General features: G+C 51.4%; 2 protein-coding genes and 1 non-coding gene across 4 annotated transcripts; 2 read left to right on the top strand and 1 right to left on the bottom strand.

Moving 5' to 3' along the window:
* Nucleotides 1-7,374: 7,374 nt before the first annotated feature.
* Nucleotides 7,375-8,033, bottom strand: LOC125363315 (ras-related protein Rap-2c-like). The gene has a single exon (XM_048362454.1). The coding sequence runs from the start codon at nucleotides 7,980-7,982 to the stop codon at nucleotides 7,383-7,385; it is 600 nt and encodes a 199-aa protein (XP_048218411.1). The 5' UTR covers nucleotides 7,983-8,033; the 3' UTR covers nucleotides 7,375-7,382.
* A 41,447-nt stretch (nucleotides 8,034-49,480) lies between these two features.
* On the top strand, nucleotides 49,481-57,604 carry Eif5 (eukaryotic translation initiation factor 5). 2 transcript variants are annotated; one of them, XM_048362160.1, is made up of 12 exons: nucleotides 49,481-49,592; nucleotides 49,717-49,910; nucleotides 50,671-50,950; nucleotides 51,072-51,153; nucleotides 51,441-51,613; nucleotides 51,790-51,901; nucleotides 52,379-52,521; nucleotides 53,022-53,183; nucleotides 53,447-53,608; nucleotides 53,897-54,061; nucleotides 54,658-54,792; nucleotides 55,951-57,604. In XM_048362160.1, the coding sequence occupies exons 3-12, from the start codon at nucleotides 50,879-50,881 to the stop codon at nucleotides 56,038-56,040; spliced, it is 1,296 nt and encodes a 431-aa protein (XP_048218117.1). In that variant the 5' UTR covers nucleotides 49,481-49,592; nucleotides 49,717-49,910; nucleotides 50,671-50,878; the 3' UTR covers nucleotides 56,041-57,604. The 2 variants fall into 2 exon arrangements, with proteins under 2 accessions (XP_048218117.1, XP_048218118.1); XM_048362161.1 differs by having other exon boundaries at nucleotides 53,025-53,183.
* LOC125363697 lies at nucleotides 52,100-52,225 on the top strand. The gene has a single exon (XR_007213290.1). It is a non-coding gene; the product is annotated as a small nucleolar RNA SNORA28 (small nucleolar RNA).
* Nucleotides 57,605-60,948: the final 3,344 nt, after the last annotated feature.

The following is a 60,948-nucleotide window of genomic DNA, read 5'->3' on the forward strand; positions in this document are numbered from 1 at the left end:
GCCCCGGGCACTGGTTCTCTTCTACCTGACACACGGCGCCTGTGCTCTTTGCCCCCCTCCGTGGCCTTGTGTGGGTTCCACTTCTCAGGATTGTGTCTTCTGTGTCCACACCCCGGTTTATTAGCTCATCCTACGATGGATGGAAATCAGTTCCAGTTTTCAGCAATTATGAACGGTCATGAATCCGATGATGAATATGCTATGAACATCCACATCTGACTCTAAAGCTCTCAAGCGTTGACAGTTTCTTCTCACCCTCTGCCCGGGAGAGAGGCGGGAAGACACGGGGCCCGAAGGACAGAACTGCGCTGCGGTGGTCACCGCTCCCGCTCCCGGAGCCCCCGCCCCCCGGGCCAGGAGGGAGGCTCTGGGCGGGGGGGTGCTCAGGAGACAGAGGCCCTGCCGGCCTGCCCTGGCCCCCTCCCTCTAGTGCAGGGTTTCAGTGTCAGGGGTGGGGAGGGAGTGTGGGGGGGGACACGGATGAGACACGACAGAACCATGACAGGATGGAAAAGGCCTTCGCTTAGAAGCACCTTTCTCTGCCGCGTGATTGGTAGGGAAAGAAGACACGGAAAGGGCAGGCCCCTGTCTTACTTCGTCCCTCCTGGGATACCAACATGCTGTCATCCTAGCTGCCCAGCAGGCTGAGATCTGAGGCTTGTGGTTCAAAGCCACCCTGGCCAGGAAAGTCCACCAGACTCTTTTTTGTTGTTGTTGTTGTTGTTGCCAGTCCTGGGCCTTGAACTCAGGGCCTGAGCACTGTCCCTGGCTTCTTTTTGCTCAAGGCCAGAACTTTGCCACTTGAGCCACAGCGCCACCTCTGGCTGTTTTCTATATACATGGTGCTGGGGAATCGAACCCAGGGCTTCATGTATACGAGTCAAGCACTCCTGCCGCTAGGCTGTATCCCTAGCCCCTCCACCAGACTCTCATCTCCAAATAGCCACCAAAAATCTGGAAGTGGAGCTGAGACTCAAGTTGTGGAGCTCAGGGGCGGGATGCAGGCCCCGAGTTCAAGGCCCAAGTCCAGCACGTCACCATGAGCATACGGGGTTGTATCACGTTTTTCACCCCCAAATACGGCCGTACCACGACGAGCAGCGATGTGCGCCATCCTCACTTACGCGGTTTCACCTCTGGCCCAGCTGTCCTCGCGCGTGGAGGGCAGGTGGGCGAGTCCCTCGCCGCCTTCTCCCCTGCACGCGGGCGGCTCCCGGAACCCGTCCTGACAGCGTTCCCGCTGGAGCGAGCCGCGGGGCGCACAGGGCTCGCGGTGCTGAGCCACGGCGGCCCAGGGCTCCCGCCCCGGGTTCTAAACTTAGCTGCGGTCTGCTGAGGAATGCGGGAGAGGGGCCGGCAGGGCCCGCAGCTGCACATCCGGATCCAGGAACTGGGCTCCGCTGGTCTCGGGGGCTTCAGTTTTTCCGTACACATCTGCCCCAGGAAACTCAGGGCAAAGAAAATGATTTTACATTGGATTTATGAATCTTGCCAAGGTGTAAGAGTCACACTGGCTCAGTCAGCCTCAGAACAAGCCCCCTACCTCCATCCCCACTGTGGCGGGGTAACACACACGCCCCGGCCTGCCCGGCTTATTGGTCCAGCTAGTCCCAGTAACTCGTTGCTCCTGAAGGCGGTAGGTCACGATCCTCCCGAAAGCCACCTCCCGAGTCACTGGAATTACAGGAAAAATCCTTCCCTCTCCAATAAGAGCAAGCGCAGCCACCCCTTGGCTGCTCAGCCGCAGGATACACCTTCTTCACCTACAACCCCAACAGCTTCCTGCTTTTGACTGTTCAGCCAGGCGCCAGTGACTCACACCCGTAATCCTAGCTACTCAGAAGGCTGAGATCTGAGGATCACAGTTCGAAGTCAGCCCAGGCAGGAGAGTCCCTGAGACTCCTATCTCCACTTAATCACAGAAAAAGCTGGAAGTGGCGCTGTGGCTCAAGCGGTACAGGGCTAGCCTGGAGCAAAAAGCAGCTCAGGGACAGCACCCGGCCCAGAGTTCTAGTTCCAGGACCAGCAAAGAAAGTGGCTACTTTCTTCTAACCTGAAGATGCTCTCCGCCTTTCCCCAACGTTAGGAGACAGAGTTCCAGTAGCTACCATGTCTACCTCAGGGGAGGTATGACAGTCATTTCTGGACCACATTCATTACTCCAAAAATTAAGGCAGTGCCAGCTGAATATGCTATGGCCTATAACTAAATTGCAAAACTAAGCATGACTCATAGTCCTGGGAAGGAGGGGAGGAGGGAGAGGGGGAGGAGGAGGAGGAGAGAGAGAGGAGAAGGGGAGGAAGAAGGGGAGGAGGACAGGGGAGGGAGAGGAAGAGAAGAAAGGGAGGATGGGGCTGGGAACGTGGCTCAGTGGTAGAGTGCTCACCTAGCATGCATGGGACCCTGGGTTCGATTCCTCAGCACCACATACACAGAAAAAGCCAGAAGCGGTGCTGTGGCTCAAGTGGTAGAGCGCTAGCCTTGGGCAAAAGCAGCTCAGGGGCAGTGCCCAGGCCCTGAGTTCAAGCCCCAGGACTGGCAAAACACAAAGAGTTACTGTGGAAGGCCAGCAATGGTGACTCAAGCCTGTCATCCTAGCTACTGAGGCTGAGATCTGAGGATCTCTGTTCAAAGCTGGAATGGTGAGGGTTTCTAATTAACTACCAAAAAAAATTTTTAAAAACCCACCCTAAAGCCCATAAGTCGAGCCACCTTAAATGGTAGAGCTAGCCTTGCGCAAAATAAGCTCAAGGTTCAAGCCCCAGGACTGGCACACACACACACACACAAAAATTACTGCGTCACTTTTTTTTTTTTTTTTGGCCAGTCCTGGGCCTTGAACCCAGGGCCTGAGCGCTGTCCCTGGCTTCCTTTTGCTCAAGGCTAGCACTCTGCCACTTGAGCCACAGCGCCACGGCTGGCTCTTTCTGTGTACGTGGCAGTGAGGAATGGAACCCAGGGCTTCATGCGTGCTAGCAAGCGCTCTGCCTAGGCCACCTTCCCAGCCCCTCACCCTTGACCTTCCTAAGATCTTACTGAAAGGTTTATAGCAAACACCTCAGCGTCACTGGTCATCCCCCCGAGTGGCTTGGACGCCGGTCCTCCACCCCTTCCTCCTTCCCCTTCTCTCTGCTTCAGAGAGCCACATTAAGCTCTGTGCTTCGGAGACAGGCACTGGACCACAGAGCCACACCGGGGACGTTCGCATGTTTTCTCCTGAGGGTGGAGGTGGCTGGGCTTCGCCGCAAAACCCGCTGCCCGACTCGGCGAGAACGAGGGCGGCGGGGGCGGCGAGGGCAGCGAGGGCGGCGAGGGCGGCGAGGGCGGCGAGGGCGGCGAGGGCGGCGAGGGCGGCGAGGGCGGCGAGGGCGGCGAGGGCGGCGAGGGCGGCGAGGGCGGCGGCTCGCTGCTCCCTTCACTTGCACGCCCGCGTGGACAGCAGGCAGCATTTCTTCCCATCGCCAGCCCGTCAGAGGGAGACACGTGGCGCCAGAGACGCCCGCCTTTCAAACTCCTTTCTGTGAGATCTGCTGCCACGCTTCTCGCCGGGGTCTCGCGTGGGTCTCAAGGGCCTGAGACCTTCTGTGAGCCGGGGAAGCTGGGGGAACCCCCCTTCCCTGGAGACTGTTCCCCACCGTTCACTCCAGGCAGGAGGCGGCCGGGGAGTCTCCCAGACGGCTGGCGATGCGCCTCACCCGCCACCATCGTCTGGGGGTCGACCTGCTAAGCTTCCTGCCGTGCCATCGCTGGAACCCCCGGCCCCCGGGTTTCTCGCAACTCGTTCCTCACTTCCTTTTGAACCCTGACCCCGCCGGCACCCTCAAGTCTCACTGTCGGGCCAAGAACAGTGAGGCGGGCCGATCATCCCAGTTACTCGGGAAGTAAAGTGGGAAACTCATGCCAGCCCGGGCAAGGCGGCAGGGACCCCAGCTCAACGAATAAGCTGGGTACACCGCCAGGGTGCTTTAGCTTTTAGACTCCAGCTTTACCGTGGGTTTGTAGTGTCGCCCTCCTCTGCAGGTGTTTCCTAGCTGCACTAGGAACTGACCGCGAAAGAACAAAGTGCCCGCACCCCAGCAGAGTAGAACAAGCAGCCTCGCAGGCTCCCCAAGGTCAGGTGCCTGGGTGGGGGCGGGTCCTCCTCTGCATAGGTCCTGGCTAGAGCAAGGGTCAGCCAAACACCAGCACCACCTAGACTGGGTCTCTGGGCTGGGTCGCCCCTCCTGTGCCCCAGGGCTGGTCACAGGACTTTTCACGGGGCCAGGGCTCCAAGAAGGGTGCAAGGGAGAGGAAGCTGAGGCTGGCCTTCTGGTGACAGACTTTGGGAAGTGACATCCCCTTACTCTAGTCAGAGTCCCTAGAAACACTCGACAGGGCCAGCCCATCCTCAAGGGAAAGAGTACGGGGAGAGGGCCCCGCGAGTGGGGAGGTCGGGGCACCCCCCACAGTGAGGCCCCGGGGAGTGGGGAGGTCGGGGCACCCCCCACAGTGAGGCCCCGGGGAGTGGGGAGGTCGGGGCACCCCCCACAGTGAGGCCCCGGGGAGTGGGGAGGGGGGAGTGGGGAGGTCGGGGCACCCCCCACAGTGAGGCCCCCGGGGAGTGGGGAGGGGGGAGTGGGGAGGTCGGGGCACCCCCCACAGTGAGGCCCCGGGGAGTGGGGAGGTCGGGGCACCCCCCACAGTGAGGCCCCGGGGAGTGGGGAGGTCGGGGCACCCCCCACAGTGAGGCCCCGGGGAGTGGGGAGGTCGGGGCACCCCCCACAGTGAGGCCCCGGGGAGTGGGGAGGTCGGGGCACCCCGCACAGTGAGGCCCCCACAAACCCCGGGAGACAGACACGGGCCACGCAACTTCCAAAGCGGCCAAAGGAGCAGGCATTTTGCACGAGAGGTGAGCAAATGTCTCAAACTCTCCAGGAGCACCCTAAACATCTCAGCAGCCTGGGTGGCAGGCGCGGGAGCCACAGAACCCCCGGCCCGAAGCAGCCTGCCCGCGCCCACAGCTGCTGCACATCTGGAGGGAGGAGGCTGGGGGGGAGGGGGAAGGGCCACTCCACACGCATGCCCGGCTTGCTCTAGCCAGTGTCAGGACCCGGGGAAGGTTATGTTCTTCTCTCCGTGCCTGCGTGCTTGCGCTCACGCCTGCACCACACACACACACACACACACACACACACACACGGCTCTCCAGGCTAGCCCATGCGCCACGTCGGTCCCTCGGGCCTGGCGCCGGTGCTGTGCGGTCGCTCTGCCTCTGCCACCAGGGGCTGGAGCGGCTTGTTCCTGACCACACCAGATAGGAGCGAGGAGTGTGCACACAGCGGAGGGGGGGTGCGCTTTTATACTCCGTGTATCCCTGTGGGCACTGAGCCCCTGAGAGCTTCCTCCCACTGCGGGGGTGGGGGGGTGCGCGCGGGCGCTCACTTGGATCTGACTGGGGGTCTGAGGTCATCCCCAATGCAAAGGAGAAACGGCTAGCTGGGACTGTTTCCCTGGGTCCGGGCCTGACCTGTCCAGAGGGGTTCAAGCCCCCGCAAGGGAGACTCTCAGGGGCTGGGGTCGGGCCTGGGGCGCGGAGGGAAGCAGGCCCTGCCTGCCCTGCCTGCCCAGCCCGGGCCCGCGTGGGCCACGTGGCCTTGGCTCTGCTCCGGCCTGGGAATGCGCAGCTGACTGCAGGGGCCGGGGAGGTTCCGCCGCCTCCGCCTGCGGGCGCCGGGCTCAGGGGGCCGGAGAGGGGCGTCGGCGGGGCTCCGGGGCTCCCTGGGCGGAGGGGCGTCGGCTGGGCTCCGGGGCTCCGGGGCTCCCTGGGCGGAGGGGCGTCGGCTGGGCTCCGGGGCTCCGGGGTGAGGATCCAGACCCAGCCCCTCCCGAGAGGAAGAGGCAGGGAAGGCAGGGCTCCCGCCAGCGCACCCCACTGCAGACCGGCAGCGCTGCAACATATAAAACTATCACACACACACTCACACCACACACACCCCCCACACACACCACACACCACACACACACCCCACACCCCACACACACGAAGCACCACCACCAACCATTTTCCTTCAACAGCAAGATCCCAGGGCGCAGGGCTCGGAGCCCGCGGGCCTCCGGGGCGGGCGGCGGGGGCGCTGCGCTCCGGGGCGCCGCCGGCAGGGGGGCGTGGGGGCCGCCGGCCCTCGACGCCGGGAAGATGGACTTTTACCGCCCTCCAGCCACGTCCGGCGCGGGCGGAGGCTCGGGTTGGGGTTGCTCCTCGCCGCGGCCGCGCTCAGCGCCGGCACCCGAGGGTCCTGGCGGCCCCGCCCAGCGCCTCCACCCGACCCAAGAGCCGCGCCCCGCTGCCTCGGGCGGCCCGGGGGGCGTTTGGGGTGCGGGCGGCCCGGGGGGCCCTGGAGGCGGGGGGGGGGGCCCTGGAGGCCGAGGGGGGGCCCGGGAGGCGCGGGGGTTCCAGGAGGCCGGGTGGGGGGCCCGGGAGGCGCGGGGGTTCCGGGAGGCGCGGGGGTTCCGGGAGGGGGGGGGGCGCGGAAGGCGGGGAGAGGCGCGGGAGGCCCGGGAGGCCGGAGGTGGGAGCGCGGAGGCTGGGGAGAGGCGCGGGAGGCGCGGGAGGCCGGAGGTGGGAGCGCGGAGGCTGGGGGGAGGCGCGGGAGACCCGAGGGGGGGAGGCGCGGGAGGCCGGGGGAGGCGGGGGGGGGTGGGAGGCGCGGGAGGCCCGAGGGGGGGGCGGGAAACGGAGGAAGGGAGGCGCGGGAGAACCGAGGGGGGGAGGCACGGGAGGCGGGCCGGGGGAGGGGGGCGGGCCGGGCGGGCCGGGCGCAGCAGCGCTTCCTGGGCACCGACTCGTGTTCTGGAAAGCCACCCGGGCACCAGGCGCGGCGGAAGCGCGCGCAGCTGCGGGTGCCCCGTCGATGGAAAGACCCACGCGGCGGGGCGAGCTCCCCAAGCGACTTTATTTCCAATTTAGAGACGCAGAAACCCACGGGGCTGATGACAAACAGGCGGGGCGGGCTCGGCGTCCACGCGCGCTGGGGGGGTGGAGAATCCTCGCGCGGGGCCGGGTGGGCGGGGCCGGGAGGGGCGGGGCGGGGCCGGGCTCCGCGTCCACGCGCTCTGGTGGGGGGGAGAATCCTCGCGCGGGGCCGGGCGGGGCGGGGCGGGGCCGGGGCGCCCCCCCTCCCCCTCCCCCTCCGGGCACGCGGCGGGCGGCGTCGCGTCTCCGCGTCGCAGGGTCGGCGGCGAGCTCGAGCTCCGGCGGGGCCTGGCGGGACGGAGGGCGGCGGCAGTTTCTCCGCGAGGCGCCGGGCCGGGCGCGTCGCCGTCCGGGGGAGGGGGGGCGGGGGAGGCGGGCGGCCGCGGGGCTCGGGGCTCGGCCCGCCCGGCCCCCTCCCCCCCCCTCCGCCCTAGCCGATGTAGCGCTCGGGCAGCCAGGTCCGCGGGGCGCGGGCGGGCGGGCGCGGCGGGGCGGCGCGCGGGGCCAGGGCCTCCATCTCGCGCACCACCTGCGTGAACACGCGGTCCACCATCAGCTTGCTCTTGGCCGTGACCTCGAGGAACGGGCAGCGCCACTGGCGGGCGAGCGCGCGGCCCTGCGCCGTGGGCACCTGGCGCTCGGCGGCCAGGTCGGCCTTGGTGCCCACGAGCACGAGCGGCACGGCGCGCGCGCCCCGCAGCTGCCCCATGCGCCGGCGCAGCGGCCGCACCGCCTCGAAGGAGGCCTCGCTGCTGACGCTGTACAGCACCACGAAGCCGTCGCTGTTGCGGATGTACAGGTCCTTGAGCGTGACCAGGTGCTCGGCGCCCACGGTGTCCACGATCTCCAGCAGCGCGGGCGCCGCGTTCACCTCGATCACCTTGCTGAACAGGTCCTCCACCGACGGCTCGCACGTCTCCGGGAAGGAGCCGCACGCGAACTGCGTGGCCAGCGCCGTCTTGCCCACCGACACGCTGCCCAGCAGCACCACCCGGTAGCCCTTGGCCGGACGGATGACCAGGCCCTCCATGGCCGGGGCGCGCGGGGGCCGGCGGCTCGGGGAATGGCGCGGGGACGCGAGGCCCGGCGGCGGGGCGGGCGGGCGGGCGGGCGGGCGGGGGGCGGGGCCGGGCGGCGCCCGGGGGGCCGGGCCGGGGGCGCTCGGGGCCGGGCGCGCCCCTCCCGCGCCGCCCGGGCCCCTCCCCGCGGGCCCGGGTCCCGCCGCGAGCCTCCCGCGCTCCGCTCCGGGGCGCCCCGGCCGCCCGCCCCTCCCGCGGGGGCCCCCGGCCGCTCGACCTCCCCCCTCCCCCGGCCGGCGGGGGCCCCTCCGTCCGCCCCGGGTGCGCCCTTCCCCGAAGGTAACCTGATCCCTTCCTGGCCAGCCCAGGAAGCGCAGGGATTTCTGCCGCATTCCAGCCGCCGACGTCGGGAGCTGGAGCCCAACTGCCCGCCCCAGGTCAGGCCCGGCTGGGCTGTGCGGCCTGGGCGTCTCCCGGCGGGGGAGCCGGGGGCGGGGGAGCCGGGGGCGGGGAGCCCGGACAGCACCCCGCGGCCCCGCCGCCCCCTAGCCCTGGGGGTCCTGTGAAATGGCGCCCACCCCGTCTCACCCCGGGGCCTCCATCCCTTCCTCCCCACCCCGTCACGACTTCTCACCGCGGCCTGGGAGGAAACCCCGCACCGAGGGGGAGGCCGACCCGAGGGCACCCCGACCCCAGGCAGACCCCGGGTCTGCCCACCGCCCCTGCCCCCTCGCCCCCCCCCCACAGCCTTGCTGGGCCCACCTGGGGGGCCCAAGTTGTGGGGTGCATCCTGCCTGAACCCCACACCCTCTGCGTGATGCCAGCCTTGGCCCAGGCCTGGTCCACCACCAACGAGGCTCGACTTGCACGCTTCCCCGACGCTCCGCGCAAACCTGCCCGGCCCTCTGCAAACACATCTTGTACACTGGCGGTGGTGGGCGGCCAGGGCCGGTGCTGCTCTATAGACAGTGCCGCCGGCAGCCCCGGCCCCGAGATCCCCGAAGACACTGCCCAGTATCCTATGCGAGAAAACGCTACACGTCCCGGGCGAAATACAGATTTAACCTAGATTGCAACAGTTCCTCACAGAGAGGCTTTGAAGGGAAAGCAAATGGGCAGATTCCTTTTCTATCAGGAACCAAACACAGACGCCCACTTCCAGCTGTAATTATTTAATGTCAAACTTGAGATTTGGGCCACTATTGTGGGGAAAGAAAAGTAGTGATACGAGGAAGTAAAGGGATAAAGTACAATTTCAGATTGTATGATCCACCTAGGAATACCAACAGGATAGAGCTAAGAATAGTGTCAAGCAGAGAGTATAAAAGTCAGTAGCTCAGGGGCTGGGGATATGGCCTAGTGGCAAGAGAGCTTGCTTCGTATACATGAGGCCCTGGGTTCGATTCCCCAGCACCACATATACAGAAAACGGCCAGAAGTGGCGCTGTGGCTCAAGTGGCAGAGTGCTAGCCTTGAGCAAAAGGAAGCCAGGGACAGTGCTCAGGCCCTGAGTCCAAGGCCCAGGACTGGCCAAAAAAAAAAAAAAAAGTCAGTAGCTCAGTCCCCAGTAACACACACACACACACACACACACACACACACACACACACACACACACACACAATCCTCACAGAAATCCCAAGACATAAATTGACCAGACTGTCCTCTTGTGAGAAGGGATCGTTGGGGGGAAGAGAATGCATCCAATTAATGGCCGCACACAGAGGCAATTCCTTTAGTCAGGCGTTCTTTTGTTTTTTCTGAGTCTAGCTAAAACAAGGAAAAAACCCTAAACATCTACCAAGTATTGTTTACAGATGATATGGTCTCCCCTCTCCCGGTAAGGAGATTATCTTCACACGGGAAGCACTGGACCAGCGGTCTCTGGCGCTTGCGTGCTGTGTGCCGAGGGCTCACCCTGAGCCCTGGTCATGGTGGGAGAAAGCATCTTTTCTATCAAAGTGGTTCTCTTCCTTTCTGTCAATCTTGTGAGAATTGTTTTTCTGAGAAGTTTCTGCTTTAGGCCTGGGCGGCTTGGACCGTGTTGTTCTGTTGCTCCTGTTGGTCCTGGGGCTTGAACTCAGGGCCTGGGCACTGTCCCTGGCTTCTTTGTGCTCAAGGCTAGCACTCTACCACCTGAGCCCCAGCGCCACTTCCGGCTTTTCCTGTGTGTGTAGAACAGAGGAATGGAACCCAGGGCTTCATGCAGGCAAGGCACTCCCAGCCCACGAGACAAGGTCTTGCTGATTTTCCCTGGGCAGCCTCAAACTCTCCATCTTCCAGCGGCTGGGATCCCAGGCCTGGGCCCCACGCCAGCTGCTGCTGACTCTCATCTTGGCTGAGTTCACAGGGTTTAGGATTCATCGGTGATGATGCCACCCATGAGCCACTCTGCTCCCCACCTCTCTTGCGTAGCGCTCTCTCTCTCTCTCTCCCCCCTTCCCGCTCCTCCCTCCCAGGCTCCTGCTCCCTCAGGTGTCTGCATGACTCTCAGATGTCACATCGTCATGTGATATCGAGTGTAGGTGGAAGTGTATTAGTTCCTATGCTGAATCCCAGCCCTCGGGACCTCCTAGTACACACAGAAGATACACATTCATTGCAGATGTAATTAGTTAATAGAAGCTAGACTGGAGTAGGAAAAGCCACTATTCCAACCTAAGCAGCCTCTTTATGAAATAAAAAGCTGCCAGCCCCACAGCTCATGCCTGTAATGCCAGCTGTAATGCTGTAAAGCTGCTCAGGAGGCTGGGATCTGAGGACTGTGCTTCGAAGCCAGATGAGGCAGGAAAGTTTGTGAGACTCACCTCCAATTAACCAGAAAGCCAGATGTGGCGCTGTGGCTCCAGTGGTAGAGCGCTAGCCTTGAGCAACAAAGCTCAGAGACAGTGTCTAGGCCCTGAGTTCAAGCCCCGGGACCAAAACTAAATGAATGAATGAATAAACAAACAAATAGGCAAGCAAGCGGACCAGTTGGATGTAGGCATGTGGCCAGGACAGTATGATGTAATGGTGGGAGTAGAGATGGGAGCAGCGTCCCTGCAGGGCAAGGAATGCTGGCGCCGGCACCGGAAGTCAGGAGAGATGCCTGGGGCAAACAAAGAATCCAACCTGCATCTTGGACGACGGCCTTAGAACTGGAGCTGATCCATTTGTCACAGTTTAGGGTCACTGGAGACCCCAGCCCCTCACAAGGCAAGGGTCAGGAAGATGACGGTTCAAGGCTAGGACACGCAGAAAGCTAGTGAGACCCAATCTCACCCAACAGGTTGGGTCTAGAAGCGTGAACTTGTGCTCCCAGCGATACAGGAGGTTGCAGTCTGTAGCTGACTCCAGGCAAAAACACAAACGTGAACCAAAGGAAAGTAGCTCCGGTAGCTTGGTCTCAAATGATGGCCAAGTAAATTGCCTAGCCAGCTCAAAGCCCCGAGTTCAAACCCTAGGACTACTGAACACAAATGACATTCCATTGGGTGGTGTTCAGTCAGTATGGGTCCCAGGAAATGAACATTTCACCTACAAGAGACACGGCTGCGGCCCAGCGCCGCCCGCTGCCTGGCTCTTCCTCTCTGGGACCTCTTCTCACCACCAGGCGTGATAGGGTGCTCGTGGCACCCCAACGACAGTGCAGCCGCTGCGAGGGCTGAGTCATCACACACATACACGCACGCACACACACACATGCATGTGTACACATACATGTACACACGTGCACGCACATGCATGCACGCACGCACACACACACACACATACACACATAGTCTGTATAGAGCGGTCCTAGAGAGCCCATAGACTGGAGCAGAGAGATCACAGGCGGATTCCTCAAATCTGCAATGATGCTGTAAGGTTGCTTGGAAGGTGGGAATTTACCCCAACACAACTGAAGCATAATACAGATTTTGCAGTTGCTCTAGTAGGAATTTTTTTTTCCAGTCCTGGGCCTTGAACTCAGGGCCTGAGCACTGGCCCTGGCTTCTTTTTTGCTCAAGGCTAGCACTCTACCACTTGAGCCACAGCGCCACTTCTGGCCATTTTCTGTATATGTGGTGCTGGGGAATTGAACCCAGGGCTTCATGTATACGAGGCAAGCACTCTACCACCAGGCCACATTCCCAGCCGTCAAGTGGGAATTTGTTGAAAGAAAGAAAAAAAACAACAACCCACATGGTGGGTAAAAAAAAAAAGCCACCCATGGAAGGGAGTAGCAGGGGTACCGACCGGCCCAGCCCCACCTCCAACCTAAACCTGCTGCTCATGCCCAGCGTTTCTGAGAGGCTCACTGCCTGGGGGGGAGGGGGCTCCTCCCACCTCCCACCAGCAGTCCTGGGGTTTGAACTTGGGGCTTGGGTGCTGTCCCTGAGCCATTTTTGCTGAAGGCTAGCGCTCTATCACTTTGGGCCACAGCTCTACTTCCTGTTTGCTGGTGGTTAATTGGAGATAGGAGTCTCTTGAACTTTCCTGTGTGGGCTGGCTTTGAACTGTGGTCCTCAGAGCTCAGCCTCCTGAGTAGCTAGGGTGACAGGTGCGAGCCACCAGCGCCCAGCAAGCAGACTCTTTCGCTGTCCATCTCCACAGCTAGCTTTATGCCTGGTCGAATGAAGTGCTAGATTTATTGTGATATTTATGAATTTCATTTAAAAAATTTCAGAGCCCTTTCCCTATTGGACAAATAAATACTTTATCACCGAGCTACATATACAGTGAATTTCCTTAAAATGTAATGCATAAACTATTTCTATCTTTCCAAAATCGTATTTCCATCTTTTTGAGAACTATGTCACTGATAAAGAATGTTGAGCATCTGCCCCGAGCTCCATTTTTTTCAGGTGAGTCTTGTGACTCGTTGTGCAATTCTGCATAGCACAGTGGATTGCGTTTGGCCTCCTAGCCAGGCTGTCTGGGTCTGGTGGGCAGTTGGATCCGTGCTTGCCTTTCTGAGCTAAGGACTGGATTGGTCATGATATTGCTACCTGCATGTGGAGGCTGCTCACAGTGAAGCTGCCAGGAGCCACCGCTCACATCTGTAATTCCAGCTACTCAGGAGGCTGAGATCTGAGAATCAAAAGAGTTCGAAGCCAGCCCGGGCAGGAAAGCCTATGAGACTCCCCAATTAACCACCAGAAAGCTGGAGGCGGAGCTGTGGCCCAAGTGGTAGCGCAATTAGTCAGGGCTAAACCAGTGCTAAAGAAGGTGCTCAAAGGAGTGTGACATACAGAGAAGGAAGCCAGCGTGAACATGAGAATGTGGAGAGGAATATATACGCAGGAAAGAATCTAACACTAAAATTAAAACTTAAAATTAAACTCTAAAGTTAACTTCAATTAAAAAATTAAAATTAAGTTGGGCACGTGTGGCTCATGCCTGTAATCCTAGCTACTCAGGAGGCTGTTGAGATCTGAGGATTCTAGTTCAAAGCCAGCCTGGGCAGGAAGTCTGGGTGACTCTTTTTTTTTTTAATTTAATTAATTTATTTATTGTCAAAGTAATGTACAGAGGGGTTACATTTTCAACTGTAAGGCAGTGAGTACATTTCTTATCAAGCTTGTTACCTGCTCCTTCATTTTTCTCCCACTTTTCCACAGTTCCCTCTCCCCCACCCCCTCTCCTCCTCCCCCGAGTCGTACAGTTAGTTTACAGCATGTTGCCTTTAAGTATGGGTGTTTAATTGGTTTGCCTTTTACCCTTTGTCTCTTCATTTTGGTCCGGGTGACTCTTACACCCAATTAACCACCAAAAACCGGAATTAGCGCTGTGGCTCGAAGTGGTAGAGCCCTAGCCTTGAGCAAAATAGCTCAGAGACACTGCCCAGGCCCTGAGTTCAAGCTCCAGGACCAACATTAATTAATTAGTTTAACTAAAATGACAAGAACCTATCTTCCAATCTGAACACTCAATGACAATAAACTGAATTCTCTAATCAGAAGCCATAAAATGTTGAGATGGATCAAAAAGAAAGACCTGATCATCTGTTGTCTACAAGAACTACATCTAACTAACAAAACAAACATTAGCTTAAGGACCTGGAGAAAGGTTTTCTAATCCAATGGGCCCCCAAAGCAGGCAGAAGTAACTATGTTCATACCTGATGAAGTAGACTACACATCAAAATTAATATAAACAGCTGGGTGCCGATGGCTCACGCCTGTAATCAAGCCCAGACAGGAAAGTCCGTGAGACTATTATCTCTAATTAACCACTAGGAAAGAAAAACAAAACAAAAATCAGAAGTGGGACTGTGGCCCAAAGTGATAGAGCACTGTCTTTGAGCAAAGAAAGCTCAAGGACAGCATCCTGACCCTGAGTTGAGTTCAAGCCTCAGGACTGACAGTAATAATAATATAAAGAAACTTAGAAGGACATTTTATATCACTAAGAACTTTCCATCAAGAGAACATGATTGTTAACATTTACACATCAAATATCAGTGCACACAACTTTGTTAAGCAAACACTACTGAACTTCAAAGCACATAAAGAAGCAAGGCCCCGGTGGCTCACACCTGTAATCCTAGCTATTCAGAACGTTGAGATCTGAAGACTGTGATTCAAAGCCAGGCTAAGAAGGAAAGTCCATGAGACTCTTATCTCCAGTTAACACAAAAAATCTAGATGTCGAGCTATGGCTCTAGTGATAGAGTGCTAGCCTTGAGTGAAAAAACTAAGGGGGAGCACCCAGAACCTAAGTTCAAGCCCCAGTACCAGCACCCATAAACAAACCGCACAGATTCCCCAAAGCAACTATACTAGGAGACTTCAATAGCCCACTCTCACCAACAGAATTAAATGTTTATTTATTTACTTATATGTCGGCCACGGGGCTTGGATTCCCCTTGAGCACTGTCCCTGAGCTCTTTTTGCTCAAGGCTAGCACTCTACCACTTTGAGCCACAGCGCCACTTCCTCCTCTCCTCAACAGATAGGTTGCTCAGGTACAAAAACATTAACAAAGGAACCTCAGATTAAAGTACGATGGGGGGGCTGGGGATATGGCCTAGTGGTAGAGTGCCTGCCTCATATACATGAGGCCCTGGGTTCGATTCCCCAGCACCACATATACAGAAAATGGCCAGAAGTGGCGCTGTGGCTCAAGCGGCAGAGTGCTAGCCTTGAGCAAAAAAAAGAAGCCAGGGACAGTGCTCAGGCCCTGAGTCCAAGCCCCAGGACTGGCCAAAAAATAAATAAATAAAAATAAATAAATAAAGTACGATGGGGGCTGGGAATGTGGTGGCTTAGTGGCAAGAGTGCTTGCCTCATATACGTGAAGCCCTGGGTTCGATTCCTCAGCACCACATACACAGAAAAAGCCAGAAGTGACGCTGTGGCTCAAGTGGTAGAGTGCTAGCCTTGAACAAAAAGAAGTCAGGGACAGTGCTCAGGCCCTGAGTGCAAGGCACAGGACTGGCAAAAAAAATAATAATAATAATAAAGTCAAAGATATTTTAAGAAATGAACAACAGACATTTATAGAGTATTTCATCTAGCAGCATCAAAATACAAATTGTTCTCAACAGCTCATGGAACTTTCTCCAAAATAGATCATATACTAGGACATACAGAACTTGTTAACAAATACAAGCAAATTGAAATCATCCCTTGTATTATCAGATCAAAATGGAATAAAACAACAGTTTAACAGCAAAAGAAACAGAAAATATTAAACACATGGAGACTGAACAACACATTGTTGATGAGTGAGCCATTGAAGAAAAAGGAGAAAATCAAAAGTTTCTAGAATCTAATGAGAGTGAAAATAAAACCTACAAGAACCTTTTGGGTATAGAAAAGGGGGAGAGGAAGATGGCGCCGCCACAGTAGGGAGGCACCCCGACTCGCTCCAACTGAATAGCGAGCTGGGAACTCCAGCACCCAACACCCCATCAAGAACCCAGCAAAACCAGCAGCCAGAAGCAGTGGAGAAACGCAGGAATCGAAAAGGAACAAAAAAAGAAGAGCGTATAACCTGCACGGAGCAGGAGAATCTCCGGGGTACCCTCCCCCCACCAGCCGACCCTGGCCCGAACGGGGCCGGGCTGGGAAAGGGGACCCCGGCGATGGGCAGACCGACTGCCGAAAACCCACACCGGGAGCGCAGAGTCCAGACAGCGGGACTCCACGGACCCCAGGGGGAGCGCGGAACACGACACGCGCGGCGACGGGAAGTTCCGGTCCACACGGGTGGGAACGGGCGTGAGCGGCAGGGAAACCCAGCGGCGCAGAAGGGGAGAGTCGGGGACACCACCACTAAACGACCGTTCGCCGCACCCCACCCCCGAAGGGCCAACGGCGGCGCGGGACACACACACAATCCAGGACCAGTGAGTCCCCCGCTACCCCCTCCCCCAACGGGAGACCAGCGACCAGAGACCCAAACCCTGCAGAGAAGCTGGAACTCCCTCCCTCCCCACCCACCCCTAGAGAACAAAGAACCCCCAAATCGGGCCGCAAAAGGTCCCTTCAGACTCTGGGAAGACACGGGAGCTAGCAGGGGAGGGCGGAGCAGCGCCCAGGCCCCGCCCCCGGGGATGGCAGGCATTGCAAGCCCCACCCGAGGCGCCTGGGCCTCGCAGACGCTTGATCCCACTGGGGCCCACACATGCCGCCCCCCACAGCGGACTCGCGGGAGGACGCAAGCACACCCCAACAACCCGGGGCTCGCTCTGGTAGGCGTGCCCCGCACGGGTGGGCGGGGCCACAGCGGCAGCGCCCGCTGTGGTGGGCACACGTCGCACAAGTGGGTGGGCCGCCCCCTCAACACCACCAGCCCCGGAGCGGTCCACACAGGAGGGCGAACCGCCTGAGAGGTGAGCTCCCCTGACCAAGACACAGAGCGGAAAAAAGAACCAAAGAAGAGATAAGCCTCCATGCCACGCTGAATCAGCGACCAACGAACCCCCACCAGGGGCACGCTAGGGTCAGCGCAGCACAGCGGCAGGACACTGTCCCGCAGAGAAAGACACAGAACCTACCGGCCCCCAAGTGCAGTGAGGGTGACCACCCCGGCAACAACCGAGAAGGTCACGCTCACCCATTGGGCAGCAAGGTTCAAAGCCAAACCCAAACCCAGAGCCAGGACACCAGGGCACAAGGCTCCCACTGACGGACCAGCGGAAACAAGCACAAAGCCAAACCAGGGAAGCCACCCGCAGATCTCCAGATGCGCAAATCACAAAGAAATATAACACAGGTCATCAAAGGGCAAGCCAACTTGCCAGCTCCAAAAAGCAGCACGACTGAAGAGGAGATGGAGAATAAAAAAGCAAATGAGGCCATGTTAGCAGAAATGATGGAACGCGTCAGAAACGAAATCAGAAAAAAATTCCAGTTTAGAGTGGAAGTCTCGAAGGACATCCAGGAAGCCAAGAAAGAAATGGAAGCAAAAATGGATACAGTGCAAACCTCCGTTAAAGAAGACCTTAACATCCTGAGAATTGAAATGCATGAAAAAATAGATTTAAAATACAACTCTTTTTTTTGCCAGTCCTAGGGCTTGAACTCAGGGCCTGAGCACTGTCCCTGGCTTCTTTTTTGCTCAAGGCTAGCACTCTGCCACTTGAGCCACAGCACCACTTCTGGCCATTTTCTATATATGTGGTGCTGGGGAATTGAACCCAGGGCCTCATATATACGAGGCAAGCACTCTTGCCACTAAGCCATATCCCCAGCCCCTAAAATACAACTCTTTAAAGGAAGAAATTTCCACGATCAGAGCTTATCTGGCAACCATAAATAGCTCTCTGACATCCATAAACTCCGCACTTGAATCCACAGCACAAAGAATTGACCATATTGAAGCCAGAATCTCTCTCGGACGATGATGCAGCCGATAAGGTCCAGAAAATTACCACACTCCAAGAAACGGTAAAGCTCCAGGGCAGACTCATCCAGGAGCTAGTGGACAAACACAAGAGATATAATCTGTGCATAATTGGAATAGAAGAAGGAGCCGAATACCAGAGCAGAGGGCTTCAACATATTTTCAATAAAGTTTTTGCAGAAAACTTCCCCAATCTCACAAGGGACCCCATCCAGGTAACCGAAGCCTATAGGACACCTGGCAGGCCAGACCCCAGAAAAGCCACGCCAAGGCACATAATATTCAAGACTTCAGATCTCAAGAATAAAGAGCAAATTTTGTTTATTTGTTTTGTTTTTGTTGCCAGTCCTGGGGCATGGACTCAGGGCCTGAGCACTGTCCCTGGCTTCTTTTTGCTCAAGGCTAGCACTCTACCACTGAGCCACAGCGCCACTTTTGGCTTTTATCTATATATGTGGTGCTGAGGAATCGAACCCAGGGCTTCATGTATATGAGGCGAGCACTTTACCACTAGGCCATATTCCCAGCCCCTAAAGAGCAAATTTTGAATGCAGCCAAAGCGAAGAAAGAAATTTATTACAATGGGAAGAGGATCCAAATAACAGCAGACCTCTCCACACAAACCTACCATGCGCAAAAAGAATGGAAGAACACCATCCAAGTTCTACAGGCCAACAAATGCCAACCTAGAATAAAATACCCAGCGAAGCTGGAGTTCATATTTGAGGGGAAAACCAGATCTTTCCATAGCAAAGAGGATCTAAAGGAGTATGTGAATAAAAAACCAACCCTACAGTGAATTCTAAGAGGGGAATCCCACCCAACAGAAATCGTACAGGACACACAGACAGAAACAGAAAGAAACTACAATAGCCAGAGCCCAACAGAAAGAGCAGCTCACTAAAGACAAGAAAAAAAACGAGGAAAAACAGCCTAACAGGAAAATGGAAGGGGAAAAAACACTCTTATCCTTGATCTCTTTGAATATAAATGGTATAAACTCTCCGATAAAGAGGAGCAGACTGGCAGAATGGATCCGCAAGCAAAAAGTTGCCATCTGTTGTCTACAAGAGACCCATCTTACAGAAAGGGACAAAAACCGGCTCTGAATGAAAGGATGGAGCAAGATCTTCCAAGCAAACGCACCTACCGAAACGGCAGGTGTAGCCATCCTGATCTCAGACAAGCTGGACTTCTCATTAAAATCAACTCAAAAAGACAAAGAAGGTCACTAGATTTTAATACAAGGAAAAATCCAGAATCAAGACATCATGGTGATAAATGTATACTCACTGAACAAAAGAGGCCCTACATGTGTCAAGCAAATTCTCACAGAATTACAGAGCAAGATAGACGCAAACACAATCATAGTGGGTGACTTTAATACCCCACTCTCTCCAAGAGACAGATCCAACACCCAGAGGATCAGCAAGGGAGCTGAGGACCTAAGTAACACCATATCCCAAATGGATCTGACAGATCTATACAGAATCTTCCACCCTACAGAGACCCAATACACCTTCTTCTCAGCAGCCTATGGATCATACTCCAAAATAGAACATGTCATAGCCCACACAAAGAAGCTCAGCAAATACAAAAGTATTGACGTCATCCCATGTATTATATCTGACCACAGTGGATTAAAGGTAACCCTCAATAACAACAGTTACCACAGAGGCTATACACATTCTTGGAGGCTAAACCCCACACTGTTATCCAACACTTGGGCACCAGACAAAATTAAAGATGAAATCAACGAATTCATAAGCCACAATGACAATGAAAACACATCACAAAGAAACCTATGGGACACAGCTAAGGCAGTACTGAGGGGCAAGATCATTGCCCTCAGCACTCACATTAAAAGAATGGAAGCAGAGCAGGTGAATAACCTCACGATGAAACTAAAACAACTGGAGAAACAAGAAATGACTGAATCTAAATCGACTAGGAGGAGAGAGATCACAAAGATTAAAGAAGAGATAAATCTGATTGAAAATAGAAAGACCATTCAACAAATAAATAAGACTAAAAGCTGGTTCTTTGAGAAAATAAATAAAATTGACAGACCCCTCGCAAGACTTACAAAAACAGAGAAGAGACTCATATACATAAAATGAGGGACTTCACCGGAAAAATTACAACAAGTACACACGATACTCAAACAATCATAAGGAACTATTTCCAGAACCTCTACTCACTAAAAAACAATAATTTTACAGAAATGGATCAATTCTTAGAGAAGTATAAACTGCCCAAACTGAACCAAGAAGAAATAAATCAACTAAATAAACCAATAACTTACAGCAAGATACAGGGGGTAATCAAGAACCTCCCAACAAAGAAAAGCCCAGGCCCAGATGGATTCACCAACGAATTCTATAAAACCTTTAGTGAGGAGCTAATACCAATACTCCTCAAACTCTTCTGTGAAATAGAAACAGAGGGAGAAATCCCAAACTCATTCTACGAAGCTAATATCATACTCATTCCCAAACCAGGCAAAGACCCAACAAAAAAAGCGAACTACAGACCAATATCACTAATGAACACAGACGCAAAGCTCCTCAATAAAATATTAGCTAACAGGATCCAGAAACTGATCAAGAAAATTATACATCATGACCAAGTAGGCTTCATGCCTCAGTCACAAGGATGGTTCAACATCCGTAAATCAATCAACGTAATTCACCACATAAACAGAACTAAAATCAAGAATCACATTGTTGGGGCTGGGAATATGGCCTAGTGGTAGAGTGCTTGCCTCGTATACATGAGGCCCTGGGTTCAATTCCTCAGCACCACATATACAGAAAATGGCAAGAAGGGGCGCTGTGGCTCAAGTGGCAGAGTGCTAGCCTTGAGCAAAAAGAAGCCAGGGACAGTGCTCAGGCCCTGAGTCCAGGTCCCAGGACTGGCAAAAAAAAAAAAAAAGAATCACATTGTTATCTCAGTCGATGCCCAAAAAGCCTTTGACAAAATACAACATCCATACTTATTATTCTTTTTTTTTTTTTTTTGGCCAGTCCTGGGCCTTGGACTCAGGGCCTGAGCACTGTCCCTGGCCTCTTCCTGCTCAAGGCTAGCACTCTGCCACTTGAGCCACGGCGCCGCTTCTGGCCATTTTCTGTATATGTGGTGCTGGGGAATCGAACCTAGGGCCTCGTGTATCCGAGGCAGGCACTCTTGCCACTAGGCTATATCCCCAGCCCCACATCCATACTTATTAAAAGCTCTGGAGAGAACAGGAATAGATTCCTCAAAACAATAAAAGCCATATACAACAGACCAACTGCTAACATCATATTAAATGGAGAGAAACTTAAATCATTCCCCCTAAACTCAGGAACAAGACAAGGATGCCCACTCTCCCCACTTCTGTTCAACATAGTGCTGGAATCCCTAGCCATAGCAATAAGGCAAGAGGAGGACATCAAAGGGATCCACATTGGCAAGGAAGAAATCAAATTATCCCTATTCACAGACGACATGATCTTATATCTGAAGGACCCAAAAAACCTCAGTCCCCAAACTCCTACACCTAATAAACCATTTTGGTAAAGTAGCAGGATACAAGATCAATCCACAAAAGTCAGCAGCTTTACTGTACACCAGCAATGTACAAGCAGAAAAGGAAATTATGGAAACAATCCCATTTACAGTAGCCAAAAAAAGAATAAAGTACCTAGGGATCAACCTAACCAAGGACGTGACGGACCTGTTTAATGAGAACTATAAAAATCTCATAAGGGAAATCAAAGAATGTTGGGGATTCAGTTTTGGCCTTGTTGAGGGAAGGGGGAGGAGAGCTCCCGAGACGCTGCCCTTCCCCCAGCCCTGGGACAGTGTAAAAGCTAGCCACTCCCATCTTCCGGGTTCGGCCACGTGGGTAATGGCGGAGGCCCGGTCCTTGGGGGGCTGTGGTCTCCGCCCATAGAGGAAGTCCCGTGACATCACTTGAGGGACAGCCCATTCAGCCAATCGTTAATATTCAATTAGTCCCTCCTCTTCCTGCCCTCCATTACCGTTATAAAACCTCCCCCTGATTAAAGCTTTTTTGAGACTGGTGGAACATCCAAACTGGCTCCCCGAGATTTCTGTCCTGTGTCTACTCCGGACACGTGAGGGGGTACGGGGGTGGGGCGGGGAGGTCTCGGCATCCTTTCTCGACTCAGCGCAGCCCAACACGCTTTGTTCCTTCCGCGGGTGGGGGTGGGGGGTAAAGCTGAGTGTTTTTTCACAATTTGGGATTTAACATCTCCCCGAGGTGAAGCGGGGAGACGGGGTCTTGAGGCAAGACAAAAGAAGACACAAGGAGATGGAAAGACCTCCCATGCTCACGGGTAGGCAGAATCAATATAGTGAAAATGGCCATGTTGCCCAAATTGTTATACAAATTCAATGCAATCCCTATCAAAATCCCAGCCACATTCTTCACTGAAATAGAGAAAGCAATCCATAAATTCATATGGAACAGCAAAAGACCTAGAATAGCCAAAGCAATTCTAGGCAAAAAAAGCAGTGCAGGAGGTATCACAATACCAGACTTCAAGCTCTACTATAGGGCCATCATAACAAAAACAGCCTGGTATTGGTATAAAAACAGATTGGAAGACCAATGGATTAGAATTGAAGACCCAGAAATAAAACCGCACTCTTACAGTCAGCTGATATTTGACAACGAGCTAAAGACATACAATGGAATAAACATGGCCTCTTCAACTACTGCAGGGGTCCCTGCACCCCGGGTGCTCTCCCAACCAGCGGGAGAGGCAAGGAAACACACCCTGCTGAGTGTGAACCCAGAATAGGTAACGAGCCGCGAGTCGCCCGCACCCAGCCCAACCCAACCTTTCGCCGGCAGTTGGACAATCAGACGACTCGGGAGAGGTTCAAGACTGCTCTCAGTTTTAGTGGGGTGGACCCGATCTTAAGGATGGGCAATGGCAGCAGGAAGAGGAGGGTGTCACATACCTGGCCAGGGGCGATGATTGGCGGTCCGAGCTGTCAGTCAAGGGCAGAAGGCCATGGGACCTCCCTAAGCGGCGGCCTAAGGACTAGCAGGACCGCCCCCAGGTTACTGCCGGCAGCCATCTTGCTGCCCATGGTCTTCAGGCTGGGAGGCGTGGCCAGCTAGAGCCGCCTTTCCAGTTCCGGACCCAGAAGGCAGGCGGGGCTAACTGGGACCCCTCTTCCGGGAGGCGGTGCAAGCACGCACGCCCCCCAGGGACTGAGGCAGGCAGGCGGGGCTCTTCAGGGCCTCACTCCGGAGACACAACAGCCACACACCCCCGGGGCGCGGACAGGCGGGGCCAGTCGGTGCGCCCCACAAACTACTGGTGCTGGGAGAACTGGGCAGACATATGCAGAAAACTCAAAGTAGACCCAAGCCTATCACCATGCACCAAGATCAACTCAAAATGGATCAAGGACCTCAATATCAGACCTGAATCCTTGAAACTACTGAAGGACAGAGTAGGAAAGACGCTAGAACTTATAGGCACAGGAAGGAACTTCCTGAATAGAGTCCCAGGGGCACAACAAATAGGGGAGAGACTCGACAAATGGGACTACTACAAAATAAAAAGTTTCTGCACAGCTAAGGACATAGCCACCAAAATAGAAAGACAGCCAACCATATGGGAAAGGATCTTTACCAGCACAGCAACAGACAAAGGCCTAATATCTGTCATCTACAGAGAACTCAAAAAACTAAGCCCCTCCAAGCCCAATAATCCAATTAGGAAATGGGCAAAGGAGCTAAAGAGAGACTTCACAAGAGAAGATATAAAAATGGCAAAGAAACATATGAGGAAATGTTCAACATCCCTGGAAGTAAAGGAAATGCAAATAAAAACAACCCTGAGATACCACCTCACTCCAGTTAGAATGGCCTATACTCTGAACTCAGGAAACAACAAATGCTGGAGGGGCTGTGGGGAAAGGGGAACCCTTCTCCATTGTTGGTGGGAGTGCAAATTAGTACAACCACTTTGGAGAATATGGAGGTTTCTCAAAAAGCTCAATATAGACCTACCCTATGACCCAGCCATACCACTCCTAGGCATCTATCCTGAACAGCAGATCCCAAGATATGAAAAAGACATTTGTACTTCCATGTTTATCGCGGCACAATTCACAATAGCCAAAATATGGAAACAACCCAGATGGCCCTCCACAGATGAATGGATCCAAAAAATTTGGTACCTATACACAATGGAATACTACATAGCGATTAGGAATGGTGAAATATTGTTATTCACAGGGAAATGGTGAGAACTTGAACAAATAATGTTGAGACAGGGGAGGGGAGAAAGGGGGGGTGGAGTGAGGGAGGAGGTAACAAGTTGGATAAGAAATGTACTTGCCTTACATATGAAACTGTAACCCCTCTGTAATTCACTTTGACAATAAAGAAGAAAAAAAAGAAGAGAAACAGAGACAGAGGGAGATCTCAAATTAATAACCTAATAAGGGCTGGGAATATGGCCTAGTGGCAAGAGTGCTTGCCTCGTATACATGAAGCCCTGGGTTCGATTCCCCAACACCACATATGTAGAAAATGGCCAGAAGTGGCACTGTGGCTCAAGTGGCAGAGTGCTAGTCTTGAGCAAAAAGAAGCCAGGGACAGGCCCTGACTCCCAAGTCCCCAGGACTAGCCAAAAAAATGAAGACCCCCAACAACAAAAAACTGCCAGATAAAGAGAAACAATAAAGACCAGGGCAGAAAACAATGAACTAGAAACTTTATACTATACAAATACCTAAATGAGATAAAAAGATAAAATTGATAAACCTTTATCTGACTAGAAGAGGGAAATGACTTGAATAATTAGAATTAGAAACAAAAATGGGGATATCATAACAAATACAAGTGAAATCCAGAAAATCATGATGAATACTTCAAAACCCCATAATCAAACTGGAAAAATCTAGAAAAAGAATGAGTGCATTTATAAGTAAACTCAACCTACCAAAATTCAGCCAAAAGTGTCCAAATCACATAAATACAATTACAATAAGCAATGAGTTGAGGCAGTAATAAAGAATACGCCAACAAGAAAATCCAGGACCCTATGGATTCACAGTTGAATTACACAAGAACTTTAAATAACTACTGCAACACCAATTCTCATTTTTTCCATAAAATAGAGGTGGAAGGATCACTACCGAATTATTCCTTCCCACCCACACCCCCTTGGGTCCTGGGGCTTGAATTCAGGGCCCAGGTTCTGTTCCAAAACTTCTTTTGCCCAAAGCTAGTGATCTACTACTTGAGCCACAGCGCCACATGTAGCTTTTGGGGTTAGTTTATTGAATATCAGAGCCTCACAGACTTTCCTGTTTGCTTTGGCTTCAAACCACAATCCTCAGATCTCAGCCTACTGAATAACTAGATTCATAGCTAGATTACAGTAAAGGCTTACACCACTGGTGCCTGGCTCCAAATTCATTTTATCGTACCAGTATTGTACGCATTCCAAAGCCAAACAGAGACACAAAAACAAAAAACAAGGGCTACAGAACAATGTCTTTGATGAACATAGATGCAAAATTCCTTAATAAAGTATTTGCTGATTCGACAACTAGTCAAAAAATCATATACCATAATCAGGTTGGTTTCCCTCCATTTATTCAAGATTGGTTCAATATACATAAATAGCTAAGTACAATACAGCACATAAACAGGATGAAGAGGGCTGGGAATATGGCCTAGTGGCAAGAGTGCTTGCCTCCTACACATGAAACTCTCGGTTCGATTCCTCAGCACCACATATATGGAAAACGGCCAGAAGGGGCACTGTGGCTCAGGTGGCAGAGTGCTAGCCTTGAGCGGGAAGAAGCCAGGGACGGTGCTCAGGCCCTGAGTCCAAGGCCCAGGACTGGCAAAAAATAAAAAATAAATAAAAATAAAAAATAAACAGGATGAAGAGCAATAATGATATGATCATATTGCTTGTTATAGAAAAGGCCTTCACAAAATTCATCATCCTTTTGTGATAATAGCTCTGAAGAACGTAAGAATAAAGGAGTATAACTTAACATACTGAACATGCTAACTATGGTAAATCTATAGCTGATGTTATATTAAATGTGGAAAAATTAAAATAACTTCCTCTAAAATAAGGAAGGAGACAAGGATGTCCACTTCCTCCACTCTTACTCTAGTGAGCCAGAGCAAATAAGGCAAGAGAAGGAAATAAAAAGGATCCAAATAGGGAGAGGAGAAGTCAAATTATCCCCTATTTGTAGATGATATGGTCCTATATCTAAAGGACCCTAAAGACGCCCACTTCAAAACACTTGGGTCTGATAAGCATCTTTGGCAGTGTCCCAGGATATAAAATCAACACAGAAAACGCAGTAGCTTTTCTGTCCCGTTCCATTGTCAGCAACAAATTAGCCAGTGGCGGCGATCATAGCTATCGCTCACCACCTAGTGGCCATGAGTGGAAGTATCAGCGTTTGGTTCACTGTCCACCCAGAGTAACCCCAGAGAACGCTTCGACAGGTGAAAAATCAAGAGAACAGTGTGTGTGTGTGTGTGTGTGTGTGTGTGTGTGCGCGCGCGCACACACACATACACATGCCCCCATCCGGGGACTTGAACTCAGTGCCTTGGCACTTGAGTTTTGTTCACTCGTCTTTCTGCTAGTTCAGTGGAGATAAGAATCAGACTTTCTGCATGGGCTGGATTGGAACTGTGGTCCTCAGACCTCAGCTTCCTGAATAGTGAGGATTACAGGCGTAAGCCACCCGTGCCCAGCTCCATCACATTGTTTGAAAGGACATATGACAACATTCTTTCACATTTTTGTCTACGTTGGTGAACAAAATGTGATGCATTTCATAGTACTGAAGGCAGCTGCACAGACAAAGGTACTGGGAGGAAATAGATGACAGACAAGTTTTTTAATGGGTTGATTATTCTTGTGGACATTCATAAATCAAAAAGGAAAGTGCTTTACAAGCATGAAGCAAGAAGGCGCTGGGAATATGGCCTAAAGGTGGAGTTCTTATCTCACATACATGAAGCCCTGGGTTCGATTCCTCAGCACCACATATATAGAAAAAAACTAGAAGCGGCTCTGTGGCTCAAGTGGCAGAGTGCTAGCCTTGAGCAAAATGAAGCCAGGGACAGTGCTCAGGCGCTGAGTTCAAGGCCCAGGACAAGAAAAAAAAAAAAAAAAAAAAAAAAAAAAAAAAAAAACCCAAAACCTACAAACACGAGGCACGGAAAATGACCATGCTTTGACAAAGTTATATGTCAAAGATTTCAGGGCTGGGGATATGGCCTAGTGGCAAGAGTGCCTGCCTCGGATACACGAGGCCCTAGGTTCGATTCCCCAGCACCACATATACAGAAAACGGCCAGAAGCGGCGCTGTGGCTCGTGGCGGAGTGCTAGCCTTGAGCGGGAAGAAGCCAGGGACAGTGCTCAGGCCCTGAGTCCAAGGCCCAGGACTGGCCAAAAAAAAAAAGATTTCAAAAGGTTCTTCTAAATATGTTTGATACTGCTTGGGCAAGGAGGAGAAACCGTGGGCTAGAGGCCATGAGTGGTGTACTTAAGGCCTGGAACCAACCTTTAAAAGGGAAGTGCCGGGGCTGGGGATATAGCCTAGCGGCAAGAGTGCCTGCCTCAGATACACGAGGCCCTAGGTTCGATTCCCCAGCACCACATATACGGAAAACGGCCAGAAGCGGCGCTGTGGCTCAAGTGGCAGAGTGCTAGCCTTGAGTGGGAAGAAGCCAGGGACAGTGCTCAGGCCCTGAGTCCAAGGCCCAGGACTGGCAAAAAAAAATAAAAAAATAAAAGGGAAGTGCCCCGGGTTCACACCACACAAGTAACAAGCATTCGTGGCATTCAAAGGATGCTGCTTGTGCGCCCCCAAATTCACACATGTGGAATAACAAGTTGGTTTACAGTACTTGCATTCTTTTTTTTTTTTTTGTCAGTCCTGGGCTTGAACTCTGAGCCTGGGCACTGTCCCTGAACTCCTTTTGCTCAAGGAGAATGGTCTACTACAGCAGCACGTTAGGCTTTTTTTATTAGTTTATTGGAGATACCTCGTGGACTTTCCTGCATGGGCTGGCTTTGAACCATGATTCTCAGATCTCAGCTTCCTGGGTAGCTAGGATGACAGGCGTGAGACACTGGCACCCAGCAATATCACTTAATCCTTACTTTGGAAAATTATTTCCACATTCTGAGATATGTGAAAACACAGTGGGCCCCTTGGATTCAGATGGCCAACATGCCCGGGACGTTGCTGGCAGGGACGGTCAAGCTCTTTGTGATGCAGGTCGGATGATGATGCTGTAGTTACCGGAGAACAACGTCCTCATGTGAAGCCCATGACATTTACTTACTTTTCTTTCTTTCTTTCTTTCTTTCTTTCTTTCTTTCTTTCTTTCTTTCGCCAGTCCTAGGGCTTGAACTCAGGACCTGAGCACTGTCCCTGGCTTCTTTTTGCTCAAGGCTAGCACTCTACCACTTGAGCCACAGCGCCACTTCTGGCTTTTTCTATATATGTGGTGCTGGGGAATCGAACCCAGGGCTTCACGTACACGAGGCAAGCACTCGGCCACCAGGCCATATTCCCAGCCCCTTGCTTACTTATTTTTAATTTTTGGATGGGCAGGAATTCACTATGTTGCTCAGGCCAGTCTTAAACTCCAAGCCCCAGTGAGTAGCTGCACTGCTCATGCCCTTGCTGAAGATAAATATTTTTGAGGTATCTGAGATTTGGCTCATCCTCCAAAACTAAAGAGGTAGAAAGGGTCCAATGACACATGACACAAGCCAGACAAACTGAAGACGGCCTTTGAAACCAAATAACTCACTTCTAGGATCTGTTTGCTGTGTTCCTATGATTGACATTTCTGTAATTAAAAGTTTTCTTTGGGCTGGGGATATGGCCTAGTGGTGGAGTGCTTGCCTAGCATGCATGAAGGGTTCGATTCCCCAGCACCACATATACAGAAAACGGCCAGACGTGTCGCTGTGGCTCAAGTGGCAGAGTGCTAGCCTTGAGCATAAAGAAGCCAGGGACAGTGCTCAGGCCCTGAGTTCAAGGCCCAGGACTGGCAAAAAGAAAAAAAAAAAGAGCTGCTGCTGGAGCCAGGGCTGGAGGCTTACTCGGGAGGCTGAAATCTGGAAGCTCATGGTTCAAGGCCAATCCAGGGCAAAATCTCTAGACACTGTCTCCAAACTCAGTGGCACAAAAGCAGGACTGGAGGCATGGTAGAGCACCCGCCTAGCAAGCACGAATCCCTGAGTTCAACTCCAGTGTCACAAACAGAATATCGCGGCAATGGGAAGACTCTAGAGAACCTAGAGCTCTACTCAGCAGCCTTGGTGTCTCCCAGGTCTCTCTGCCATCTATGCGTAGGGAAGAGAAGGGTGGAGAAAGTAGCCAGAGGTTGCCATTTTTTCCTGGGAGCCCCCTTCCTTGGCCGCCACCTGCGGAGCAGAGCACGCCCCCCCCCCCCCCCCGGGTCCTGAGGTCGGGATCTAGGTGAGCAGGAGCGCTAGCGGCTGCTGTTCCACCTGCCTGGCCTGCCGTTCTCTACCTTGAGACAGGTGGGAGGGATATCTACTCCCCCATCCCCCCCAACACACAGAAGGAAGTCAAGGCAGAGCCTTTCTTAAGGTTTCTCCAACTCTTGACTGTGCCTCGCTGTAAAACAGCGCCTTTGGCAGTGGCGTGTGGCGCGCGGGTGTGCGCACACACTGGGGAGGAGACACTGAGTGTCTGCAGGCAGTGGTGGCTCGGAGGGCCCTGAGCTCCCCGGCTTGCCTCGGCGTCGGCGGCGGCACAGAGGCTGCTTCCGTGGGGGAAGGCGTCCGGGCCCCTGCAGCCCCCGCCTCCTCCCGGGACGCTGCAGGCCCCTTCCCCAAAGGCCGGGGAGAAGTTTGGAAATCCACGCCTGAGGGTCAGCCTCGATTCTCTGGCCACGAAGGAGGAAATGCTGGGCAGGATAAAGCTTTGCTGGGGATCAAAGGTTCCAGAACTAGAGTGAGCTCAAAGGGGTTCAGGGCACAGCCCAAAGCAGCGCCTGGTAGCCAATCTACCGGAGCCACAGATAACTGCCCTAGCTCCTGCAAGGAGGACTTTCCACCTTTCCTGTGTGACCCGCGGCCGTGACGATGCAGGCCTGGCCAGTGAGAACGAAAGCAACAGGGCAGCAGAAAGCAGATGTCAAACCGATGAGCTCATGGCCAGCGCTCCCCCACCCCCCCCCATGCCCACCTCTTCCGCCGCAGAAGTCACCCGCTGCCTGGAACCCACATTCATCCAGCAAAGAGCGTGCTTAAAAACAGCTGACCCAGATTCCCAGCCTGAATCAGGACATCTCCCGGGCAGTCCAGGAAGCACCAGGACGAATTTAAATGTTGCTCAGAAGCAGAAAAACTTGAAAGCAAGTTCAGGATCTTCTTCCTCTGTGGCATGGGTACCAACATAATCCAAAGGCCATGGCCCCAGGCAAGGCATTGGGGCAGCGAGTCGGACAGGCCTGACTCCCTCCAGCTCCAGGTTGTTGGCACCAGGTTGGATGCATTAAACTTTAATTATTCTGCATTCCTGCCCAGACCCTATGACCTGGTTTTCCATCCTCCTTTCGTCGAGACCTACATCGTAGCAATACAATACTTTGTCTTGACCACACACCCCTCAAGCAGAGGCTTGACCCTCCAGCCAAACCTGAGGGGCCTCAGGAAGCAGGGAGGACTTCGAGATAGATCGTCAGTCAGAATCACAGTTAATGAGACTTTTTTTTTTAAAGCCTCCCACTTTGACCTTTCATGCGCCATCATGAAGGCGGAGCCCGATGACGGGCCCAGGCAGGTCGTGTCTAGGAAGAGGAGGAGGTGACCACAAGAACACACACGGCCTGTTTCAGCTCGAGGTGCATCCCGGGCCCGGGGTCCAGGCGCGGAGCCGCTCCCAGCCAGCGGCCTCTGCAGCACGGCCGCCGAGAGGCCCAGTCCCGGGCGTGGCTGCCCACTAGCTGCACCGGGCCCTCCTTCTCCGCGCGGGCAGGAGGAGAAGGCGCCGGGAGCCCGGGCGCCGGGCGGCGTGCGGCCCCGGGGAGAAGGCGCCTGGTGCGCGGTTCAGCCCGTGGGGGCTTCGCTTCTGCTCCCACGGCGGCCGGCCCCGACGGGCAGCTCCTGCCCTCCTGCCGCTCGCGCTCCCCCCGCTGCGGCCCTCGCAGGTCACCCAGGCAGAACACGCCGGTGGTGGCTGCGGCCGGCTCCCCCCACCGCCCACGCCCACGCCGGCCCCCCCACCGCCCACGCCCACGCCGGCCCCCCCACCGCCCACGCCCACGGCGGCCCCCCACACCCCCCACGCCCACGGCAGCCCCCACGCCGACGGCGGCCCCCCCACCGCCCACGCCCACGCCGGCCCCCCCCACCGCCCACGCCCACGCCGGCCCCCCCACCGCCCACGCCCACGGCGGCCCCCACACGCCCACGGCGGCCCCCACGCCCACGGCGGCCCCCACACGCCCACGGCGGCCCCCCCACCGCCCACGCCCACGGCGGCCCCCACACGCCCACGGCGGCCCCCCCACCGCCCACGCCCACGGCGGCCCCCACACGCCCACGGCGGCCCCCACGCCCACGGCGGCCCCCCCACCGCCCAGGCCCACGGCGGCCCCCCCACCCCCCACGACGGCCCCCCACGCCGGCCCCCCACCCCCCACGGCGGCCCCCTCCACCCCCCACGCCCACGCCGGCCCCCACGCCCACGCCGGCCCCCCCACCCCCCACGCCCACGCCGGCCCCCACGCCCATGCCGGCCCTCCCACCCCCACGCCCACGGCGGCCCCCACGCCCACGCCCACGCCGGCCCCCCCACCCCCCACGGCGGCCCCCTCCACCCCCCACGCCCACGGCGGCCCCCTCCACCCCCCACGCCCACGGCGGCCCCCTCCACCCCCCACGCCCACGCCGGCCCCCCCACAGCCCACGCCGGCCCCCCCACCCCCCACGGCGGCCCCCTCCACCCCCCACGCCCACGCCGGCCCCCCCACCCCCACGGCGGCCCCCCCACGCCCACGGCGGCCTCCTCCACCCCCACGCCCACGGCGGCCTCCTCCACCCCCACGCCCACGGCGGCCTCCTCCACCCCCACGCCCACGGCGGCCCCCGCACGCACACCGCAGTGTCCCAATCAGCTCCACGCAGCTCCTACTCACAGCCCCGCGTGGGGCCGCCTGGCCCTGTCCGCTGCCACTCACGCAGCGGCTGGCCGGCCACGGTCCGGTCCCGGCTGCTTCCTTGGACTGTGTCTTCTGGAGACAGTTAGGTCATGGGTTCCTAGCGGGTCCGAGTGCAGCTGCCCTGCTGCTGTCCTTTGCTCCAAGCAGCCAGGGCTCCCAGGAAAGGTCGACCCCGGAGTCCACACTCCTCAGCCACCTGAGCTGGTCAGCTCAAGGCTAGCGCTCCACCACTCTGAGCCCTAGCGCCACCTCCGCTTTTATGGTGGCTAATTGGAGACAGGAGTCTCACAGCTGTCCTGCCCAGCAGGCTGCCTTTGAACCGCCACCCTCAGATCTCAGCCTCCTGAGCAGCTAGGATCACAGGCGTGAGCCACTCACACCCGGCTTGTCCCTGAGCTTTTTTTTTTTTTTTTTTTTTTTTTGTCCAGTCGTGGGCCTTGGACTCAGGGCCTGAGCACTGTCCCTGGCTTCTTCCCACTCAAGGCTAGCACTCTGCCACTTGAGCCACGGCGCTGCTTCTGGCCGTTTTCTGTATATGTGGTGCTGGGGAATCGAACCTAGGGCCTCGTGTATCCGAGGCAGGCACTCTTGCCACTAGGCCATATCCCCAGCCCTGTCCCTGAGCTTTTGTGCTCAAGGCTGGTACTCTACCACTTTGAGCCACAGCTCTACTTCCCACTTTTTCTGAGTGGTTCATTGGAGATAAGAGTCTCACAGAGGGGCTGGGGATGCGGCCTAGCGGCAAGAGCGCTCGCCTCGTATACATGAAGCCCTGGGTTCGATTCCCCAGCACCACATATATAGAAAATGGCCAGAGGTGGCGCTGTGGCTCAAGGGGCAGAGTGCTAGCCTTGAGCAAAAAGAAGCCAGGGACAGTGCTCAGGCCCTGAGTCCAAGCCCCAGGACTGGCCAAAAAAACAAAACAAATAAAGAGTCTCACAGACATTTCTGCCTCTGCCGGCTGGCTTTGAACCATGATTCTTAAATCTCAGCCTCTTGAGTAGTTAGGATTACAGCCACCAATGCCTGGCAAAAACCCATTTTTTAAAAAATCCAAAGGGGGACTGGGGATATGGCCTAGTGGCAAGAGTGCTTGCCTCGTATACATGAGGCCCTGGGTTCAATTCCCCAGCACCACATATATAGAAAACGGCCAGAAGTGGCGCTGTGGCTCAAGTGGCAAAGTGCTAGCCTTGAGCAAAAAGAAGCCAGGTACAGTGCTCAGGCCCTGAGTCCAAGACCCAGGACTGGCCAAAAAAAAAAAAAAAAATCCAAAGGGGGCTGGGAATATGGCCTAGTGGCAAGAGCGCTTGACTCATACACATGAAGCCCTGGGTTCGATTCCCCAGCACCACATATATAGAAAATGGCCAGAAGTGGCGCTGTGGCTCAAGAGGTAGAGTGCTAGCCTTGAGCAAAGAGAAGCCAGGGACAGTACTCAGGCCCTGAGTCCAAGGCCCAGGACTGGCAAAATAAATTAATTAATTAAATTTAAAATTAATTAAATTTAAAATTAATTAAATTTAAAAATTTTTAAAAAAATCCAAAGTATGCTATTTGCCAAAGACATACATGAAATCTAAAGACACATGAGGTTGGAAATGGAAAGATAAAAATCAACAAAGCAGGTGAGTACTAATCAAAGGGAAAAAGCAACTTTAAGAGCAAAGAGAACTGGCCCTAGTGTCTCACACCTGTAATCCTAGCTACTCAGGAGGCTGAGATCTGAGGATCATAGTTTCTGAGACTCTGATCTCCAATGAACCACCAGAAAACTGGAAGTGGCGCTGTGGCTCAAGTGGTAGAGCGCTAGCCTTGAGCAAAAGAAGCTCAGGGGCAGCACCCAGGCCCTGAGTTCAAGCCACAGGACTGGAAAAATAAATAAAGAACATCAAGCCAGGTACTGGTGGCTCACACCTATAATCCTAGCTACTCAGAGTGGAGACCTGAGGATCACCGTTGGAAGCCAGGAAAGTCTGAGAGACTCTTATCTCCAATTAACCACAAAAAGCAAAAAGGGGGGGCGTGGCAGGGCGGGAGGAAATAGTAGAAGTGGAGCTATGGCTCAAGCTAGCCTTGACCAAATGAGGCTCAAGGATAGAACCCAGACCCTTAGTTCAAACCCCAGACCAGCACTATATATATTAACATCAGAGTGGACAAGTCTAGCTGTAGTCCTAGAGGGAAGGTGGCGATACCTGCTTTCCAGAATTGAGAAGACACTGACATCTGACACAGAAAGCATGTCCTTTCCCTCTGGGAATCAGAACAGAAACCATGGTCCACACAGCAGTCTGGCGTGCTTACTGTGGCATGAAAAGCCAATAAGCAGAATCACAAGTGGAATCCACTAAGTGTGCATTTTACATTCGCAGAGTAAAAGGGCATTCGGGGGTGGGGGTGGGGGTCACCCATCTAAGTAGTCAGGAAGGCAAGTTTTATTTATATACACTCAACACCAAACGCCACCCACCTCCAGCCCAGCCCCATCCTCTGCCATGTGTGGCCTTGATATGGTGTTCTAGGCTGCTCAGAGAATATCAGTCATGTTTGTCATGAAAAGATAAGCTCCCCTGGGTATACAGATCTCACCGCCAAGGTCCAGAGCAGTCTCTTAAAAGGTCCAGCCGAGCACATCGCCAGAAGCGACCCAGGTCTCCAGTGTTTTCTCTACCCACAGCAATTAGAACAAGTAATCGGGCTGGGAATATGGCCTAGTGGCAAGAGTGCTCGCCTGGTATACATGAGGCCCTGGGTTCAATTCCCCACCACTACATATGTACAAAAGGCCAGAAATGGCGCTGTGGCTCAAGTGGCAGAGTGCTAGCCTTGAGCAAAAAGAAGCCAGGGACAGTGCTCAGGCCCTGAGTTCAAGACCCAGGACTGGCGGCTGGGGATATGGCCTAGTGGTAAAGTGCTCGCCTCGTATACATGAAGCCCTGGGTTCGATTCCTCAGCACCACATATATAGAAAATGGCCAGAAGTGGCGCTGTGGCTCAAGTGGTAGAATGCTAGCCTTGAGCAAAAAGAAGCCAGGGACAGTGCTCAGGCCCTGAGTCCACGCCCCAGCACTGGCAACAAAAACAGAACAAATAAAAAAAATAAAAAAATTTAAAAAAAGACCCAGGACTGGCAAAAAAAAAAATAAAGTAATCATCTCATCTCATTTTTCATGTGCAAAATGGAGACGTTAACTGGCCACAAAGGCTCCTGTATATTATTTGCAAGGTGAAGTGGTTAAGTCTTTTCTCCGGTTCTAGACCAAGATAGAATTTATCAGAAGCTGAGTGTGGTATGAAAGGAGGTGTTGGATAGAAATGGTGTTCATAAGGTGTGATGAAGAGGGCTGGGAATGTGGCTTCGTGGTAGAGTGCTTGCCTAGCATGCAGGAAGCCCTGGGTTTGATTCCTCATCACCACATAAACAACAACAACAAAAAAGCGGGAAGTGGCGCTGTGGCTCAAGTGATAGAGTGCCAGCCTTGAGCAAAAAGAAGCTCAGGGATAGTGCTCAGGCCCTGAGTCCAAGGCCCAGGACTGGCAAAAAGAAAAAAAGAAAGGTGGTTCACACCTGTAATACTGCTATTCAGGTGGCTGAGAGCTAAGGATCACGGTTCAAAGCCATCCTGGGCAGGAAAGTCTGTGAGACTCATCTCCAATTAACCACCAGAAAACCAGAAGTGGAACCATGGCTCAAAGTGGTAGAGCACTAGCTAGCCTTGAGCAAAAATTGCTGGAGACAACACCCAAAGACTTGAGTTCAAGCCCCACAACCTACAAAAATAAAAATATAAATAAGTAAAAGAATATAGTGCTTTTTAGGCCTTGTTAAATTTATTTCCCAGCTGCTACCTGCAATGTAGACAATATATGGTACAGAATTTGCTCATTTGAGGGGGATTTTTTTTTTTTTTTGCCAGTGTTCTGGGGCTTCAACTCAACTGCCCTGAGCTTCTTTTTGCTCAAGGCTGGCACTCTATCACTTGAGCCACAGCGCCACTTCCCGCTTTTTTGTTGTTGTTGTTGTGTATGTGGTGCTGAGGAATCAAACCCAGGGCTTCATGCATGTGAGGCAAGCGCTCTACCAGTAAGCTACATTCCCAGCTCTTGGTCTGGATTTTTAATTCCACTTTTCCCACAATATTTGATGTTGTTTATTCTACTTCATGTTATGCCAAGTACTTTTTAGGTAAAACCTATGCCCTGTACACTAGGGCTAGCCATTCACTGATAAAACTGAAAACCTGAACTAGCTAGACCTAGCTTCCCTGCAGACAGAGAATACGTGATATACAGACAAACCCCTGCTCAGAACCTGCTTGCTGGCAGGTGCTGTGTTCCCATCTGCACGTGGGAGCCCCACGGGGATGCTGGAAGGACGCTTCTTACAAAGGACGATAGGGTTATGGATTCCACTCCCAAACTGTAGACTTCTCCTTTGCTCTCACTGGGACGTGTCAGGGTTTAGGCTAAAGGGCTATGTGGCACTCCTACCTATGGACAGGAGGCTGCCCAAATAGAGTTTGAGCAGCTGGGCTGGCCTCGATCGCGGGGGACACCGGGATGTGCTGGTGGGGACAGTGCTTACGGTGTCTGGCTCCAGTGTCTGACTCCACCCATCTCCAGAACTGTACTATGACAGCAAGAGTGCTGCACTAGGCTGGGGGAGCCCTAGTCACAGCCCTCCCTTGCTGCACTGGCCAGGAAGAGAAGCAACGCGTGTGCTGCATCCCACCAGAAAACGATACCCTGGAGGCATTTCGCTCAAAAAAAAGGGAAAAGGGAAGGCGGGAGGGAGGGGGAAACAGTGCTGTCCAAATACAATGTGTCTGCAGGGATAAGATTCCCTGGAGGCCAGAAAGTCATTTCCCTGGCTTAGTGTTGTAAAATCTCACTGTAGATGTCTTGAGAGCCATGGGGCGGGGGCGGGGGGGGGGGGGGAGGAATTCTCCCCCTAGACATGTCAAATTTCACAGAAGATAAATAGAATCTACTATATTGTCCCCGCTGTAATCCAAAGAACCAATTAAAAATGCTCAAAAATCTTAAAAGGCTAATAGGGACCTAGTATGCATATCAAAATTTAGACATTCAGTCTTGGGTTTTGTTGGGATGGTAGCTATTATTAAAATGGAAAAGTACCAGGAGCTGGTGTTGGGCAGTGAGGTTAAATTCATCTATGTGTTATTTTCTTTAAGATGCTGAATCAAACTTTTGGAAGTGTAAGGTCCACCCCAGGAGGGCTCCATGCAGATGCCCCCACCTGTTGCAGTCTGTGCCCAGTACTGGTGCTACCTAGGTGACTGGCACACCTGGAGGCCATTACTCCCCCTTCTCGGAGGTCACACCAATCCACCTGGTCAGACCTCCCGCCTTTCCCTACAATCCATCTCACCACAAGTCCCCACTCTCATTCCTTTTCTCTCTTACTCTCTTCTTTTTCCCTTCTTCCTTCCCTCTGTCTCCCCATGCCTCCATCTTGTGTGGGCTGGCAGTTTGCTTTCACACCAATAAACTCCTGAACCATGTGGTGGGTTTCCTTTCTGGTGAACCGTACAGGAAGGACTTGTTATCTGAAGGAAAACATGTTTCTGGCTAGTAGTGCAGTGGAAGAGAGATCTGAAACCATTGGCAAAGGCAGAGAACCCAAGGCGGGCACTAGGGGCTCACGCCTGTAATCCTAGCTACTTAGGAGGCTGAGATCTGAGGATTACAGCTCAGAGCCAGCCTGGAAAGGAAAGTCCATGAGACTCATCTCCAAATTAGCCACCAGAAAACGAAGTCATGCTGTGGCTCAAAGTGGTAGAGCACTTGAACAAAAAGAGTTCAGGGATAGCACCCAGGCCCCAAGTTCAAGCCCCATGACAGACAAAAAAAAAAAAAAAATGGTGGAGATCTTGGACAAACCCATTCTAAAGAGTATTCTTCTTGAAATAGGAGTTAGGAGTTAGGACTAATGGGCTTCCTGTGCTCCCCTTAGAACTAAGGCTCTCAGGCCACAACACAAATTGCAAGCTGGCTGGGACAAGTGGCTCACACTTGTAATACTAGCTACTGAAGAGGCTTAGATCTGAAATTGAGGTTTGAAGGCAGCCCCAGCAGGAAAGCTCCTGAGGCTCTACAACTAACCATAAAAAGCCAGAAGCAAAGCTGTCATTCAAGTGGTAGAGCACTAGCCTTGAGTACAGGGACAGTGCCCGGAATTCAGGCCCCAGGACTTGGCACCAAAAAGAAAAAAAAGATAATGCAAACTGGGGCTGGGAATCTGGCCTAGTGGTAGGGTGCTTGCCTAGCATGCATGAAGCCCTGGGTTCGATTCCTCAGCACAACATATCCAGAAAAAGCCATAAGTGGTGCTGTGGCTCAAGTGGTAGAGTACTAGCCTTGAGCAAAAAGAAGCCAGGGACAGTGCTCAGGCCCTGAGTCCAAGCCCCAGGACTGGCAAAAACAAAAACAAAAACAAAAAGATATTGCAAACTGGTAGCCCACCACCCACATTCTTCTGGGAGCGCTGTTTGGCCTGCACAGAATTTTTTGGGGGTGGGTATTACGGGGTGCAAGGGAGGTGATTCCACGTCCTCCCAAGAGTCCACCACTCAGAGACAGTCTCAAGCAAAAGGATGGATTTATTGGGGAAGCAAAGCGCAAACTGACTCTCCAGGGAGGAAGCACAGACTCGGGAGCTGAAACTACGACCCCCAACCATTCTCCAGCTGGGGTTTATCAAGGTAAAAGCTTAGCACAGATGTAGGGGGTTGACTCGGGGTAGAGCAAGCAACAAACAAGTTAAGCAAGCATGGCACAGATGTAGGAGGTTGACGCAGGGGGTAGAGCAAGTGACAAACAAGTTAAGCAAGCCATTTACAGAAGCAGAAATTTGGGGTCAGGTTGACCTAATATTTAACTTCATTTTAACAATTGTTACCATGTTTCCTAAATCAAACCGGAGTCAGCTCTACTCCAACATTTCCTACCATGTTTTCCTAGTCAAGATGGAGTCAGCTCTACTTCCTACAACAGTGGGAAGTCTTTTTTAAAAAGATTATATATGCCTTTAAATCAAAATCTCTATACAGTTTGCCACAGTCCCTGCCATTGCTTACTTGCTTTGCTCAGCCTGCTTCACTCTGTCATTACCTGATCAGCCCTGAAGGACCTGGGTTTCTGGCCCCAGTTCTATGGAGCTACTATCAACACCCAAGTCTTGCTCTGCTTACCACACAACTGAAGCCAATTAGCAGTTAAGTAAGATAAGACCTAGTCTTCAGGGCTGAAGAATTTCCAATATGATGCTTGATTGACATTATATATATATTATATTATATTATTTATTATATATACATTATTATTATATATAATTATTATTATATAACATTATTATTATATATACATTATATATATATATATCCATCCTGGGGTGTGTTGTTTTTGTTTTTTTTGGCCAGTCCTGGGGCTTGGACTCAGGGCCTGAGCACTGTCCCTGGCTTCTTTTTGCTCAAAGCTAGCACTCTGCCACTTGAGCCACAGTGCCACTTCTGGCCGTTTTCTGTACATGTGGTGCTGGGGAATTGAACCCAAGGCCTCATGTAGAGGAGGCAAGCACTCTTGCCACTAGGCTATATCCCTAGCCCCCATCCTGGGGTTTGAATTCAGGGCCTGGTCATTGTCCCTGGGCTTCTTTTGCTGGAGACTAGCACTCTATCACGTGAACCACAGCGCTACTTCTGGCTTTTTCTCTTGATGTGGCACTAAGGAATGGAACCCAGGGCTTCACACATGCTAGGCAAGCGCTCCACCACTAAGCCACCTTCCCACCCCATGATGCATGATTTTGTTTCCACTTTAATCTTACTGAGGGGCAATCTCAATTTACGCTGGTCATTACTTGGGTTGCTAAGTAACTTTTATGGCCTCTAAACACTACGTGGTATGTGAGCACCGTCATCCCTCTCCCACAGGATAATGGCGGCCTGAAACACCAAGAGGCCCTCTCCCAGCCACAGAGCATCTGACAAACAGAGAAACACCCACAGAAAGCAAATCTCATACAAGCACATATTTAGTTATTAGTAGCATTTGTAATGTATATCCTATTTTAATTGTAGAGATATGATGGTATACATACACTTGAATATAGTCATAGGTTATTATTGTAAAGTAGTGCCCAGTGCCCAGTGCCCCAGAGAGAAAAGAGAGAGATTGAGAGAGAAACAGGCTCATGTAGAGGAAGCACCATGTTTTCTTCACATGAAGGCAAATAAACCATGTGATGATAGAGGCAGACTGAACATTAAAAAAATTATTTGAATTCCTCTTTTTTGGGGGGTGGGGAGTTCCCAGGGCTTGAACTCTGGGCCTGGGCGCTGTCCTTGAGCTCTTCAGCTCAAAGCTAGCACTCTACCACTACATTTACATTTGCCACTTTTAAATGTTCTGTTCAGTGACTTGGAATATATTTACATTGTGTGTAGCTATCACCACTCCAAGGCCATCCCCAGACCTCTTCTAATCTTGTAAAACTGAAACTTGAAAAGCCAACTCCCCATACCTCCTTCCCCAGGGCTGGCCACTATCTACTTTCTGCCTCTAAATTTGATTCTAGGAGCCAGGTGCCCATGGCTCATGCCTGTAATCTTACTCAGGAAGCTGAGATCTGAGGATCGTGGTTCAAAGCTGGCCCAGGCAGGAAATTTCATGGGACCATCTCCAATAAACTATGCAAAAAAGCCAGAAGTGGCATTACGGCCCAAGTGGTAGAATGCTCGCTTTGAGCAAAAGAAGCTCAGGGACAGTGTCCCAGGCCCAGAGCTTTAGCCCCAGGAATGGCAAAAAAAAAAAAAAGGAGGCTGGGAACATGGCCTACTGGCAAGAGTGCTCGCCTTATATACATGAAGACCTGGGTTTGATTCCCCAGCACCACATATTTAGAAAATGGCCAGAAGTGGCGCTGTGGCTCAAGTGGTAGAGTGCTAGCCTTGAGCCAAAAGAAGCCAGGGACAGTGCTCAGGCCCTGAGTCCAAGGCCCAGGACTGACAAAAAACAAAACAAAACAAAGATTCTAGGGACCATGCCATATTATAAAAATCCTATAGCATTTGTTCTTTTGTGACTTTTTTCCCCTAGTGCAATGGATAACCTTTGAAGACGTCCTGCTAAGGAAACTGAGCCGGTCATAGCTTTATACCTGAGATTTTTATTTATTTTCAGTTGTGGAGCTTGAACTCTTGGCCTGGGTGCTGTCCCTGAGCAATTCAGCTCAAGGCTAATGTTCTACCATTTGAGCCACAGCGCTACTTCAGGTTTTCTGGTGGTTAATTGGAGATAAGAGTCTCATGGACTTCTGCCCAGGCTGGCTTTGAACCGTCATCCTCAGATCTCAGCCTCTTGAGTCGCTAAGATTATAGGTGTGAGTACTGGTGCCTGGCTAAATATGAAATTTTTAAGGCAGTCAAAACAGTCATGATCCACACACTGGTTGCTCACACTTGTAATCCTAGTTACTCAGGAGGCCTAGTTCTAGAGGACTGAAGTTTGAATCCAGCCAGGGCAGAAAAGTCTTCAAGACTCTGTCTCTAAATTAGCTAGCAAAATGCCAGGCTAAAGAGGTAGAGTGCCACTGAGCAAGCAAGCCAAGCAAGTTAGAGACCTAGAATTTAAACCCCAGTATTGCCTCAAACAAACAAGGGAGGGGGGGAGTCATGGAATCATGAACTTTGTAAATCTCTAGCAAGTAAGTGATCTAGCAGGAAACTGTGAAAAAATCCAAACATACAAGCAGCCTTTACAAACTAACCTAAAAAAAGGAACTCTAAGGGTTGGAAATGTGGCTTAACAGTTCAGCGCTTGCCCACCATGCACAAAGCCCTGGATTTGATTCCTCAGCACCATATAAACAGAAAAAGCTGGTAATGGTGCTGTGGCTCAAGAGGTAGAGTGCTAGCCTTGAGCCAAAAGAAGCCAGGGACAGTGCCCAGGCCCTGAGTCCAAGCCCCAGGACTAGCTAAAAAATTTAAAAAAAAAGGAACGTTAATCATAGGCTTCTGCACCCAAAACTCACAACAGCTAGGCTTTACCTACCCAGTTTAAAAGCACAAAATGTGGGCGTTCACTGTCTAGTTGGGGGGAACCCTCCCTGCTCACCTAAGAAAACTCAAAATGCACCCATTCTTTCCTTAATAATTCTACATTGCAACAATTCCATCTGGTACTAGCTATATTTACCTAGATCCCTACAGCAAGACAAAGGTTATTTAGAGCATGTTGTTATGGTTTCTAGATGGTTTTGCCATCTATTAAGAACATGACACAGACACAGAAATTGACCCTAAGCTAACGTGGTTCACACTGGTAATCCTAGCTACCTCAAGTAGCTAGGCTGAAATTGGGAGGATCACAGTTTGAGTCCAGTGGGGGAAAGGGCAAGAGTTTATAAGACCCCATCCCAACTAATTAAAAAGCTGAGCATGCTTGGTACCAGTGGTTCATTCCTGTCATCCTAGCTGCTCAGGAGGCTGAGATCTGAAGATCACAGTTCAAAGCCAGACAAGGCAGGAAAGTCCATGAGACTCTCATCTCCAATTAAATCACCAGAAAACTAGAAGTGGAGCTGTGGCTCAATGTGGTAGAGTGCTAACCTTTAGCAAAATAAAAGAACTCAGAGACAGTACTCAGGCCCTGAGTTCAAGCCCCATGACTGACATAGCTCAAATTGCAGAGCACCTGCCCAGTGCCACAGAGAGAAAAGAGAGAGATTGAGAGAGAGAGGAACAGGCTCATGTAGAGGAAGCACCATGTTTTCTTCACATGAAGGCAAATAAACCATGTGATGATAGAGGCAGACTGAACATTAAAAAATTATTTGAATTCCTCTTTTTTGGGGGGTGGGGGGGTTCCCAGGGCTTGAACTCTGGGCCTGGGCGCTGTCCTTGAGCTCTTCAGCTCAAAGCTAGCACTCTACCACTTGAGCCACAGCACCACGTCCGGTTTTCTGGTGATTAATTGGAGATAAAAGTCTTGTGGACTTTCATGCCTGGGTTGGCTTTGAACTGAGGTCCTCAGCTCTCAGCCTCCTGATTAGCTAGAACTGGAGATGTAAGCTACTAGCACTGGGCTTTCAGGTCCCTTCTCAGTCTCTAGTGGAGCAAGACTAGATTCCTGGACAAACTACCTTGCAGGAAAAGGCTCCATTGTGTCAGTGCTTCCCATTCCCCATGAAGCCAGAAATCTAGATTTTTATTTTAAATCTGTGTGTGCTTATGAGGGTGGCCAGTGGGGGGGGGGGGGTGGTCATAGGGCTTGAACTCAGGGCCCAGGCTCTGTTTTTGCTCAAGGCCAGTACTCTGCCATTTGATCCACAACTCCACTTCTGGATTTTTGGTAGGTAGCTGGCGATAAAGCGTCTCGTGGGCTTTCCTGCCTCCTCCGCCCTTAGCCCCCTGAGTGGCCCCAGCTGAAGTGTTAATGGATGTCACAGCATGGGGAGGGAGGGGAGGAGGCAGTGCATCTCTGAGGACTGGGGCACACCCACACCGGCTGATGACAGTGGAAAACAGCGCCGCGCGGGTTTGTAGTGAATCGCCAGGCCGCCTACACAGCTCACCCACCTTCTGTCCCAGGGCTGACACTGGTGCTGCCTCCCCTCACGCGTATCTGAGAAAGAACAATTAGAGCGACTGAATGTAACTCAAGAACCTGGAAGCCCCAAACAGCATAACCAGTCCCAATGTGGTGGAAGTGCATAAAAACTAGGAGTCAGAACACCTGAACCTCACATAGAAACTAAGTCGCCTATCGGAGCCTGTTTCTTCATCCATAAGATGAGAGGACATAAAGCCACCAACAATACCTCAAGGTCATGATGATTTTTTTTTGCCAGTTCTGAGACTTGAACTCATGGCCTGGGCAATGTCCCTGAGCTTCTTGTTTCTCAAGGTTAGCACTCTACCAGTTGAGCCAAAGAACCACTTCCAGCTCTTTCTGTTTATGTGGTTCTGAGGCATGGTAGGCAAGCACTCTACCACTAGCCGTATTTCCAGCCTCAAGGTCATGCTGATGCTAACGGATGTGACCAGAGGAATATCAGTTCCATATGAACCTGGAGACTGCTTTAGTGAGACACTCACTGGAGCAGAGATGTTGCTCTTTACTTGTGGCCATTTGCCTAGGGACTACCCGATTGCATCTCATACAGACTATCTCCAAAGGAAGTTCCTAAGGATATGACAAGCAGGAGGTTTTCTGGGTTCCAAAGTCACGGGATTCTCAGGCTTTCAGTCCACTTCCCACAGCATCTACAATCCTCCCGCCTCCACCACCAGGGCCAGGGACTTTTAGAAATCTCCATTTTCAGTTCCACCCACAATCAGACCCTGTCCCTGTCCCAGGCTATTTTAATAAGCCTCCAGAGTGTAGACTTCACATTGAGATCCTTGGAAACCAGATCTCAACCCACTTAAATAGTGGAGGCTTCCTGTAAGAAACAGGCCAGGGCTCTAGGCTAGGGGTGGTACACTCTTGTAATCTCAGGCACTTGGAAAATGGAGCCCATCTTAGAAACAAAAGGCAGAATTCTCAGCTTCAATCCCGTGGGGCAGGGAGAGGAGGAGGAAAGCAAGCCCAGAACAGTCACAGGTATGGGCGTTCAAAATTCACTGGTAGGGGCTGGGAATATGGCCTAGTGGTAAAGTGCTCACCTCATATACATCAAGTCCTGGGTTCGATTCCTCAGCACCGCATGTATAGAAAAAGCCGGAAGTGGTGCTGTGGCTACAGGAAGATGACATCTGAGGATGGTAGTTTGAAGCCAGCCTGGGCCGGAAAGTTCATGAGGCTCTTATCTCTAAAAACCAGAAGTGGAGCTGTGGCTCAACGTGGTAGAGCGCTAGCCTTGAACAGAAAAGCTCAAGGGCAGTGCCCAAGCCCTGGGTTCAAGCCCCATGAACACCAACACCAACAAGAAATCCCTGAGATGACACCTAGATCCAGGTGGCCTCAGCACTGAGGAGCCAGTCAGAGCCACTCCAGTGGTGGGGCCTGGCACTCCAATGACAGGGCCCACTTCCCACAGGCTAGCTACAGAGACCATCAGGGCTCAGGGCTCATCCACGGGCTAGCAGAGGCTTTATTTGGGTGGAAAAAAAAATCACCAGGTTCATTACTAAGGACAGTGTCTGGGGAGTGGGATCAGGTGTGGTGCTTTTTCACAGGGTTTTGCAGACAGCAGTCAGAATCAAGGCCAGCACCCAGGAAAACCAGTCACTGCCGTACCTCCACCCTCAGCCAGCACTTGCCAGGCAGGCATGCCAGGCATTCCTCCCAGGACATCTTCCCCAAGGCTGCTAAAATTGCCCAGGTAGGTTTTCAGCTCAGTGGCTCTTGACCTGAACAAGTACGTGCATCACAGTGGAGCAGCTGACCTGTGCAGTATGAGATGGCTGACTTCTAGGTACCAGAACAAAACCAGTGCAAGGGCAGGGCCAGCTCTCCTACTTCCCCCAACTTCCATCATCTACTGTGGGGGATAGGGACACACACACAGGCTGACTCATTGCACTTGTTCCTTTCTTTCCAGGAACACCAGACAAGATAGACTCTGGTAGGTTTGTAATGTTGTCCTTGGGAAGTTATCACTTCAGTCTCTAGCAGTATCCGAGTACTTATATAGATGTCTCTGCTCCCTGCCTCTGGGCCTTTGCCTAGTCCCTCACCAGTTTGGATTCCTTTTTTCTCTTGCAGGACAAGGCCCCAGCTTCCAAGTTGCTTGAACTATTAAGAGACAAGCAGCTGGGTGCTGGTGGTTTATGCATGTAACCCCAACTACTCAGGAGACTGAAACTGAGAGTCACATTTCAAACCCAGCCTGGGCAGGAAAGCCTGTGAAATTCTTATTCCCAATTAACCTCCAAAAAGCTAGAAGTGGAGCTGCGGCTCAAGGGAACACTAGCCTTGAGCAAAAAAGATCAGGGACGGCGCCCATACCCAGAGTTCAAGCCCAAGACCAGCTCACAAAAAAAGACAAGTAAACAATGACCTGAATGTCAACAATGTTGAAATAGGGGTGGGATAGGATGGGCAGGTCAAAAAGACAGGGAGGGATCTGGGCACACACCTGTAATCCAAGCTACTCAGGAGGCTAAGCTTGGGCAGGAAAATCCCCATGAGATTCTTACCTCCAATCAATCACTGAAAACCTGGAAGTGGAGCTGTGGCTCAAAGTGCTAGCAAAAGTGCTCAGGGACAGGGCTGGAACTGTGGCTTAGTGGTAGAGAGAGCCGCTTCCCTTGCATGTGTGAAGCCCTGGGTTTGATTCCTCAGTACCACATAAACAGAAAAAGCTGGAAGGGATCTGTGGCTCAAGTGATAAGAGTGCTAGCAATGCCCTAGGACTAAGGGAAAAAAGAAAAAAGAAAAGTTCAGGGACAGCCTCTAGGCCCGATTTCAAACTCTATAACCAAAAAAATAAAATTAAATTAAAAAGGAAGAATCAAAAAAAGAAAAAGAAAAAAAAAGGGAGGAATCCTGCCCAAATATTTCATTAAGTCCACCAAACAGATGTTAGCCTGGGCAAAACCTGTGATATCAGCAGGCCCAAACCTTGGTTGCCTAGCACTGTATTGGCAGGGTTATATTGGCGTACTGTGATTTAGAGTACCAACCCTCAAGTCAGCCACGGCTTCTGTACTTACAAGATAACCTTCGTTCCCTTACAGCATCACTGAATGTTGGCTCTTTAGTATACTGCAGCCAAAGGCTAGTGCTAGAAGAAAAATGATGCTTATAATTGCCCTGTAGCTTGACCTCAAGTAGGAGAGACATGCTTAACTAACCGTGTGTGGCTTTAAAAGCTCAGAATGGGATGTCACAGAGGGGGAACGAGCTAGCCAACCAGATGGTCCCTAACAATGGAGTACTACTTCAGTCCCCTCAGTGGCCCACCACTCAGAAACACAGGTTCTCAGTCCATGAAGAGTCGACCTTCGTCAAGGGGGCTAATTCATACTGAACAGTCTCAGACACCAATGTCTAAACAATCAGAAGGCCAGTGTGCTAATCTACCTCCCGGCAGCTACTCATCTCCGCCATCCCGGATATGTGCTGAGATGAACAATGCATGCGCTCACTCAACAAGGATTTCATAAGCACCGAGTGTCCTTAACAACCTGTGAGTACCTGACAGAAATAACACAGCCAAATGAGGTGGGGACAGAAAGGGGAGGTGGAATTGTGCAATAAGCTTGGCGTCAAACAAACTGGAGTTCAAACACTGTCCACTATTTATTAAACAGGTGACTGGGGAAAATTGTTTAACCTTCCTGAGTCTGTCCTCATCTGTAAAAATATGGGCATATCAACACCACTGACAAGATTATTAATGAAATAGATATGTAAACTTCATAATGGAATTTATATTCATATTTCTCTGGACAGGATGTAACACATAACACTTGAGAGGCTCTAGGATCAGAAGGATCTGGTTTAAATCCTAGCTCTGCTGTTTACTGGGAATATGATTTTGGATAAACATTTTTTTTCCATTCAGCCTCAATTTATGTATTTGTAAAATCAGAATAAAAATTCCCCAGAATCCAAGAAATAGATAAAATTATTTGGAGGACTACCATTTTTTTTTTTTATCATTGACAACAGTATGATAGAGAGTAGTTCTGAAAGGTTGCTCGTGATTACACTGAAGTGAATAAAACATACACTAATCCTAGCTACTTAGGAGGCGGCTGGAATCCCAGACTAGAGGTTCAAAAGCCAGCTGGGGCAGGAAAGCCTGTGACCACCAGAATTCACCACCAGAAAACTAGAAGTGGCACTATGGCTCAAGTGTTAGAGCGTTAAGCCTTGGGCTGAAGAGCTCAGGGACAGCGTCCAGGCTGAGAGTTCAAGCCCCGGGATCAGCAAGACAAAAATACTAAGAAAGTTAAGGCAGCCGGGGCCCTGGCGGTTCAGGCTTGTACTCATCTTGAGTAAGTAGGAGTACAGGCATGAGAGGCATGAGCCAGCACCAGCACCTGGCTGGCTTTTTTTTGTTGTTACCTTGGGGCTTGAACTGGAGGCCTGAGGGCGGGCTCCGTCTCTGTGCTCAGGGCTCTACCACTTGAGCCACGCCACCACTTCCAGTTTCTGAGTGGTTATGTGGAGAGAAGACTGTCCTGGGAACTTTTCTCTCCCAGCTGGCTTTGAAAAGCAGTCCTCCGATCATAGCTTTCCTGAGTAGCTAGGATTACAGGCGTCAGCCACCAGCGCCGGGCTAGTGCAAACTGAAAAAAGGAATCACTCTGTACTTTCCTGAGGGAAGCCTCTATCTCAGACTAGTTTCACAACCAGTTTTCCCAAGTTTCCAATGCCATTCATGGGGACTCAAGCAGAACACGCCACGTTTCAATACTGCTAAGTCATGCTCCGCGGTGCAAGAGGGAGGCCATCCCTCCCCGGGGCTGAGGTGAGCCGGGGGACAGCTAGGCGAAATGCACTCATCTCAACACCTACATACCCGGGGGTGGGGGGCACCTCGCAAATCACCTCACGCTGCCTACCGCCTTGGATTGACTCTCCCCACGGCCACTGTGAATGTGCAAATAGCTTGTAGTGTGGGGATCGTGGAGGAGTCATCTTGTGTTTCCATCAAAACCCACAGATCTTGGACTCGTCGCCTCCTGGCAACTTCGACCTATGTAGAACAAAGGGCAGCCCCTGTCAGCCCCCGGGCTGCGCCCCGGCCCGGCGCCGTCGCGGGACTGCGGGCCGGACCGGGCTCGGCCACCCTCGCGCGGGTCTGCAGGGCCGGGCGGAGGCTGGAGCGCCCCGCCGCCACCTTCACAAGTGAGCTGGGCTTCCGCGGGGGTGGAAGGCGAGGGGCTCGCAGGGGGGCACCTGCCCCGGGTTCCGGGGTCGCCGGCCGGGCCGGGTCCGGAGCCCCGACGCGGCGGGCCCGGGGCGAGGGCGGCTCTTCCCGGCCCCGCGGCGCCCCGCCACGCGCTCCCGGGGCTCGGCCGCACGCCGCAGCCGCGTTTCCGCTTTGGGAAACGGGAAGCCTCGGGCGCTGGGCGTCCCGGGCCGCGGGCGGCGTCGCGGCCGGGCGGCACCGGGAGGACGGGCCCCGAGACCGGGCAGGGCGGGGCGCGCACCCGGCCGCCTCCGGCCCGCCCGGGAAACCGGAGCTTGGCGGCGGCGGGCGCGCCGGGAGTCCCCGCGACGCCCGGGCCAGGCCCCGCCCTGCGGGGGGAGGGAGCAACCGCCATCTTCCCGGAGCGCCCGATCCGAGGGCCCGGCTTCGCTGTCGCGATACCGCGGAGACCTCTGGGAAGGGCGGGGGAGGGGAGGGGGAGGAGGAGGAAGCCGGACCCGGGATGGGGGGGAGGGGGCGGGCCGGAGCCGCCAGTGGAGCCCCAGGAAGCTGGGGGGCGGGGACACGCCGGATTGACGCGGAGTGCGGGCCAATGAGGAGCGACGTCAGCGGGGCCCCCGACCAATGGGCAGTACGGGCCGCGGCGGGGGGCGGGCGCCGGGGCCGAGGGTAGCTTGAGCGCGGCGGCGGCGTTGTTCAGTCAGAGCGAGAACATTCCAGAGGTGAGTCCGCGGGGGGCGGCGGCCCGCGCCCCTGCCCAGCGCTCCCCGCCCCTCCTCCCCGCGGGCCGCCGGCGGGGGCAGGCGCCGCCCGGCCGCCCGCGGCTCACGGCCGTGTCCCCGCCAGGTCGCCAGGCTCGGCGCTGCCGGTGTGGACGCGGACGTCGCAGGGACAGCCCCTCCCGCTGCTCGGCGGCGGCACCTGCCCGGCCGCCCCTCCGCTCGCCGCCCGCCCCGCCGCTCCGGACCCGGATTCCAGCGCCTCTTCCTCCCAGTCCCGGGCGAGCCGCGTTGGGTTTATGTCTTTATTTGACGAAAACGGTGAGTCGGCGGACGGCGGGCCATGGCGGCGACAAGATGGCGGCGCGGCCGCGTGACCCGCCGCGCGTGTGGCGCAGTTTGGGGGGGGGGGCGGCGAGCGCGCGCGCGCCCCGGCGTGCGGCTGAGTCAGGCCCGGGGCGCGTTTGTGAGTCACGGCGCCCGCGGCGCGGCGAGGGGCGCCCGCCGCCGCGTAGCCATGGGGACCGGGGCGAAGGTCGGGGCCGCGCGCCGCCAGCGAGCGCGGGGCGGCCGGGCGCGGCCGGAGCGGCGTCCCCGCGCGCTCCGGCGGGGCGGATGGCGCTCGGCGTGGGCCCGCCGCCGCGGTGAAGCAGGCCGGGCCGCCCTCGCGTCGCCGTTGGCCCGCGTCCCCCGACGGCGGATGGGGGAGGTAGGGCTGGGGGAAGTGGACCGCCGTCCGGGCCGGGGCTCCGCGGCCGGCGTCCGCGTCCTCACCCGTCCCCCCCCCCCCAGTCCCCCCCCACCTCCCACCCCGGCAGTTAGGACGCGCTCACCCCGTGACGTGCGGGGCGTGCGGGGCGACGGACCCTGCGCCGCGCAGGCCGCGGGGTGCGGGCGAGTCAGGCGTTCCCCCGCCGGCGCGGCCAAGATGGAGGCCTGTTACCCGAGACTGTCACCTGCTCCGCGCAGCCCCGCCGCTTTGCAATCCAGCCGTGTTAACCATGGACCCGGTGGGGACATCCCGGGCCAGGATGTTGAGCCTGCGGGGACAGTAGCGTGTGTTCTTCTCTTTCTCTTTCAGAGCTGTTGCGCAGCCATTGGTACCTGTATTGGGGAAACATAGCATACAAGCAAGAAGCTCACAGCCTCAGCGGCGAAAATTTTTTCATGTCAGAGACCGAGAACTCTTGCAGTCGTTTATGTCATCCCTTCTTCTCCAGACAGAAGATACCAAAAAGTTGCAATCAAAGATCTCTTCATCTTATTGATAAAGCCACTAATAAGCCAAAATGTCTGTCAACGTCAACCGCAGTGTGTCGGACCAGTTCTATCGCTACAAGATGCCCCGTCTGATTGCCAAGGTAAGGCCAGTCTTCATTGTGCCCGCACCTCGGTCCCTAGCGCTTTGACCAGCGTTGAGAGTGTTGCGAGATTGCACCCACCGGGAAGGCGCAATGAAACTAAAATTCTTATTTTCTTTAGGTTGAGGGCAAAGGAAATGGAATCAAGACAGTTATAGTCAACATGGTTGACGTTGCAAAGGCGCTTAATCGGCCTCCAACGTGTAAGTAAAGCTTCTTGGAGAAGCCTGAACAGGTATATTACAGAAATAATCTTGACAAATCTTTGAGCTTTACTGTAAATTTTGTCTGGATTATACTTTAAGGATTAAGTGTTGCAGCCTTGGACTTTTAAGTGACTTGTTTGGTTGCTGCCATAAATTCACTACACTACCAAACCAACAAATTTCATGAGCCCCATCATTTTAAAACAAGACCAGTTTTGCATAAATTTGGTTGCAGAGGCAGGCATTTGTTAATTATTATTGAGACAAACCTTTTCTTCAAATAGATCCCACCAAATATTTTGGTTGTGAGCTGGGAGCACAGACCCAGTTTGATGTTAAGAATGACCGTTACATTGTCAATGGATCTCATGAGGCGAATAAGCTGCAGGACATGTTGGATGGATTCATTAAAAAATTTGTTCTCTGTCCAGAGTGTGAGAATCCTGAAACAGATCTGGTGAGTGCATTTGAGGTTTTTTTTAGTAAAGGGAAAGCGTATCTTTTGTGATGGGAAGTATTGCCAGTATGGAATAAAATTTGTATGCAAAGTTAGCGTTTCAGATGTCTTTTCTACGTTTGTTTCATAAAGAATTGTCATCGTAGATTATTGATGACTTTTTGCTTTCTTGGCAGCATGTCAATCCAAAGAAGCAAACAATAGGTAATTCTTGTAAAGCCTGTGGCTATCGAGGCATGCTCGACACACATCATAAACTCTGCACATTCATTCTCAAGAACCCACCTGGTAAGTCTTCATAATGAACTTGTGAGGTCTTAACATAAAGCAGCTGATTGTTGGAAACAGAAGTAGTAGGATTTGTTACATTAGCTTGGGATAGTTTACTGTAAAACAGATTATGATGGGAACCCACGGAAGAATCTGCTGCTATTGTTTGGTAAATTAGAATTGCCTCATTAAGCTTCATTGGCATTAGAGCACTGCAAGCAACACTCTGTGGTAGATAATCAAAACTATCTGGCACAATTTGAGCTTGCTATAATAAGAAAGTCTAACCTATTCCGGTGTTCTCTCTTCCGTGAGACAAGCCGTTATATAGACTTAAACAGTACTCTAACTTGAATAAAATTGAGTTGAGATGCATTATTTTAAGTGGTGAGGGCCATCTACCACTTGAGCTTTCTTACCCTCAGTTGTTTAAATACTGCTAGTACTTTGTTGCTGCATATTTTTTTTTGTAACCCTCTCTACATTTCCCCGTAGAGAATAGTGACAGTGGTACAGGAAAGAAAGAAAAGGAAAAGAAAAACAGAAAGGGCAAGGACAAGGAAAATGGCTCTGTATCCAGCAGTGAGACACCACCACCTCCACCACCAAATGAAATCAGTCCTCCTCCACATGCTGTGGTAAGTGCAAGGTTCACAGGCTTGGTGGGCTCAGAAGTTGTGTGAGGTATCTGGCATTTCATTCAGGTGGGTAGACATAATAAAACCAGATGGGTGAATATCACAACAGTATTTTGGAACTATTTACTGTTGGTTGCGTGAGTTAAGGTAAATCAAATCTATAATGGACTTACTGTCAACTTGACAAACCACATATATATATATATATATATATATATATATATATATATATATATATGACCTTTGACCAAAAGTGGGTTTTTTTTTTTTAGTTATTGTTTGTTTTTTGGCCAGTCCTGGGGCTTGAACTTGGGGCCTGAGCACTGTCCCTGAGCTTCTTTTGCTTAAGGCTAGCACTCTACCACTTGAGCCACAGCGCTACTTCTGGTTGCTTCTGCTTATGTGGTACTGAGAAATCGAACCCCCAGCTTCATGCATGCTAGTAGGCAAGCACTCTACCGCTAAGACACATTCCCAGCCCCTGTGTTTGTTTTTGTTAGCAGGAAGAAGAGGAAGATGATGATTGGGGGGAAGATACAACTGAGGAAGCTCAAAGGCGCAGAATGGATGAAATCAGTGACCATGCAAAAGTTCTGACACTCAGCGATGATTTGGAAAGAACCATAGAAGAGCGTGTCAATATCCTGTTTGATTTTGTTAAGGTGAAATATTTGCTTGATATAAGAGTGAACTTACCACGTCTTTCAGCCTTTTGGTTATTTCACTTCGGTATTTGTTAACTTTGAGTATACAAGGCTTATTTTCCCTTTTTATAATTCGACATGTTTTTGGGAGGTAGTTTCAGGCAGTCTTTATGGCTAGCAAGTATATGTCATTTAGAAATCACAAATTAGGAAAAAAGAAATAAATTAGGAAGATAATCTCCAGTCTGCTAAGATGTACTTACCTGTTTTTGTTTTTTTAGAAAAAGAAAGAAGAGGGTATCATTGACTCATCTGACAAAGAAATAGTTGCCGAAGCAGAAAGACTAGATGTGAAAGCCATGGGTCCTCTTGTTCTGACTGAAGTTCTTTTTAATGAGAAGATTAGAGAACAAATTAAGAAATACAGGCGCCATTTCCTAAGAGTAAGCAACGTTGATGTACTCGTAGATGAGATTATGGCTGACCTTTTTGCCACTTTACACATCTTTTCCTCATTCAATGTTATCCTGGAAAAAAAAAATAACTGATCCATCTTAAAATGCCTGTAAATGATGTAAGCCGGCCCTCAGTGATAAGTACTGTGAGAATCTCTGCACTGATCTTCTAGAACTTTTGTATGAGCCATACAAACTTTAAGAAAACATACTTGGCGAATACAATGTTAACTTTAAGCTTATACAAAAGTTTAATTTTTTTTTTTTTTTTTGCAGTTTTGTCACAACAACAAAAAGGCGCAGCGGTACCTTCTTCATGGTTTGGAGTGTGTGGTAGCAATGCATCAAGCTCAGCTCATCTCCAAGATTCCACATATCTTGAAGGAGATGTATGATGCAGACCTATTAGAAGAGGAGGTCATCATCAGCTGGTCAGAAAAGGTGAGGAGTACATAGTAACTTATTTCAATACTCAATACTAGTAATTCCTAATACCTCATTTTTATTTTTTTTCCGTTTTCCCATTCACCGGGCCTCAACTCTGGGCCTTTGTGCTGTCTCTGGGCTCCTTTTCCTAAAGGTGAGCGCTTTACCTACCACTTGAGCCACAGCACCACTTCCCAGCACTTTCTGTGATTAATTGGAGATCAGAGTCTGGATAAGAGTCTGTGTTGGCTTCAGAGCACAACCCTCAAATCTCGAGCCCCCTGAGTAGCTAGGATTATAGGCGTGAGCCACCAGCGCCCAGCCTAATAGCTTATTTCTTGTCTGCATTGAGTTATCCTTAAGTGCTTGTTTTGAACTTCTTAACTTTTGTTTTTGTTTGCCAGTCATGGGCCTTGGACTCAGGGCCTGAGCACTGTCCCTGGCTTCTTTTTGCTCAAGGCTAGCACTCTGCCACTTGGGCCACAGCGCCACTTCTGGCCATTTTCTGTATACGTGGTGCTGGGGAATCGAACCTAGGGCTTCATGTATGGGAGGCAAGCTCTCTTGCCACTAGGCCATATCCCCAGCCCTGAACTTCTTAACTTTTTTAGGCCTCTAAGAAATATGTCTCAAAAGAACTTGCCAAAGAGATTCGTGTCAAAGCAGAGCCATTTATAAAATGGTTGAAGGAGGCAGAGGAAGAATCTTCTGGTGGTGAAGAAGATGATGAAGATGAAAACATTGAGGTAAACACTGCACTTAAGTAGTATGGGCAATAGGTGAGGTTAAAAGATCGTGAGCAGCTGTACAAAGTAACACTTGGGAGCAATTGTAACTTTAAGATTTAAAATGCATAAATTATGATATCTGTTTGGGAAATCAGTGGTAAGAAGAAATTTGGGGGTTGGGGGGTTATTGTCCTTTGTGCGATGCTAGGGTTCAACTGGGGCCTGTGTAACAAGAAACTGTTCTATACCTCTGAGCTATATCCCTAGCCCTGGAAAAATAATTAATAGAGGCCAAATGTTGTGGCTCATGCCTGTAATGCCAACTAATTGGGAAGATTGAGATCAGCAAAAAGTTGAATCTGCCTCCAGATATCAGACTGGAGACCATAACTTGGTGGGGGGAGGGTATACTAAAGGTATAAAGTAAAGGTTACCAGGAAATTTGGGGAGGGGGTTTTGTTTATTGGTAAATCTATAGGTTTTCTCATTTGTGACTTACTTGATGGCCAGGAAAGGTGTGGGGAGGCAGGGTATACTAAGATTTCAACTCAAGGCTTTTTTTGTTTTGTTTTGTTTTTTTGGCCAGTCCTGGGGCTTGGACTCAGGGCCTGAGCACTGTCCCTGGCTTTTTGCTCAAGGCTAGCACTCTGCCACTTGAGCCACAGCGCCACTTCTGGCCGTTTTCTGTATATGTGGTGCTGAGGAATCAAACCCAGGGCTTCATGTATACGAGGCGAGCGCTCTTGCCACTAGGCCATATTCCCAGCCCCTTTTTGTATTTCTTGAGTAATGTTCTACCACTTTTTTTTTCTTGCCAGTCTTGGGGCTTGAACTCAGGGCTTGGGCACTGTCCCTGGCTTCTTTGCTCTTCCATTTCAGTCACAGTTCCACTTGTGGCTTTTTCTATTTTATGTGATACTGAGGAATCGAAAGCCAGGGCCAGGCAAGCACTCTACTACTGAGCCACATTCTCAGCTCCTGTTCTAACACTTTTGAGTAATTCCAGCTTGGCTTTCTTTTGCTGGTTGTTTTTAAGATGGAATCTTGGGGACTTGTGTGCCTGCCTAGATCTCAAGACTCCTGAGTTCCTAGGATTACAGGCATGAACCACCAGGAGCCACATATACAGATATGTTTGGGCAAAGGCATACAACTAATAAATTACTTATTTACCAGGTGGTGTATTCGAAGACTGCCAGTGTACCAAAAGTTGAAACTGTGAAGTCTGACAACAAGGATGATGACATTGATATTGATGCCATTTAAAAGAATGGATGCAACTTAGCTTAACAGTGTAATGCTGCAAATTTTTCTCCATTATCAGCCAGAAGTGCAACATGTATGTGCAAAAGCTAAATGGCTTAACATCATGCTACACTTTATACTAAAAATATATTACTGTGAGTGGTCTGTAATTAAGCCCAATGAGACATCTAGGGAGTCCATACACACCAGTGAGCAGATGTAGTTTGCTTATTTATAGCATGTTTCTTTCGGAAAACTAGTGGTGGACACATTTGGATCACATTTATACAGTTATAAATAAAGATTTGATTTTGTTCATTCAGATTTTGGGCTCTTAATGGCTTATCCTGAAGTCACTGGCTCCTTTTTAAAATGTTATGCTATCATTGAATCTGATAGGTCTCTGGAGCCTGGCAAATGTTATGTGCTGAGACTGTATCAAAGTCTTCAGCAGGATATAAACACATATTTGCTTGTAATGATCTTATACAGCCATTAAGAAATAGAGAACTTCTTAAAGTTTTATCTTTAATCCCTTTGAATTGGCATCTCGATAGTCTTTTATACTAAAACAATCTGATAATCAGATGACAGTGCAACATCTTACTGAAGTAAAAATGACTTGCGTGTCCTATAAATTTAAGAACAAGTTGTAAAGATTTGAACTTGTGATTTTCAGTTCATGTATACTTGCCCCAAATTGTAGTATTTGGAGTCATGTGCATTGCACGTTGGATGAGCCAGGGAAATTATTAGATTAACAAATAAGTATTTTATGTGTATGTAGTGGTTGCTTTGTACTGAGAGAAAACTTAAAACTTTGAGGTTTAATTAAATAGTAAACTGATTTTATTTGGGAGAAACAGGAAAGAAGGTGCACTTAATCTGTAGCAGGTTTTTTTTTTCCAGCTTTTACCCCTAAATTATAATTTCAGAATGTTTAGACATACTGCATTTTGTGTTGTGTTTTTTTTCCCCTGATATTATGGTTTATTCTTTAATGCCTTTTACATTGGACGTATAGCTATGCTCTTAGGTTTTTGTTGCTATCTTGCCAAAATAAGTGTTACTGTGTTTTAAGCTTGATTTCCCTCCCCCTCCCCCCCAAAAAAAAAGGTCTCAGCAAAAGTTGAAATCATACTTCTCAGTCAAACTCTGTATTTTGGTGTGTGACTTGGGATATTTTTTACTTCGCATTGGCCATGTCTGGACACCTGAGAAGTCTGGGTGGTGGATAGTGGGATAGCTTACCTGGAAAGCCCATGCAGGCTCTTAGACATAACTAGAAGAATTGTTTATTAGCTGATGTTAACTCATTTGATAAGGGTTCTAACTATACCATCTTAAAGGTAAAAACTTCCCACAAAAAGTGCATTCTGAGACTTTTGAAGGGTCCGTGTGTTTAATTTTGCGTTAGGCACTGGCTCATATTATTTACTTATTCCTTTGTCTCCCATCTCCCAGATTGAGACTTAATAGTAAATGTATGTAAAATTTTTTCACATTGAAATTATACAAACATTTGATAAAAAATAAAAACCTTGTTAGCTTGATACTTAACAGGAATTAAATCCTAGCAATCTTGTTTGGGGAAATAATTATCTTCATCTGCCTTGAGATAGTCTGTGGAGAGCTTGGAGCAGGAACCATATATAAACCCAGAGCGAATATGCTATGGCACAGCAAAAAAGGAAGTTTTGCAAACTCACATACCTCTAGGCTTGAAGTTCTTTGCAGCAGGGCCTGTTTGCTATAATTATTGAGAGTGTTGGTTGAAATTTTCAGAGCTTCTCTAAGGAAGGGGTTTGGGGTTCAACTAGTGTTAAGTCTGGTGCCAAATTTCAGTGGAAATTCAAATTCACACAATCGGGATTTTATTTAGAGGTTCTCCTAATAGAGTAATCCTTCGTTTTGCTCTATTGTCTTAAAATTTCTGTTTCAAACAGCTACATTACTTGATTAAAACAATGTTAAAATGATATTTTGTCTCTGCTTTAATATTAAAATTAACTTTTCATTTTATAATGAGATCAAAGCTGTTTTGTAGCTACTGCTTTGGACTTGTGTTGGATATCCTGAAGCAACACTTGTCTGACTTATGCAAAGTGGTTATATTGAAGAACTCTAAGCAACCCTTGCTTTTTTATCTAGTCAAATGTGACTTTTTTTTTTTTTAATAATTGGCGGTGGGGCTTGTCAGGGCCTTGGGCACTTTCTTGGCTCTTTTTGCTCAAGGCTAGCACTCTACCACTTTGGTTTTTTGTTTTTTTTTCTTCTTTCACTCTACCACTTTGAACCACAGTGCCACCTCCAGTTTTTTGGTGGTTGGAGCTAAGAATCTAAGGGACTTTTCTGCCATTATCCTCAGTAAGTACGTAGCTAGGATTACAGACATGAGCCATGGGCACCTGGCTTAAGTGTTTTGTATTAGCACAGCTCTGCTGTATCCTACAGTGATTATAGTGCCCATAACACTATATTGTCTTGGACAGTTTCCCCTCCCTGCCATTTTTGTAGGTATGCAAGTACTGTCCCTGAACTCATGCTTAAGGCTAGCACTTGACTACTTGAGCTACAGCAACTTTGTGCTTTTTTGGTGGTTTATTAGATAAGTCTCAGACTTAAGCAGATGAGTTTTGAACATTGCAGTTAAGAGTAGTCGAGTACCAGGAACTGTGCCTTGTGCTCCTCTTCCTCATCTATGGCAGGCCACCATGTGCTTCCTCCATTTTGAGGAACCGTGTCTCTAATGCTGGGACTTGAAGTCTCATGGACTTTTCTAGCCTGGCTTGGGATTGAATCTCAGCCTTCTGAATAGCCAGAATTACAGGCATGAACTACCACTTCCTGGCATGTTTTTTTTTTTTTTCTTGAACAGCCTGGATGCTGCTGCCCCTGAGCTGCTTTTGCTCAAGGCTAGGGCTGTACCACTTGCCACAACACCATTTCTGGCTCTTTCTATGTGGTAATGAGGAATACGGGGTACAGATAGTCCCAAGATAAGGCAGGGATTAGCTCAGTACCTGCCTTTTGGTTATTCTATAGAAAATACTGGGCCTTTAGAGTTGAAGCTGGGTTCTAGCTGGCAAGGGCTTTCCTGGAAAATAATCATTTTCTAACAGGACATGCATTAAAAATCCTACTGAGAAACATGCATTGATAAAGAGGAGGAGATGCCTGGCTGAGGATGGAAACTTGGGTCTTGAAGATGTGCTAAGACCTGTAGTGTAGGTGGGGCAGGTGCCCCAAAGCCAGGCAAAGGCAGTAGGAAACAAAGGAAAGCTACTCCTGGCTATGAAGTTGCAAACTATTTTCTCTGCCTCAAGTAACTAATGTCCCAAAAGTGATTGCCATCAGCAGTACAACCCGCAGTGATAGACCAAGCCATGTCCTCTTGGGTTCCCTTTTAATAACTGCAAAAAGCCACAGCCAGTCTTAACCTATAACCGATTTGTGGAGGCCTAGGCAAGCAGAGGCCTGGCCAACAGACATAGCTGGAGCCTTTTACTCTGGCCTTGTGTGTCACTTGCGTAGGACAAGTAGGGCCGAAAGCTGACAGTTGGTGGCCTTGTGGCCCCAGGGACCAATCACAAGAGGAAGTCAGCCTGCCTGGGCAAAGAGGGATCCTTTCAAAGTAGATTGGGCTGCTGGCCAAAGATTTGAGTTAGCATTTTCCAGAAAAAGCGGTCGTAGGCTCAACAGCATGACCCATATGGTTAAAAGACAATTCCTGGGCTGGGGATATAGCCTAGTGGCAAGAGTGCCTGCCTCGGATACACGAGGCCCTAGGTTCGATTCCCCAGCACCACATATACAGAAAACGGCCAGAAGCGGCGCTGTGGCTCACGTGGCAGAGTGCTAGCCTTGAGCGGGAAGAAGCCAGGGACAGTGCTCAGGCCCTGAGTCCAAGGCCCAGGACTGGCCAAAAAAAAAAAAAAAAGACAATTCCTCATAGACTTCTGGTCTCCAGGGTACCGATAGGGGAGAGAACATTTTGATTTTTGGAGTGGCAACAAGGTGAAGGTAAGGTAACAGCAGCTATATGGCTCTTGGGAGTAAGTGTGGGGCAAGGGAGCTGGTGAAAGTCTAGTCGTTTGAGGCACCCTGAGAGAATCCCAGAGGGGAGCAAGGAGCCACCTGTTCATGCATCGCATATCCTCTGGACCCACTGTGTACACCACACTTGGGCCAAAGCCATGGCCAAGCTCACATCTGACTGCAGCGTCACACACAGTCTAGGACAGTGGATCCGGAAGGAAGGAAGATGACAGTGGCAGAAGAGCAGCACTAGAGCTGGTAGCCAGCCCAGACAGGAAGGTCCGTGAGACTTCTCTCCAAACAACCACCAGAAAACCAGAAGTGCTGTGGCTCAAGTGGTAGAGCACACCAGCCTTGAGCAGAAAGAGGCTCAGGAACAGCACCCAGGCCCCAAGTTCAAGCCCTGACAAAGCTCCTAAGATGAGCACCAGTGGCTCAGGACTATAATCCTTGCTACTTAGGAAGCTGAGATCTAAGGATTGGGGTTTGAAACCAGTACAGGCAGGACAAAAGTGGGACTCTCATCTGCAGTAAATTGGTCAGAAAAGCCCGGAAGTGGCATTGTGGCTCAAGTGGTAGAGTGCTGGTCTTGAGCTCAAATAAGCTCAGGGAAAGGACCCAAGCCCTGAGTTCAAGCCCCAGGACTGGCCAAAAAAGTTTAAAAAAAAAAGGGGGGGGGTGGCTGGGATATGCACTAGTGGTGGTAAGAGTGCTCGCCTTCATACACATAAAGCCCTAGGTTCGATTACCCAGCACCACATACATAGAAAAGGCCAGAAGTGATGCTGTGGCTCAAGTGGTAGAGTGCTAGCCTTGAGCAAAAAGAAGCCAGGGATAGTGCTCAGGCCCTGAGTTTAAAAAAAAAAAAAAAATCAATTACAGGACTGGGTC

Source organism: Perognathus longimembris, chromosome 14, assembly GCF_023159225.1.
Source record: "Perognathus longimembris pacificus isolate PPM17 chromosome 14, ASM2315922v1, whole genome shotgun sequence".
NCBI classification, from domain to species: Eukaryota; Metazoa; Chordata; class Mammalia; order Rodentia; family Heteromyidae; genus Perognathus; species Perognathus longimembris.

Excerpts from the sequence above, each read along its gene's own strand:
- LOC125363315 (XM_048362454.1), bottom strand. The coding sequence starts at position 7,982 with ATGGAGGGCCTGGTCATCCGTCCGGCCAAGGGCTACCGGGTGGTGCTG.
- Eif5 (XM_048362160.1), top strand. The coding sequence starts at position 50,879 with ATGTCTGTCAACGTCAACCGCAGTGTGTCGGACCAGTTCTATCGCTAC. Across the intron at positions 51,154-51,440 it reads GCTTAATCGGCCTCCAACGT|ATCCCACCAAATATTTTGGT; the intron begins GTAAGTAAAGCT and ends TTCTTCAAATAG. Across the intron at positions 53,184-53,446 it reads TCCTGTTTGATTTTGTTAAG|AAAAAGAAAGAAGAGGGTAT; the intron begins GTGAAATATTTG and ends TTGTTTTTTTAG.